This window comes from Mustela nigripes, chromosome 12 (genome assembly GCF_022355385.1).
Source record: "Mustela nigripes isolate SB6536 chromosome 12, MUSNIG.SB6536, whole genome shotgun sequence".
Taxonomy (NCBI): domain Eukaryota; kingdom Metazoa; phylum Chordata; class Mammalia; order Carnivora; family Mustelidae; genus Mustela; species Mustela nigripes.
Window position 1 is genome coordinate 144,009,671 of NC_081568.1, and position 70,803 is coordinate 144,080,473.

General features: G+C 44.6%; 2 protein-coding genes and 2 long non-coding RNA genes across 5 annotated transcripts; 3 read left to right on the forward strand and 1 right to left on the reverse strand.

The window, feature by feature from the left end:
* Positions 1-7,098: 7,098 nt before the first annotated feature.
* On the forward strand, positions 7,099-19,103 carry TMED7 (transmembrane p24 trafficking protein 7). The gene is made up of 3 exons (XM_059416104.1): positions 7,099-7,632; positions 12,672-12,917; positions 17,673-19,103. The coding sequence occupies exons 1-3, from the start codon at positions 7,441-7,443 to the stop codon at positions 17,907-17,909; spliced, it is 675 nt and encodes a 224-aa protein (XP_059272087.1). The 5' UTR covers positions 7,099-7,440; the 3' UTR covers positions 17,910-19,103.
* LOC132027388 (uncharacterized) lies at positions 18,903-34,255 on the reverse strand. Its single transcript, XR_009407142.1, has 2 exons — positions 32,817-34,255; positions 18,903-26,519 (listed from the first exon to the last, which is right to left on the reverse strand). It is a non-coding gene; the product is annotated as an uncharacterized LOC132027388 (long non-coding RNA).
* Positions 31,924-52,510, forward strand: TICAM2 (TIR domain containing adaptor molecule 2). Of its 2 annotated transcripts, XM_059416101.1 has the most exons (3): positions 36,933-37,118; positions 40,500-40,612; positions 48,620-52,510. In XM_059416101.1, exon 3 carries the CDS (start codon positions 48,676-48,678, stop codon positions 49,429-49,431), a length of 756 nt encoding a protein of 251 aa, XP_059272084.1. In that variant the 5' UTR covers positions 36,933-37,118; positions 40,500-40,612; positions 48,620-48,675; the 3' UTR covers positions 49,432-52,510. The 2 variants fall into 2 exon arrangements, with proteins under 2 accessions (XP_059272085.1, XP_059272084.1); XM_059416102.1 differs by lacking the exons at positions 36,933-37,118; positions 40,500-40,612 and adding an exon at positions 31,924-32,054.
* Positions 52,511-54,589: 2,079 nt separating this feature from the next.
* LOC132028052 (uncharacterized) lies at positions 54,590-57,554 on the forward strand. The gene is made up of 3 exons (XR_009407340.1): positions 54,590-54,753; positions 55,832-55,930; positions 57,452-57,554. It is a non-coding gene; the product is annotated as an uncharacterized LOC132028052 (long non-coding RNA).
* The last annotated feature ends 13,249 nt before the right edge of the window (positions 57,555-70,803 follow it).

Consider the following 70,803-nt stretch of genomic DNA (forward strand, 5'->3'; position numbering starts at 1 on the left):
CTGTCTGCCTCTCTGCCTACTTGTGACCTCTGTCATATGAATAAAATCTTCAAAAAAAAAATTTAAAAAATACTAAATCAAAATAATACCAAGGAAAATAGGGAAATCCTGGATGATTCCTAGATTTTTAGATAAATAGATGTGACAACAATAGAAGGAGACCATTGCTTAGAGCCAGACTAGCCTTCTCTTTTCTGTTTAATGAATTTTATTTTTTATTAAAGATTTTATTTATTTATTTGACAGACAGAGATCACAAGTAGGCAGAGAGGTAGGCAGAGAGGCAGGCAGAGAGAGATGAAGAAGCAGGCTTCCCGCTGAGCAGAGAGCCCGATGCGGGGCTTGATCCCAGGACCCTGGGATCATGAACTGAGCTGAAGGCAGAGGCTTTAACCCACTGAGCCACCCAGGCGCCCCTGTTTAATGTATTTTATATAGTAGTGTAATCCAGAATAGATTGTAGGTTAAAGGCTCATAGACGGTGACCTTATTGAAGGTAGTGTCTGCCTCTTTCGGCAAGACCACGACCAATGTTATTTTCCAAGTGCCAATGTTAAGCTAAATGTTAAGCTAAAAGACATTGTTTTATTGTTAGTTCTTGCCACCCAATTATACAATGTGATATAAAGGACATTGAATGTTGTTAGCCTCGCTAGTTAAGCACAATGCAAATGAACTAAGATTCTCTTCAATTACTCCCTGCCCTAACCACCCATTTGCAACTGTTCCTTTCCATTTGTCAATGTAATTTTATTTCCAACCATGATATTCCTACATATTGAAAAGACGTTCATATCCAATTAAGGGTAAGCCAGTAAACACAGTTGTTTGAAAATGTCATGCTCTATAATCCTAGCATTTTCCAGTAGTTAAAATAAGATTGCTAGGGGCACTTGGGTGGCTCAATAGGTTAAGCCCCTACCTTCGGCTCAGTTCATGATCCCAGGGTCCTGGGATTGAGTCCTGCATCGGGCTCCCTGCTCAGCGGGGAGCCTGCTTCTTCTCCTTCTGCTGCTCCCCGGGCTTGTGCTCTCTTGCTTGCTCTGTCAAATAGATAAATAAAATCTTCAAAAATGAATAAATAAGATTGTCATGTATAACAATACAAGAGGGAAGAACTGGGACCTGAATGCTGGGTGCTCTGTATCCAAACACTTATCATTCTTATTCTCCATCCCTCCACTCACCCCTTTCACCAAGATTTATTTAACACCTATTATGTGCCAAATAATGCAGCAGAGAAAAGGCAGTTTTCTGTCTTTTAATGTGCTTATTTTAAAAAGAAGAAACTATAATAAAAATAAAGATGCTTGACTTTTTGGTGTTTCAACCCAGTATTTCCTTCCTCCGTGGGTCAGAAGCCACACTGGAAACGTTGTCAGTTACCACCTTATAACCAGGCACCCAGCACAGTGCCTAGAAACCCAGCGTTCTCATTCACAGAATGCCCCCTTACAGTTTTCTCCATGATAATTGCTCTCCGCTCTACTGCCAGGCAGTTCCAGCTTCTTGAACATCACCAGGATGTCGTTGAATTCCTGAGTATTACTATGAAAACCTGAGTAGGGCTTCATTTAGGGAAACATTTCCTTAACCTCAGGAAAAGTCAATGAATCAAATCTCTCTGTCTCTCTCTCTTCCCCGACCCCCTCTCCATATTTGTCCCCCAGCATCTTTTATACGCTACTCGGTCACCCCGGCCAGTAGCTTTTCTCCTCTTCCTGTAGTCAGTCACTCATACCATCTTCCATCCTACACCCTTCCCAACAGGTGCCCCTCAGCCATCAGCCGACATGCTTTGGTTTCTGGTCCCCACCATCTTTTCTCGGGGACACCGTACCGGTCTTTCAGCTGGTGATACTTCACCTTTCTCATCCAGTCTTCATAGGGCAGTCAGATGCTCTTTTTACAATACGACCCGAATCCCAATAAGGGTCCTAATCCTAATCCTTATTCTCTCATGCTTCAAACTTTTCAGGGTTTCTTTGCTGCCCTGGGAAAACATCCAAATATAATCACATGGCTTTCCAGAAGCTTTGTGATCCATTCACACTAACCACTTTTACCCTAATGTGCTAGGACTGCAAATCCCCCAGGAGAAAGGAACGCGGCGGGTTTTGTGCCTGGGCAGAAATATTACAAAGGCTGCAGCACCCCCTGGCGCCGGCTTCGTGTTGCTGTGGCTAAAGACTAAAAGATGAAGGGGAGTAGGGACTCGCAGAGCCCTGCGTGTGCACAGTGACACCTGTGTGCTTCCAGGTAGAAGGCATCTTCCTCCATTCCTTCCCACATATGGGGTAGAAGGCAAAACTGATGTTCTCAAGGAAGGGGGTGTGTGGATGACTGTCTTCAACTTCAATTTTTCGAAACACAAAAACATTTTCCCTGTGTATTTAAAATATCACGCCCTAAGAGTGGGCTCCAAACATAAAATCTTAACTCTACAATGTGGAGAAACGTCTCCGAAGAGGGGAAAACCTGGCCCTGGCTTCTGTGCTTTCTGATCGCTGACAGTAAGGTGGAGCGGATTTCTGGCCTCCAGGCGGTCTGTCATTGCATCTCCCCTGGGGAGAGACGTCTGAAGATTAGGGGCTTCTGAGTGTCTGCCCTTTTCTTGAGAAACACGGGAGACTCGTGTGATTGGCCAACATCAGGGTTTCCTTGCAGGTGAGTTCTTACCAGCAAGTAGACAGGCACTGGCAGCAACATTCTGAAGAGGTCACACCAATTTATTCTATAGATTTAGTGCCGCCTTGGAAAAATTATATGCTGTGTACAATCCTGGCAGATTTGGGAACTCGCAAGAGTCTGGCTGTGCGTCCTTGGGGACAAATCTGTGGCTATCTCTTCAGATAGATTAAGGAACAATAAAGAATAACAGATTAATATCCCCCTCCAAGTCTTTACTAGGGAGCTTTCTGTGGGGAGCTGGGCAAAAGCGCAGGGATCCCTCAGTTTCTGAATTCTCACCATCTGAGAACTGCAGACAATTTTACTCCAAGTTCACTCTAAATCAAAGCTCACTCTAATGAATCTGCAGGTACCTGCCAACCAAAATATGTATTCTAGGGACGCCTGGGTGGCTCAGTCAGTTACACATCTGCCTTCAGCTCACGTCATGATCCCAGGGTCCTGGGATGGAGCCCCACATCAGGCTCCCTGCTCAGTGGGGAGCCTGCTTCTCCCTGTCCCACTCCCCCTTCTTGTGTTCCCTCTTTCTGTATATCGAATAAATAAATCCTTGTTTATGTGGTTTGTTCATTATGGGTATCAGCTCTGGATTATTAATGGCTATGGAATGAATGTTTCTGTGCCCCACCCCACCACCCCATCAAAAAAATGCTTATGTTGAAGTCCTAACCTCCAAAAGTGATGACATTAGGAAGTCGAGCCTTTGGGAAGTGATTGGGTCTTGAGGGTAAAGGCCACATGAATGAGATCAGTGCTCCCTTGCCCATTCCTTCGTGTGAAGACACAGCGAGAAAGAAGCACAGGCTATATACAGGAAAAGGGTCTATGCCAGAAGGCAACAGGGTGTAACCTTGATTTTGAACTTCCTACCCTCCAGAACTATGAGAAATAAATTTCTGTTGTTTATAAGTTTGTTGTATTTTATTAAAGCAACCCAAAAGACTAGGACATTAAATAAAAATGTCTTCTGAGAAATTGATCCTGCTGGTTAGTTGCTGGCTAACAACATTTCAGGGGTAGAGATCATCTCAAAGTCAAAAGTCACAGATATCGCTAACGTGAGAGTCCTGTAAATACACATGTAAATATAAATATATATACACTATAATTATATAGGGAAAATGTGAAAGAACATAAAGTTCTGGTTCACCTCAATGCTCACTGTTGGTCAGCAAAAAGAGGAAGGGGAAGGAAAGTAAATACTCAGTGCCAAATGTTTAAAAGATACTTTAGGTCACACACAGGAAATGATCGTTGGTGTCAGTGACCGTGATCGTGACACGAGCAGAAGCATCACATCAAAACTGCATTTCCAGGCACGATTTTGTTCCTGGGGACTGCCTAGCAGGAAGATAAGGAAACGCTAGCCATTTTGAGGAGCTGTTTTATTGGCTGTTTGGGGTTTCGTCCTAGTGTTTCAGGCAGCGCTTCTCAGTCACTGACTCAGCCTTAATTGCCAAGTTGAGAAGAATAACTATTCCTTGAGTTTCGACCCAGATAAACCTCCAGCAGGCACCTACTGCCCACTTCTCTGTTCACTAGCCCATTCTCGCTCAAGCCTCACCAGTTGCCAGACCTCCACCAAGACCATAGTCCCTCTTCCCTCCCACCCACAGACCTCCCTGGGGTGGTTAGAAAGTAGCTATTTTTTAATTTCCTCACTTTATCCAATTTTCTTTTCCTACGTGTTATTACATATATTCAACAGAGTATGTCCTTTCTTGACCTTGCAGTGCGCCGTTCATTGCCTTGTAAAAGGAAAGCACAATCCATATCCGATACCTTATAGTCTCCTTGAGTGCTGCATACAAACATACTGTTCATGAGCTCAGGAACTGTCAAATAACTGAAAAATAAGTATTTTATTATGTTTTTAATATTTTATTTATTTATTTGACACAGAGAGAGATCACAAGTAGGCAGAGAAACAGGCAGGAGAGAGGGAGGAAGCAGGCTCCCTGTTGAGCAGAGAGCCCAATGCAGGGGCTCCATACTAGGATCCTGAAATCATGACCTGAGCCGAAGGCAGAGGCTTTAACCCACTGAGCCACCCAGGCGCCCCAACAATAAGTTTTTTAAATGCTTCAGTCATGCACTTAATAAATCGTCACAGGAGTTGAAAAGCGATGTTACTGATATGTAGGAAACGTGGTCGCATTTTTCATATGGACAAGGCATGAATGAGTATTTTTCCCATTTAAAATACTAGCACAGGAACGCATGGGTGGCTCAGTCTGTTAAGCGTCTGCCTTTGGCTTGGGTTATGATCCCAGGATCCTTGGATTGAGTCCAATGTTGGGCTCCTTGCTCTGCCAGGAGCCTGCTTCTCCCTCTGCCTGCTGCTCCCCATCCTTGTGCTCTCTCTCTCTGACAAATAAATAAAATCTTTTTTTAAAAAAAGATAACTTTTTAAAAATGGTAGTCTTTTAAAGGACAATTGTACAGAGTTTCTACTGCATTCCAAGCAAATCTCTCATTTGGTTACTTCTGGAGACTCTGAGGGAGAAATTTCCAGGCCTTTCTCCTACCTGCTGGTAGCTGTGGGCAATTCTTGGCATCCCTTGGCTTGTAGACCTATCACTCCAATCTCTGGTTTTGACTTCACATGGCCTTCTCCCTGTGTGTGTGTGTGTGTGTGTGTGTGTGTGTGTGTGTATCTCTAATGTCCCTCTCTTTTCTTTTATAAGGACACCAGTCACTGGATTTAGGGACATTCCAAGATCCAGGGTGATCTCAACTTGAGATCCTTACTTACTTCTGCAAAAACACCCTATTTCCAAGTAAGGTCTCATTCACTGGGATGTGGAGTTAGGATGCAGATATATGTTTTTAGGGGACACAATTCAACCTGCTATCCATGTCAACACAAATAACACATTTTAAATGAAAAATAGCCATATATTCTGAGTAAAAATTTAGTGGTGAGTGATATTGCTGCTTATTTTTGTAAATCTTTTTAATATCAGGATTCATGAGCTAAGTGCTCATCTGCTTTTTTATTTTCAATCCATTATTTTGTTGTTTCGGTTGAGATACATGATGAATAAAAAGCCTCCACTCAGAGAATCTCAGACCCTACTGGGAGGGTTTCAGAGGCTCCCAGGGGTCTTTGGGGCACACTATGATAAGCACTCTCTCAGGTGTACACTTTAAAATATATGCCAAGTGGAGTTTCTAGGCATATGTATGTATCTCCTGCTTTCCTAGGTAATGCCACACGCTTCATCGTTTGTATCACTTTACACATGACTAGCAGTGTTTGAGGGATCTTCTTGCTCAACATTGCTGCTCACCAACCTCTGATATTGTTACACTAGAAGCAGGTGAGTGGGAGGGGCGCCTGGGTGGCTTAGTCCAGTAAGGCATCTGCTTAGTCCCATCGGGCTCTCTGCTCCCTGGAAAGCCTGCTTCTCTCTCCCTCTGCTGCTCCCCCAGCTTGTTCTCTGTGTGTGTGTGTCCAATGAATAAACAAAATGTCAAAAGAAAAGAAAAGAAAATAGAACCCATGTTTCCTACTTTGAAATTCATTCTTTCTTCCTCTCAAGGCGCAACCAATGCTCACCAAGGTGCATTCTCCTCCAGATCTTATCTCCTTGGGGGTCCTCTCCCCACTGCGGAGGCTTTGGGCACCACAGGCCAGTGGAGGTCCTGCATCTCCCTCCTTACCAACACCCCCCACCCGCACCCAGCCTCTTCCTCTGCCTCCCTCCCTTCCCTGCCTGGCTCCTACCCACCTCACCCTATTTACTTCTCATAAAGCCCTCTACCACCTTCTGCTGATCATCTTCGAGTGCGTGAGCCTCACCATGGTCATTTCTTTAAAAATGGCATAATCCCTAAGATGTGTTCATATGCACAAGAAAATGTATAATTTAAGAAATCAACACGTTTGTTACCATTACCTACAGTTTTTTTTAAGCTCTCCAGCACAAACCAGGCTGTGACCATAGGCAAGTTACTCAACTTTTTGGATCCTCAATTTACTCATCACGAAAATAGGTGACATCATACCTGACTGCGCAGAAGGACTTGTGTAATACTCTTGGCACGGTACCTGATAAGGAGCGCTCAAATGACGTTTATTTTTATTTAACAAAAGCTTATTGAGTGCTTAGAGTACCAAAAAGTAAGGTACTCTCTGCAAGTACTGAAGCCCTGTAATAATGCTGTGGGTAAGGCAGTACTGTCTTCATCGTACAGATGTGAACGCTGAAGCAGAGCGGTCGACGCGATACCTGCGGGCGGCACGCCCCACCTAGACACCGGCGGGACACACCCTTCTCTCTGGCCCCGCCCCGCCACGTTCAGGACGATGGCCCCGCCCCTCGCCTCCGGAGCCGGCGGCCCCGAAGCCGACGTCTCGCGAGCTTCCACGTACACACTCCAACGCCTCTCCGCCTCTGCGCGGGGAGAGCACATCCGGGTTGCTGGAGCAGGTGCCTCAGGCCCCGCCCCCTCTTTCCAGGCGCTCGCCCTACTTCCGGCCATTTCAGGCCTTTTCCGCCGGTGCCGTACCGGCCTTATCTCCGCTCTGTAGGTCGTTCCCGGCGCCAGGCCCCGGTCCCTGCGCAGCGCTCGCCGGCACCCAGCGGCTCGCTCCTCCTCCCGAATCTCTCCGAGGCTCGGAGCGACTCTGCCGTGCGTCTTCGCGGGCCGCCCGGGCCGAGGCCTGCCGCGCGCGGCGAGTCGGCGCCCACCTGACCCCGCGTCTCCCCGCAGCTCCGTTGAGGCCGCCGCCGTCGCCTCGGGATGCCGGGGCCGGGGTCCGCGCAGCGCTGGGCGGCCGCCGCGGGCCGTTGGGGCTGCAGGCTGCTCGCGCTGCTGCTGCTGGTGCCGGGGCCCGGCGGCGCCTCCGAGATCACCTTCGAGCTGCCGGACAATGCCAAGCAGTGCTTCTACGAGGACATCACGCAGGGCACCAAGTGCACCCTCGAGTTCCAGGTACTCGGTGCTCTGGAAGTCCAGGGGCCTCAGCTCGCGGTTCCGGGGTCGGGGCTGCAGCCTGCTTGCTGCCTCCCTCCTGCCGTGGTTTTTCCCTGCTTTGGCCGAGTCAGGACTCACCCCTAGGTAGCCGGTGCGGGGCATTGGCCTTTCCTGTTCTCAACCTGGGGCGAGAGCCACTTTAGACCAGATACGAAGATGCGTGGATTCCAGAAATGCTTCTTGTAGCTGTGACTTGCCCTTCCATGCTCCGGTGGCCTGCCTTTCAACGCCCATCGAACTTCCCTCCTTGAAAGACTCTCCTTTCTTAAGAAAAAGTTCTTCCTGTTCTGTGGCGCTCAGTGTCCCGTCCCCTGCTCTCCCTGACCCGCACCTCCACTTTAATCAGATTTGAAGGCCTGCCAGTATCTTTTCCCACTGATGTTGCTAGGACTCTAGGTGAATTCTGCCCCCTGTCATGGGAAGAGCTCCGTGGGAGGCCTGGTGAGCACCTGCCAAAGGTGTAGAACGAAGAGGTGTGATCAGTGAGAGGCCCCTTTTTGTCTTGGGGATTTTATAGAAAACGGACTTTAATTCACAGAATGTAGTTTATTAAGTTTGTTACAATAGTCTTTATTTCTATTTTCCTTGGTAGGCTGACTTAACATATGAGTAGCTGTTGAGTGGTAGGTGCTGGTGATTACAGAAGTGGTTCAAAAAGCTTGGGTCACTGCCATCATGCTTGATTCCCTACCCATCCTACTCCCCCCCCCCCCCCCCCCCCCTTTTTTTTTTATTTCCCATTTCACAAAAACCTGGCAAAAAAAAAAAAAAAAGACTCTGCTTTAAAAAAAAAAAAGACTCTGCTTTAAGAGCAGAAAATAGGAGATTAAATGATCTATCTTTGGGAGCGAGGAGGGCTTCCTTTAGGAAGTGATTTTAAACTCAAGTCTAAAGGATTAGTTGTACATACTCTGGTATGTACCAAGAGTGACTGGGTCTTTGAGGACCACTGAGAGATCCAGTATGGTTAGGAATAAGGAGCCAGAGGAAGGGAGGTCAGGGGCCAGACCATGTGCCTTGCTGGCCTCGTTAAAGATTTTAGTTTTTCTTAAGAGTATGGGAGAGCTCTCAGGGTTTTAAGCAGTGCACTGCTGTGATCCAGGTGTTTGGGGTAGTTATATGGATATTTATTTACTTGTGCAGGTTAGAGATATTAGAGTGTTGCAGAATGGTTGTGGAAGACTGATGCGGAGAGTACTAGAGTGGGCCAGCCTTCTAGGATGGGAGCTGTGGGGAAGGAGGAAAGTGAAGGGATTGGAGAGAAGTTAGTAGGTGAAATCAAGAACTTGATTTGGCTTTTGTGAGTGAAGGGAGGGAGGCTAAGGATCACCCTTTGGTTTGTTTAACTTCATGGATCAGAGCCAGGGGACGGAAAAGAAGATAGCAGGGGTGGCATTACGGAAGTGTGAGTGTGTTTCAGGTGTCAGCATCAGACACTGTGCTTGGTGCTGAGAATACTACCACTACTATTCCAGGCTAAAAAAAAATTAGATCTTTTATGTAGCAGAATATAGATACAGTTCTTTTTTACTTATAAAGCGGAGGCTTTAGAAGCTTTAAACAGGGTCACAAAACTTAGCCAGGAGCAGAATTAGTATGCAGTTCTAGGTTAAATTCTCAACTCCTTTAATAATATACACCACTTCCCAAAGATCAGCAAGACTGACCTTGACCTCCGGGAGCTTCCATGGACACATTACCGTCATGCACTGTTAAAAGCAAGAGCGAAAGTACACGCTTGGTACAGTGCTAGCCAAAGGAGGAGGAATCCTCAAGGGAAAGGTAGCTGAGGGGTTGATGTTTGAGCTGTGTCTAGGAGATACAGAACTTACTCTATCAGATGGCAGAGGGGGAAGGGCATCCTAGGCAGGTAGATTGTGAGACTCAATTCCTGAAATCAGCTTGAGCCCCCACGAAATACGGTGAATAATAGTGTTGCTTTGTAATTGTGGATCCAGTAGCACTAGTGGTCTATCCTACCAGTTTGTCAACACTGTTTATGGGTAACAGATCGATGATGAAACAGTCTTGCTGAAACTGCCCCCCTAAAAGGCTGCGTTGTCAAGACTAGTTACTAGGTAGGAATATCTCAATGTGACCAGCAAAATAGGAAAAAAAACCCCGGGCAGGCCTCCATTTGGGGTTTACTGGCTCACTGGTACTTTGCACACTTGGGTGCTTCCTCATCTGAGAGTCTGTGTCCGGCTTCAGCCCTCACAGAGGGAGGACGAAGGAACCCACACCTAACTTCCCAAACTCTTTCTGTGAGACAGCTTTTGACTCTGGTAGTTTCTATTTTTCTCCTGTAATAAGCTGTAGATTGGTAAGCATTGCCATTGCGGGTCCTGATTCTTTAACAGACAGGACCTGTTTAACCTGTGGCTGTTCATGCAGGTGTAGAACAGATTGGTTCAGAGACCTTCTGGCCCTCTGCTATTTCTGGAACACAGAATGAGGAAGGGTATAAAAGAGGTGCCAAGGCTATCTTGAAGGAGGTGCAGAGGAGTGGTTTGGCATTGTTTGCACTTTCTGGAGGTCACAGGAATTGAGAAAAGGTTTTAAGTGAATGAGGGATGGGGAGGTGGGGAGGTTGCCCCCCCACCCCCGACGTGGGAAGTGGGGAGGCTACTGGCATCTGGGGGTTGGAAACCAGAGAGGCTGCTCAACAGGCTGCGGTGCCCAGGGCCACCCAGTCCCCTCCCATGAAGAATTATCCAGCCCTAAGGCAGCTGAAGCTGAGATTGAACCCCTGGGTTGGAGGGAGGAGAGATCGGGTTGTGGGAAGACCTTTTAGGAAGTTGTGCCTTTAGTCCTGTCTAGGGTAGGCCTTGGATTAGGAATGGAAGAGATGGGATGAATTTGAGAGAGGCAGCAACGGCAAGAGATTTCTGTGAGAACTGGACAAGTAGGGACACTTAGTTCGGAATAATTCCCAGTTTCTAATTTCTGTGACCAGACAGATTGTGAAGGGGTACTTTTTAAATCTGAATTAAGATTATTTGTTTTAAAGCTTGGTGGAGGAGAAGTGGCATGATGATCAATTCTGGCCCTGTTCCATTTGTGTACACATTTGATGATCAAATACAGCGGCCACATGTGAACACTTGGACTTATAAAAAACTGCTTCTGCCTTTAGCTCAGGTCATGATCTCAGGTCATCTCGCTCTGCTCAGCAGAGAGCCTGCTTCCCTTCCTCTGTCTGCCTGCCTCTCTGCCTACTTGTGATCTCTGTCTGTCAAATAAATAAATAAAATCTTAAAAAAAAAGTCATGATTTTCACTTGGAGGAAAGGTTGACATTTGGAGGAGTGGTAAATGTCTAATTGTTAAGACGCTTTTTATGTCAAAACATTATATCCTTATGTTAATATATGCCTATTTTTGCAGTTCCCTCAGTACACAATTATACTTCATTTAATTATCAAAATGATCTTGTAGTTAGTTCAGTTATCCATCTTGTCTTCTGTGTGACAAAAGGTCACATTAGCAGCTAGGCCTTCTTTGAAGTGCAGAGTTGGATCGCTGTCCTACAAATCTATAAAGTCAATATTAAGCTAACCAAGAGGGGTCAAGCCTGAAAGTACAGGCTTGTACCCACCCCTGTTCCCATCTCGGGTGCTTGGGAGCCCTCAAACGCTTGCCTCTCATATCTTTCCCACCTTTGCAACTTACACCCTTTCTTTCCTATGTCCCTCTCTCTATTCCCGCTTATTTCTCCCTCCTATAAGGAGGCCTTTCTCCTCCCTAATCCTTTTCTGACTATGCCCTTCCCATTACCTCGGGAAAAATTTCCCTCCCCTTCTGTGCAACCCCGATGGCCTATAAACTGTAACTGATTAAGCATAAGCCCTTGAAAACAGCTCCAGAATCCTCTTCAGAACATTTCATTTACCTCCCCCACCCCAGCTTTCTTTCCAGATGTGCTTGCTCTAAAATACAGGCTTTCCAGATAAGCAGAAAATTTGTTTGCTTTTGTTTGGTTCTGTTTTGTTTTTGCTTTAATCACAAGTGTACAGACAATATAGTTTAGTCCTTAATGTTTCTTTGGAGAACAAATTCGTAAAATAATGATAAACTCTTAAATACCCCAGAAGTCTATTCAGTTCATAATGTAGTTCAAAACAAAATATGTATCACATTCCATATAACTGACTTATAGAAGCACTTACGAAGCAAACCTGTCTGTAATTCGTCAGTAAAATGAGTTGAAGTTCTGTCATAGAAATATGCTCGGGGTGTCATGCCAGGGGCCGGTCTGCTTTCCTACTTTACTGAATTATCCTTGTGTGTGCTTGGATGGTGCTGAGAGGAAACCACGGGAGATTTGGGGAGGGAGAATATTTTTTTTTTTAAAGATTTTATTTATTTATTTGACAGAGATCACAAGAAGGCAGAGAGGCAGGCAGAGAGAGAGAGAGAGAGAGAGAGGGAAGCAGGCTTCCTGCAGAGCAGAGAGCCCGATGCGGGGCTCAATCCCAGGACCCTGAGATCATGACCCGAGCCAAAGGCAGCAGCCCAAACCACTGAGCCACCCAGGCGCCCCTGGGGAGGGAGAATATTACGTGACAGTGAGCTTGAGGGACAAGAGTCTGACTTTAGAATTCAGGTTCTGCCTCGGCCTTTTGCTAGATGAGCACTCTTGGGTAGGTTGCTTATCTTAACTCCATTTCTCAGCTTATCAGATGGAGAGCAAGATCCCTCTCTTGTAGGGTCATTGGGAGAATAGAGTGATTCCCTCCCTTTACTAGAACGTTGCCTGGCTGGTTAGTTAGTCCCTCTCTTGTCATAAGGAAATTTGTTTGGTTTCTATAAAGCTTCAGTTGAACTGACATCTGCCTCCCAAACTCCATCCCCTGCTGGATTGAAAAAAAAAGTAAAATTGCCTGTGGTAGGGAAAATCCTTTGCCAATAGCCTTATTGTCATTTTAACAGGAAATCGGGTTACTTTCTCAAACTCATTAGTTACAATGATATCTTCCTTCCCCCTTCTCTCTACAGGTGATTACTGGGGGTCACTATGATGTAGACTGTCGACTAGAAGATCCTGATGGTAACGTGTTATACAAAGAGATGAAGAAACAGTATGATAGCTTTACCTTCACAGCCTCCAAAAATGGGACATACAAATTTTGTTTCAGCAATGAATTTTCTACTTTCACACACAAAACCGTCTATTTTGATTTTCAAGTTGGAGAAGACCCACCTTTGTTTCCTAGTGAGAACCGAGTCAGTGCTCTTACCCAGGTAAATAAAATGTCAGCAATATAGCGGTGTGTTTAAAGAGGGGGAAGTATAAATTAATATGCCTTAACTTACTGACGAACACAGAAGTTTGAGGCTTTTACATAGTCTTTAAGGTCTATCTTAGTTCTTACAGTAGATTAAGCCCTTCACAGAGAACTTTGGACATTTTCGGTGAAAACCACTGTTAAAGGATGTTACGAACTTTTAAGGTGTAAAGAAAATAAACTTTAAAATAGGAGGATCACTTCAGTGGGAAAAGAAGTTTAGGAAGACTGGACAGTGCTCACACATTGTGAAGGCGTGGAGGGATGTGATTTCATTAACTGGAAATAAAATGATTCCTTAATTGATGCATAAATACGCCACAGGCAGTGTTATACCAGTGTTTAGTGTCAATTCACGCTGCTCTTTGAATAGCGTTTGCTGTAACTTAAAGTAAAATATTAAGTAAAGTAAAATATTAGTGGTAAATTTAAATAAAGTAAAATATTAGTGGTAAACCATCTAACAGAAAATAGGTAAAGGGCGCCTGGGTGGCTCAGTTGTTTAAGCAGTCAACTCTCGATTTTGGCTCAGTGTCTCAAGGTCTTGGGATTGAGTCCTGAGTAGGGCTTTGCACTTGGCTCAGGGGTCTGCTTGAGGATATTCTGTTTACCTCTGCCCCTTCCATCTCTAAAATAAATCAGTCGATCTTAAAAAAAAAATAGTTAAGGAAGATAAAGGTAGATTGGATTTTATTTTGAAGAAGACCTTAAGGAGAGAAAGATAAGGAAAGAAATAGAAAGTCAATGAACAGATGCTGCTCAGGTGATGAGAAGGGCTCTTTAATTTCCAGTTTAAATGTAGTCTGAGCTTAGTTTGTATCTAAAAGATATTCAGTTGGGTATCCGGAGGAATTGTTTACTTTCTACTTGTTAGGACTTTAAACTGGTATTTCATTCTACTTGTTAGGACCTTAAACTGGTATTTCATTCATCCCAGGTTCTAGTTAGTCTGTTGGCCAAAGTCATAGAGGCAGTTTTGAATAATGTGTAAGAACCTTAATTCCTAAACCTACTGTAAGCATTAACGGGATGTATTTACATGCTCGTGCTTTTAGAATTTTAGCATCCCGTAAGAATGGCACTTTGTTTTGTTTTTTAAAGATTATTTATTTATTTGATAGAGAGAGAGAGAGCACAAGCTGGGGGAGAGGCAGGCAGAGAGAGAAGCAGGCTCCCCGCTAAGTAGGGAGCCTGATGCGGGGCTCAATCCCAGGACCCTGGGATCATGACCCAAGCCAAAGGCAGGTGCTTAATGACTGAGCCACCCAGGCATCCCAGCACTTTGCTTTGTAAAAAGATTTATCTTTGGGGCCCTTGTTTATAACTGAACCTTCATGAATTTTAATTTGTATAGGAAGGTAGCTTGCCCTCAAAGCCTGAATAGATAAATATAAGAAATACGTGGTAATAAAGCAGTTGGTTTTTTTTTAAATAGTATAATGAGGAATTACTTTTTTTTTTTTTTAAAGATTTTATTTATTTATTTGACACAGAGAGAGAGAAATCACAAGCAGGCAGAGAGGCAGGCAGAGGGAGATGGGGAAGCAGGCTTCATATCGAGCGGAGAGCCCGATGCGGATCTCGATCCCAGGACCCTGGGATCATGACCTGAGCTGAAGGCAGAGGCTTAACCCACTGAGCCACCCAGGTGCCCCAACAATTGTTTTTTTTTTTTTTTTTTAAAGATTTTATTTATTTATTTGACAGAGAGAGATCACAAGTAGACAGAGAGGCAGGCAGAGAGAGAGAGAGAGAGAGGGAAGCAGGCTCCTTGCCGAGCAGAGAGCCCGATGCAGGACTCGATCCCAGGACCCTGAGATCATGACCTGAGCCGAAGGCAGCGGCCTAACCCACTGAGCCACCCAGGCGCCCCAACAATTGGTATTTTTTATCCATTTATTCATCTCACATTTTTTATTTTTTCTTAGTCTTAACTTTTCTCCTTTCAAAGAGCTAATAAGTCCCTCATACAGTAGTGATACTTACAAAGCAGCTGTTCATAACTTAAAGTGAAAAAAAATAAGCAGCTGGTAAATGCAGAAAAATTATAGAGTTGTTGTAAATTCTTGTTTTTCACCTGTTAGGAAGGCGATGGGTTTGGAGTAGACCGTGATTACGGGTCCCTGCTAAACCACGAGGTGAAAGGCTTGAGGGGAGGTTTACAGTGACTGGATCACACTGATAGCACCTCAACCTAATGACCAGTCCCGGATGGAGAGATAACTAGGCATTGTGTGTCTTCTATGTGTCTTTGCATTGAGGACGTACATAGCGTTGTCTGGAAGGTGTTCCCATCCAGAACATTGTGTCTGAATCCCTTCAAGTCTGTTGCTCCAATACCGGTTTACAGGAAAAACAGGATGGAGGAACACCATGAGGATACATGGTCAGCATAATCCAGGATGTTGGAATTGCTGCAGGACGGTGGGTGGACCCATTTCTTCCAAAAGACAGGAAGAGAAAGAAGCAGGAAGAGAACCTAAAGATTCAAGTAGACTTAAAAGACACACCAATCAAGTGACTGTGTCCAAGTTGTTTGGATTCCGATTTGGAAACAACTCTTTTGAGATACTTGGGGAAATTTGAACATTAATTTTCAATTGAAACATTTTAAAAACTATTTTTTATTATTTTATGGGCGATAATGCCCCTGGGTTTACGGTTTTCAGGGTTGCCTTTCAGAAATGAGTATAAAGTGTTAGAGTATCACTGAAATGATAACACACAGGGGATTTGCCTTGAGTTAATTAGAGCGGGGAGGAAAATAGGTGAGGAATACTTGTTGGTGAAACAAGATTAGCCGTGGGTTCTTTACTGACATGAGGTTTCATTGGACTGTGCTCTTCTGAATGTGAACTTGAAGGTGAATGTTTCTGCTTAGCATTTCCCTTTTTTCCCTACATTTTCTGTCTCAAAAACTATATGAATCCATACAGTTGGTCCCTTAATTTGTGTCAGGCTTCAGGGAATCTTTAAACATTCTGAATTTGTGTGAGATCCTTACTTCTATGCATACTTCCAGGGTTAGCCCACATACCACTCTGACAATGTTTGGAAAGTAGAGATTGTTGGAAGCACATCTGTAGCCCCCTACCACAAATTGGAAGGCATTCGTTTTAGCACATTTTTGCTAGTCTTTGATTCCTCGATGCCTAAACAAGAATAGCAAAGATGTCGGGTATTCTAATAGACACCTGCAATTTGTGGACCACATAATTTCTCACACTTATTAGAACTGTTTTAATGGAATATTTTTATAAATGATTTCTTTCATACTTTGGTAGAACTTAATTAAATGTTTGAATTCTTTTCCAGTGTCTATATTCTTTCATTAAAATTAAGGCAGGAAAAAAACATTCCCAGAATCTCTGGAGAGATTCTGTGGATTTATTAGTAAAAAGAGGGAAGAAGCTGTAAAAGTTATAAACACGTTAGGAGACATGAGTCCAAATAACTTTGTAACGTAGAGGTATTATAGTGACTGAGTTAGCTTAACGATTTTGGGGTCCAAAAGGAGAGAGAGGAGCAGAAAGGAATGTTGGAAGGTTGCTAGGATGAACTTCATTTAGTGGAGAATATTCCAGAATACAGGAAAGTAGTAATCTTCACCACCTTCCTCCCCATGCTTCCCACACTCAGTGTTCCTCTGACCTCTGTCATAAAAATATTTTTCCTTTGTATGGCTATGCATAATACACGTTCCTTCTGTAGTGATGAGGGAAAAAACCCTCAGATTATTTTAAAAATTCTTAATATATGGTTTGTGATATAGAACAAGTATAATTTAATAATTTAACAATTAATAATATATAATAATATAATAATTTAATGATTGTATAATTATATACTTGTATATATTATATAATATTAAATAATATATACTAATATAGATAGATAATATATGTTATATAAAATAATATATGATAAACATATAAAAATAATAAAGTGTGTATTTCATCACTAAAATTAAGTTTTCAGCAGTAGAAGAATACTAAACTCTGCCATATAAAAGAAAGTTTAGACATTCAACCCTTCTCGAAGCAGATCATGTGACGAACGTGTAGAAAGGTGAGGTGCTGTCAGGAGACGGCTTACAGACTATGACATGGTGAAGCTGGAACTTCTTCCCATCGAGAATGGTCCTATAGGTTCCGTGGACTGGCAGGAGGAAGGAGACATATTTAGCAAATGGATAAATTAAAAAAAGAAAGACTTTGATGCTCTGACCGATCACTCTCAGACTCAACTTCTTTTAAAATCGTTAACTCTGACTGATTCAATCTATTTTTGTGTCATACTTGGTTTATTTTTGTAGACATTTGGATTTTGATTTGTCCTCTTACTCATCAAATTTACTGACCTGCCATTCACATCCTCCTAAGTCTTCCTCATGGAGGAACCTGAACTTGAAATTCTGTCACCACCAACCATAACTGCTAAGTGTTCCTGCTGCTCTTAGCCCAACGTTCCATCTAGCACCTGAGCGCTGCTACAGCTGTGACTTTCCCAGGTGGCGCAAGCCACCTCCTCCCTGAATCTCCGCCTCAGGAGTTCCCCTCGAGGGGCATGGCCAGGAGGGCAGCATGGCCAGCACCACTGGCCTGCACGAGTGAGCGAGCCAGAGCCACTTCAGTAGCAGCTAATCAGATGAGGAATGGAGATGAGATTGAAAGATGAGTTACACATACTAACTGGAAATCTTTCTCTTTAGATGGAATCTGCCTGTGTCTCCATTCACGAAGCTCTAAAGTCTGTCATCGACTATCAGACTCACTTCCGTTTGAGAGAAGCTCAAGGCCGAAGCCGAGCAGAAGACCTAAATACCAGAGTGGCCTACTGGTCCGTAGGGGAAGCCCTCATTCTCCTGGTGGTCAGCATAGGGCAGGTGTTTCTCCTGAAAAGCTTTTTCTCCGATAAAAGAACCACCACAACTCGAGTCGGATCCTAACTACGGTTTGAGAGTTGACACACCATTGCCACCATAATATTGCTGTCCTCTAATTAATTGTAGGTACCGAAGAACTTAATATTGGCAACATTTTTAAACCTTCCTCATACACTTGTTGGGGGGGGAATGTACCGTGCATATCCCCAAACTGTGGAAAGGACACCTTTTTTTATTTGTAAAGGTAGAAAAACTTTGGAACTTATTTTGGGCTCCCCTCGTTAAATAGTCAGCACCAGTGATCTTTTCTTGGTTGTTTCTATCTACTGTTCGCACACTAAACTTTGGCATTTTGATTCCTTTTAGCCATTTAAAAGTACTTTTCTTATAGGTAGTGGATATTTTAAAAACCTTCAATTTAACGTCTTGTGTGTTGTGGAGGAAGAAAATTACCCTTTAATTGTTTATAGTAAAGTTTTGTTTTTCAGAAAACCAAACGTGATTTACTGTAGCCCAGGCCCTATTCTGCACTGTTTAATTTGGGGGTGAGGGGGCCACCATGGAAATGTTAGTTAATATTGATATAATTTTAAATTGATGCATCATGGTATAATTTATTTCTTGCTAGTTTGGGAAATGTCAGATTTTTGGTTTTTGTGTTTATTCTATGACTTACAAGCAGATATGTTCTTTTTTTCATGAAGACATTCTTACCACAGGGAAAATAGTATGTTTCAATAGTGTAACAGTTTATACAGGCCTTAAAAATTAGACTGTTAAACAGGTAGAGTAATTACAGAAAAACAAAAGATTCTATAATGGGAGGCAAATGAAATGAGAAAAGTTTTAGCAAGTTATCGGCACATATTATATTTCCAGTGCTTTTACAGAGACAAAAGGTGGTCTGTTTCATTTTAACATTTTGATTGGCTGGTTTGGGCCCTAATGTGGTTTCAATGTCTGAGTCATTCCTGGCTTAAATTAACAGTTGTAATATTTGTAATGTAAAAGTGCCATATATTTTATCCTGATGGGTGTGATGCACTGAGAAGTCAGTTTCTTTGTTTTTTTTTTTTCTTTCTTTCTTGTTTTGGTTTGGTTTGGTTTTTTGGTTTTTGTCTTGCACATGTAATTTGTACAATCTCTGGTTAGCCACCCCAAGATGATTTAAAACTTTAGAATGCTGTGTGTTTCTTATTTGATAATCTTCATCAGTTGTACTGCATTTAATGAATATTAAACAGTGCATATTCTGTACACTATAGGGTTTAGACTGTGTTTGTATTTTATAATTTGTGTAGACTGAGCTGATCGAAATAAGATTTGTTCAGGTATTCCAGAAGAGAATACGAGACAAATGCGAAACTATAGATGTTTAAAGCTTTTCTGCTGTTTAAAAAAAAAAAAATGCAGCTGCTTTTTGCCCTGCCTCCCTCCCCCACCCAAGACTGTGGAGTGCTGAACAAGGCTGTCCTATTGTAGAGACTCTGGTAAGTGACACAAAGCTAGTATACTGATTGAATAGCAGTTCGAGTCACTTATCACTGCGGACTAGAAGTTAATTCCTAATGCTAAGCTGTCTTTAACCGTCTTCGAAAAGCATATATGCTTCTGCATGTAAGAGCAAAATGAATTCACAGTTGTCATGCTTACTAACTTCAGATGCCCACTATGTAGCAAGGGATGAACCCGTTTTCAACCCTTGAATTCTAAAAATTTTTAAGACCAAATAGCAACTCTTTAAACTGTGTATCAGCAACAGAAGTCTAAGATTTTGCAGATTTACCTGTTTGGGGTCTTGCAGTAGGTTTGTCCTGCAGCTTTGTAAGTATCCCTCTAGATAGATTTGCACATTTTCAGCACTAGCTTTAATGTGGCTGATAAGCATGGGCGTATGTCCAATGTCCTTCTCTCTCATTGCCTGTCTGCTCTGTCGCCTTCAGACACTTAACACCATAACGAAGCAGAGCTGGGTACCATCAGTGCCCGGAGTTAGCAAAAGTAATGCAGTCATTTGGTCTGTGCCTATCAAAAACCTCATCATACTGGACTACTACCATAAATAACTTCTGATGACACTCTTGATACCTGTTAAAATTTCTGGAAACGCCCCTGTCACCTGCTGTAGAAGATAGTACAGGCTTAGTCTCATCTGTATATAACTGGTTCAAGTTTGATGGCTGTCGGTACCGAACCGGGTGTGTATAGATAAATTAGAAAATACATCTCTATCCAGACATAAATGTCAAGACCTTTTTTCTTTCTTCCTCCTACTATATAATTTGTAGCTCATCTTTTTTCTTTAATCCTTTCATAACTTGTTGGAACAGTTTGAGTTTCCCAAATATTTATGTTTAGACAGATGGCTCAGAATATATATTTAACATCACTAGCTGTATATATTTTTAAAGTAAAATAAATAATGGAAAAGGACTTGATACACAAGTTTATTACTAAAATTCCAGCTGTGTTAAGATATTACTTTGCTAATAATCTAAACATTCTTTTTTCTATTAAACAAGTGGTTTGTGGTTCACAGCTTTCAACCTGATACGATAATCGACTTTGAAAATACAGTGTACTGAAAAGCAGTTTTATCTTTGAAAGATTTCATTTAAATCTCTGTACATCCATTTTTGCTTCAGTTTGTAAATGTGTAACATTTGTAGTTAAATAAGACAAAGCAGACCCTATGACTATTGTTTTAAAAAATTAAACAAGTTAATATATAAATAATTCAAAGGGGGTTTTCATTTACTTTTTTGAAAAGAAAAATTTCTCTAAACAGATGTTGGTTCTCTGGGATTGCACCAATCAATTCTTGTAGAATAAAAAAAAAAAAAAAAAAAAAAAACTTTCAACAAACTGACTTCACTTGTTTCTGTCAGGATTTGTATTTTTAAAGCTCCTTACAAACTTGCAGCTTGGGCTATAGTTTGTAGTGAGAGTGATTTTTTATTTATTTTATTTTTTTTTAATTAGGCTCCATACCCAGTGTGGAGGCCAGCTCAGGGCTCGATCGCACAACCTTGGGATCATAACCTGAGCTGAAATCAAGAGACACATGCTCAACTGACTGAGCCACCTAGGCACCCAAGAGAGTGATTTTTATTTGGTATTTCATTTAAACATCTCAGGGGCTGGCCAAGAAAGAAAGATAAAGAAGAGTACCACCTCTAAACCACCTCCTTTTTAGCCTTTGTGTATTTCTTACTGAAAGTTTGGGTGAAAAGGAATTAAGCCCTCAGTTCCCTAAAAAGCTCTTCATTTGTTTTAAGTAAATTAACTGCAGTTGTTCAAGACCAAGTTTCCTCAAGTTTTTTTCTTCCCCTTCATAATGCAGTCATAGGAGATGTTCTGGTTCCTGGGCAAAATTCAACAAAAGTAGCGGAGAAGGAACAGTAAAACTAGGTTAATATTTATTGAACGCATACCCTGTGTCAGGTGCTATGCTAAGTATTTTACTTGTAGCGACACATTTCATCTTGGCAATAAGGATATTCTTCCCATTTCACAGATGAGGAGATGGAGGCAACAATAGGTTAAGGAGCCTTCCTGTATCTCAGTCCTGAGCATCAGTGGTGTGACCCATGGCAGTCCGGCTCCAGAGCCCTCTCCAGCCACTCTGGCACTGCCTTCCACACCCCAGCTAGGGGTAGATTTCAAAAGGTTTCTCTGGCTTAATTTCAGTATAGCTCAACAGCGGGTCAGGGCTTTTTGGCTTTGGAGTTACAGCCAAGTTCAAATCATGGTTGTGTGACTTCACACAAAGGATTTTATGAACTCCATGTATTTCTGTTTCTTCATCTATTGCTAAGATAATTTCTACTATAATGGGAGGTGTTTGTGAACTCCATGTATTTCTGTTTCTTCATCTATTGCTAAGATAATTTCTACTATAATGGGAGGTGTTTGTGAAACACTTAGCATCAGTGCCTATCACATAGAAGTACTTAATAAATAGCTCTATTTTTCTCATTGGTCCAGTTCTAGTCTCTTGATCTTTAGTTTCTAAAGTTCTCACTATAGCCTCTGTTCTGTGGCTCTTAAATGATATGTAACACAAGTGTGAAAGTGTTTATCTACCATGTACTTCATAGTCTGCTAGAAGTTTCAAAAGTGAGTCAGACAGTCAGATGACCAGGAGCTTAACTTAGTTGAAGGAGACAGGATAGCTCTAAGGGCAACCAATTTGCATAAGTAGTGAACCGACTTAGAGACGTTCTAGGATGCTCAAAGTGAAAGAGAACGTAAAGGATCTAAAGACTTAACTGCCCAAGGAATTTAACTCTTGTCTTCCCACAGGGGAAGCCCATGGTTGTCTAACTAGGCCGGTGATTACATGGATTAATCTCTAATTCAGGGATATGGACTGTTAGCCAGTCTCCATTGCTACGTATTGAAAACACATGTTAACTTTGTTAGTAATAAACGTGATGTTTGATCTAACTTCTCTGTCATGGTTGCTTCCAAATTTGGGGAGGAAATACAAGGATGTTATCCCTAAAGCACCAAATGCGCTGTTTTTCAGTCCATATCTCTCCATTTTATCCATAATATATCAGAAGTGATCATATTACTTGCTGGAATCAGGATTTACCAGAAATACCACTGGTCTGGTACAATCTCTTAGTGCGGGTAACTACTAGTGATTACTACTTAAATAAAGAAAAGGCAGCACAAGAATTTGAGAATCAATAGTTCAAAGAGTAAAATCCACTCAATCCACCATCCACTTGGGTGTATTTCGGTTACTTTATCGATACGTGCATATATATATATATTTTAAAGAGTTGGTATTATATTGCCCGAATAAGATTTTCAACTTAAAATTGTAAAATCTGACATAATACAGAAGTCATTAAATATGTATAATTTAAAGAGAAATAATTTAAAGCATACATTCATATAACCAGTGCTAAGGTTAAATGCAGCATTGCCAGCACTGTAGTCAGCTTCTGTGTGTCCTGAACTGACTACATCCTTGACCTTCCCCACTAGGCATAACTAATGTTCTGATGGTAATGAAAATTGTTTTCTTATTTTTCTTTTTATTCTTACTACACAAAATTCTTATTTTGTGTAGTAGTTCTTTTCAAGCCACTTTTCTTTTTTTAAGATTTTATTTATTTGACAAAGAGATAGAGAGAGTACAAGTAGGCAGAGAGGCAGACAGAAGGAGAGGGAGAAGCAGACTCCTCGCCGAGCAGAGAGCCCGATGCAGGGCTTGACCCCAGGACCCCGAGATTATGACCTGAGCTGAAGGCAGACACCTAACGACTGAGCTGCCTGGGTGCCCGGTGTAGGATCTCTTGAGAATAATACATCCAAGAGTAGAACTGTTTGCATATGGAGTATGTGTATCTTCATCTCTACTAGATCATATCTCACTTTTCCAAAGCGATTGTAATAATCAGTGCTTTGACCAGCAGCAGGGGAGGTTCTACGTTTGGTATTGTCAGACTTGAAGACTTTCAAACATCTCCTGGATGTGTGTGTGTAAAGGCAACATTTAAGAATTTGAGAAATAATAGGGCAAAGACTACAATCCATCCGTAATCCCACTAACCATTTTAATGTATATTCGTTGCTTTTTTAGATACATGTATATGTTTTTAAAGAAACTGATATTCTACATGGCGTTGCATAATTTGCATTTCCACGGGGTTCATTTGTTTTCTTCTCACAGCTTTGCTTACCATTTGGATTTCCTCTTCTGTCAAGTCCCAGTTGAAATCATTTGCCCATTTTTTAAAAAGGGATTGTTTTGACTTTTTTTTGGTTCACAGGATCTCCTTTTAAATTCAGGAGGCTAAACCTTTGGTTATAACTGTTTCAAATATTTTCTAACAGTCTGTTTATCTTTCTGCACCTAATGGAATGTATCAGCTTTTGTTTTTTTATTGTTGTTGGTTTTGTGTCTTGTTGAAGACATACTTCTTCATCCTGGAGTCACGAATATCTTCTTTTGTACCATTTTCTAAGCTAAGTATAATTTTGTTTTTTACTTGAGTCAAGTTTTGCATACAGGCTAAGATATATAACCTTATTCTCATCTTTTTCTTAATTCCTTGCTCATCTTTCTCTGTTTTGATTTGCCGTACCAATTCTGTCATCAATAAAAGCCTGTATTTACCGGAATCTATTTCTGGGCTCTTTGTTCTGTTCCATTGGTCAGTCTGTCCGCACATCAGTAACATATTGCCTTAATTACTAAAGACTTTAAAATTCTTGATGTCTGGTACAACAAGTCTTTATACCTTTTTTCTTCGAGATTTTGGCTGTCATCTTCCTTGGCATTTTTGTACAAAGTTTGGAATTAGCCCAGGTTTCAACTAAACAAACTAATCTGTCACTTTTCTGTATTACTTGTCATCAATATTAACTCAGATTTTCGACTTCCTAGTCTAATATATATTTTAAAATAGAATTCCAGGGGCGCCTGGGTGGCTAAGTGTGTTAAAGCCTCTGCCTTAGGCTCAGGTCATGATCCTAGGGTTCTGGGATAGAGCCCTGCATTGTGCTCTCTGCTCAGCAGGGACCCTGTTTCCTCCTCTCTCTGTCGGCTTGTGATCTCTGTCTGTCAAATAAATAAATAAAATCTTAAAAACAAAACAAAACTAGGATTCCTTTTAAAATGAGACTTTAGCTGTATGTTCATTTTCTGTGCTCTGTGACCAGTGACCCCAAACTTGCCTGTCCCCAGTAGCATACTTCTGTTATTCTCCTAGTGTCTCTGCACACAGCTTAGCTGGGTTCTGTGTTCAGGGGTTCACAAGAATGCCACAGGGAGTCACCTAGCCTGCATTCTCAACTGGAGCTTGGGGTCCTCTTCCACATGCATCAGATGGTTGCTAACAAAATTCAGTTCCCTGCAGCCCTCCGCCACTAGAGGTTGCCTCTCCATACAAGTGGATCAGTACTTGACAGCATGCCGCTTCCTGGCCGGCTAGAGAGACACTGCTTTGAGTCTCTTTCAGAAAAGGCCAGCCAGGATTCACCTGATGAGGTCACAACCACCCAGAAGGTGCTCCCTTTTGACTCAGAGCCAACAAAATAGGGACATTAACGGCATCTCTAAAATCTTTTTACCTTCGCCCAATCTGTTGATAAGAAGAAAGTTGGTAGGTTCTGCCCTCAACAGGGGTATGACTATGGGGATGGGGAGGGAGTGCAGAGGCTGTCTTGAATTCTGCCTATCATAGACTCCATTCTGCACGTCTGGTTATCTGTTTTTTTAATCACTCATTAATTTCAAAGAATTTTCTGATTTCATTTTTATTTGTATCTATTTGGAACTAGAGGTCTCAATTTCAGGACATAGCAAGCTAAGTGATAAATGCATTGTTTAATAACAATAACATTAACATTGTTTAATAATGATATACATTCTCTGCATGATCAGAATTCTTTGACATTTGTTGACCATTGCCTTATGACTCCATTTACCTCCCTCTCAGTTTATACGTTGTCATATATTTTGTATTTCTTTAAATGTAAGTCATGACTGTTGTTTTGTATAGTCAGTATTCATTTAGGTTTACCCATATATTTGCCATCTTTTTTGCTCTCTGTTTCTTGCTGGGTCTTTGAGCTACCATCTGGAACAATTTAGTGTAGTTCGGCTCGTGGCAGATTCATTTGAATTTTTTTTTAATGTCTTTATTTTTCCTACCCCCCACCCCGCCTTTCTTTTAAGATTTTATCTATTTGAGAGAGAGAGAGAGTGAGAGAGAAAGCACGAGGGTGAGGGGCAGAGAGAGAAGCAGACTCCCCACTGAGCAGGGACCCCCCCAATATGGGGCTCTATCCCAGGACTCTGGGATCATGACCTGAGCTGAAGGCAGGCACTGAACTGACTGAGCCACTCAGGGGCCCCTTTTTCCTTCGCTCTTAAAGGGAATTTTTTTTCTGGGCCTGGAATTCTCTTGGGGGTGAAGATCTTGAAGCTATCTTCCCATTGCCTCTGGCTTCAGTATCATAGCTATGAAGAAGTTAACTATTAGTCTCTTGCTCCATTGAAATTAACGGGATCTTTTTCCTCTGGCTGCTTTCAAGGTTTTTTCTTTGTGTTTACTTTTCTACAGTTTTAGAAACTGTGAAGATTTCATTGTATTTTTCCACTTGGATTTTGTTTTGCATCTTGCTATGTGGATTGATACATCAGTTCTGGGACGTTCTCAACTACAATCTTCTAAATATCGCTTCTGCCCACTATTTTCTCTCCTTGACTTTTGGGGCTCCAAGTAAACACATGTTAGATGTTCTTTGGTGTGTTTCCTATATCCTCGTTTTTCTAGATGTTCTACATTTATTTTCTCTGTATCCTACATGGTTTCTTTTGCTGTGACTATAAATCATGAACTCACTTTTCAGCTACATTTAATTGGCCATTGGTCTCATTAAGTTTTGTAAATTGTTTTTATATTTTTTAATTCTGTGTCTGGGTTTTGGTTTTGGTTAGGTTCTTTTTCTTATCTGCTCTGTGACATTTTATGGTCTCCAGTTCCTTGCTGCATTTTAAAGCGAGGATTTTATTTCCATACATTCTCCTTTGTGTCTGATAATTCCAACATCTAAAACCCGCTGTGGTTCTGTTTCTGCTGTCTCTAGTTCATGCCACGGGTCTTCAGTGCTGTCTTGGCATTGTCTTTAACTGTTTGCTTGGAAACCCTGGCGGGGGAAAGAAAAAAGGAAAAGAAATAATTTGAGACCTGGGTGATTTCATCTTCCTTGAGAGGTTTTTGTTTCTCTCTGCCAAGTGCCTAAGGTCATTAGCTGTCTGGAACCTCAGGCTTTAGAGTCTCTGTCCCCCTCCAGGTGATCCACTACACTGCACTCTGTACCCCGACTCCAGGTTACAACCCTTGGGCTCCAGTCTTTGGGTGGAGACCAAACCCAACCATTCCCTTTCCACTCTAATTGTTGATGAAAATACACCTCTGCCTCTCCACTAATTCCTTTAGACAGGGGCAAAAGAGCTCTGGCACTGTTTCCTGAGCTCTAATCCTCTTCCTTAATTTGACCTGGTAAATCCTATCTTTTATGTCTTCAAGCAGATGCTTAACTTTTTCCTCATGTTTCATCTTCAGTAAGAACACTGGTCCAAATGACCTCTTTTCTCATTACCACCTCCAGAAATCCAAGATTACACCTGCTCTTAAACAAGACATGTAACCTCTGTTCGTTGATTCTCTACTGCACCCTTGGGTGACTCAAGGAAGGAGTTCCAGGTAACCCCCACCCCAGATGCTATGTACCCATTGATCAGTGAGTGACTCATTTCATTCATTCAACAACTATCTCTTCAGTGCCAAGTATGTTCTGTGCTTTACCCCTAGAAATAGGGATTTGGGGATAGACAAGAACTTACTGTTTTGTTCCAGGAGACGGACAGGTCAGTTTTCACGTGAAAGATTAGTTTATCATGGGGTCAACCCCTTGAAATGATTTACAAGATTTTACGTACATCTTTAATCTTCTAGAGAGTTTGTGGTTTTCATCACATTTTTGAAGGAGTCTATGACTCAAGTATTTTAAAGAATCACTGCTTTATGCGCTATTAGAGTAATTTTAGCTTTTTTTGTATTACTAAAAAGGTTTAGGGGCGCCTGGGTGGCTCAGTGGGTCAAAGCCTCTGCCTTCGGCTCAGATCATGGTCCCAGGGTCCTGAGATTGAGTCCCACATCAGGCTCTCTGCTCAGCAGGGAGGCTGCTTCCTCCTCTCTCTCTGCCTACTTGTGATCTCTGTCAAATAAATAAATCTTTAAAAAATAAATAAAAAATAAAAAGGTTTAGAGTCTAAGCCCAATTTTTTATTTATTCCGCATTGCAAGAATTGGAGGGTTGGGTGTTGATTAGCTTAAGGATAAAACTCCCTACCATTCAGTAGATGCTTGAGGAAATATCTACTGTGGGATAGGCATTGGGGGTTCTGGCATAAATATGATAGTTTCTCTGGACATAGACACTAAACAGAAAATTAGAATATCTTACCTAAAAGTAGTAGTTCTCAAACATGGAGATGATGAATCAACTAGTCTACTTGTAAAATACTGACCTTTCTCAGATTCCTTCCCCTGACCCTGAGACTTTGATTCATTAGTTCTGGAATAAGTCTTGGAATCCGCCCCCTCCCGCCCCCTGCAAGGATTCTGATGAAGTGTTATACCACATTCTGAGAAGCATGGTAAACTCTTTTGTAATACTGCATGACTGCTCCTCTGTATTCTACATTCAGGCGATCTAATTTATTTTTTCCTCTGAACAGTGCTTTTTCCCCCATGGTACCAGCCAAGAAACCGAAACACAGAACAGTTGAGTCGACTTGCCCACAGTCACACGGTTAGCGCTAGAACCAGGTTTCAAGGGCAGAAAGCTGCAGGGGCAGGCTGGTGTCTCCCCTGTGTGTATGTAGGTAGGCTCCTAGCCATGCAGAGATATGGGAAGAGCTTATCCTGACCCTCATTGGCTCTCGTTTCCAGGGTCTCCCTGTTAAATTTTTGGTTAGTCCGCTGGTCTACTTCTCCCCTCAGGCGAGACCACAACTTCAGGTTGGCGCAGCTGGGGGCTTTCCCCATTCATTTCCTCCTAAGTTTGCAATTTTTATTGCCAGCGCCATTAAGAATGGACTTTTTGCCAACCATTGCAAATCAAGTTAGCTCTCTCCAGCAGTGGAGCTCCTGGCCCAGTGTGGCCCCAACCCAGGTGGGGAGTCTGGGGGGTTTGGGAGATCTGAAAAGCTTCTGGAAAGAATGCAACAGACTCCCACTACTCGTGCCCACAATTTGCAGAGTTTTGAAAAATGAATAAATGATTTTCAGTTTGTTGTTTGCCTTTGGTCAATTTCCAGAATCCTCAAATGATTGCTTGGCAATTTTTTCCAGTTTACTTTTTTTTTTTTGGCGTGGCGGGCAGTGGGGGCAGTGAGATTTGACATCTTTACTCTAGATAATCGCTAGAATCCCAGCTGTCCATTTTGTCAGGTCTGGGATTTTATTTTAGCCCACATACCATCTAATAAATTATCTAATAAATTAGTAATTAGGTGCTGTTTAATCGGTGCTTTCAGAAAACACAAGACTCCTGGCACAGAAACAAAGGACTTGGTTACCCATGGCACAGCAACAAGTACAACCATCAGCATATTTGCAGTGGTTCTTCTTGGTCACACATCCCATGAGGGTGACACGAAGAGGCTTAGGTGGGTGCTACACACGCAGTGGGTTTGGGTCATGTCTGAAGAACATGGAACTTGAGGAACCCACCACTTTTAAAGCAAGCAGTAAGCAAGCCTGTTCTTTGTCTTGGAGGGAGATATCCCCTCATGTCTCAAGGCTGCTCACTATAAACACCAGCCTGGGAAATGGCTCAGTTAAGGAGCAGTCAGGGTCTTCCGTTCTTGATGAACCCAGCAAGACACCCAGGAACATGAGAGGCAGAGGCACATAACTGTCTCTCCCAGCTCATTTTACCTAGTTTATTGGAATGAAGTTGTTAATAATATCTTTCATCTTTTAAAATTTCTTACAGTTTGTAGTGTAGCAGTGCTTCCTTTTTACTTCTAGTATGATTTGTGTCTTTTTGTCCCTTTTTTTCCCTGAGTAGTTTTACTAGTACTTACTAATTCTATTAGTCTTTTCCAAGAACCATCTTTTACTTTTGTTGATCCTCAGTTACTTTTTTCTATTTCTTTGCCTTCTGGCCTTATTTTCATTATTTACATTTTTTCTCCTCCCTTTGAATTTAATTTCCTGTCCCCCCCCCACCCCCAATTTCTTGTTATGGATGAAAGTTGATTCTCCGGCTTTGTTTTTCTTTTTCTTTTCTTTTCATTTTTTTTTAAAATTGGCTTTGGTTTCTAATACATAATTTTAAGATTAGAAATTCTCCTTTAGGGGCACCTGGGTGGCTCAGTGGGTTGGGGCTTTTGCCTTCTGCTTGGGTCATGAGGGGTCCTGGGATTGAGCCCTGTGTGGGGCTCTTTGCTCAGCAGGGAGCCTGCTTCCCCTTCTCTCTCAGCCTGCCTCTCTATTTGTATGTGCACTCTCTCTCTGTCAAATAAATAAACAAAATCTTTTTTAAAAACCCCCTCTAGTTATATTTTTAGTTATAACCCACAAGGTCTAATATATGGTATTTTTAGTAATATTTAGACCAAAATCTGTATTTCAGTTTTTTAATTTGTTTTGATTTTTCTTTGTTGAGATGTGCTCTGTGGCCAAAAATATGGTCTAGTTTTGTTACCGTCTGATTTTGTTACTGTTCCCTGTGTACTTGAATATGTATCCTAAAATTGTATTGGGTGCCATAATATATGAATGTCAATCAGGTCAAGTTCCTTAATCATATTCAAGTCATTTCCATCTTTACCTAGTTATGTGTGGGTATGCTGGGCATACATTAGATATCCAGGAAAATGGTGCAGTAAGCTAAAGAGGTCAGAGGTTCAAGATCTTGAAAACACAGCATTTAATGCCAAACATTTCAGGGGTGTGAAGCCACAAGAAAAACATTTTACATGTGGGGAGGAGGCATCTCTTCCCTGATTTAATTAGCACTCTTCTCCACTTTGCTCATATCAGTCATTCATTCACCATGACCAATGACTGGATCTTGAGTTGCCTTACTTGTTGTTATTTTGGACTAGACTTCAAAATCTCCATGAGGACTGGAACCTCGTGTGTCTTCTTGATGCTATATCCCTCCTGCCGGTTACAGAGATGATACCGGATATTTGTGGCATAAATGACTAGTGCATTTTCTCGAAATGTAAACTTGATAATTTGAGGAGAAAACCAATTAAAATCATGGCCAATTTAACACATTTTCTTAGTATGTCACATGAATATTTACAAAGAACAATGCAAATTTGGATCGATTTAAAATATAAAATGGAACACTTCAAGTAAATTTGCCCTTGACACTGGTGACTCAGGGTTGATTTATGCATGCCAGGTGGTGGTGAATGGGAAAATAAATGTTTCTCAAACTTGTCATTAGTGGTATTTCAGTAAAAAAACTGAAAAGCACTGATATGAAGGATTGTCAGGTGAAGTACAAGCAGAGGAAATTTTGGCAGGGAGTGAGGATTGGTGAACTAGGTTGATAGGGTACGAGTAGGATTGGGGTCTTGAGATAGATAGGGTAGAATTAGATACTTGGCTTTATAAAGCTTTTTATGATTTTTGATTGCATTTTTGTTCTCCGTTCATATTCAGCGGAATTCCATTCTGTTTCGTTTGGTCGGAAGAAACCCTAGAGAGGAAACCAGCTTTTTCGCAGGGGTTGATGCGCCACGCATCCCTCCCCAGGGATGCGGCCAACGACAGCACTAGTCAGTGAAGGGGCCCCAGAGGGAAGGAGAAGCCAGGGGGCAGCCTTGAGGACCAGGAGAGCGGCAGGACCTCGGGAAGTGTTTAGCGTTTGGGTATGCCTGGGGATTCCTTCCTTCAGAGTTTAGGGACTCCAGTCCGGGATGCGCGAAGGCAGCGGCTGCAACCCTCATCCCAACACCCAGATCTGTATGGAGCAGACACACTGGCATCGACCGCACACACCGCCTCCGAGCCAGGACGCCCGGGGACATTAAAAAGCAACAGCAACAGCGCCTGGAGCGTGCCTGTTGGCCTCGGGGACAGTGCCCCCCACGCGACCGCCGTTGCTCCACCACTTCCCGCCCTCTCGTACCTCCACGCAGAGACCCAGGAGGGTTCTTGGGCCAGGTTGCCGCTGGGCCCCGCTCTGCGGGCTCGCGTCCTGGCGCCAACCCGTAAGGACGCGCCAGGTGGACACGGGCACCCCGCCCAACCGGCGGCGCGCGGGGGCGGTGGGCGGGGACACCCGAGGGGCAGGGCCTGCGCGCTGGACCTCCCTCCAGGCGGTGCGCGGAAGGGGCAGGCGTGGGCACGCGAGGGGCGGGGACTGCGCGCCCGACCTGGGCACCCCTCCCTTCAGGCGGTGCGCGGAAGGGGCGGGCGTGGGCACGCGAGGGGCGGGGCCTGCGTGCCGGACCCGGGCACCGCGCCCTCCCCGCGGCGCGCGGCGCGCGGGCGCGGTGGGCGTGGGCCCGCGAGGGGCGGGGCCTGTGCGCGGGGCCGCGCGCCCTCGGTCCCGGCGGCGCGCGGGAAGTAGCCGCAGGCGGCGTCTCCCGGTGGGGTGAGGAAGAATAGGGAGTCGCGGGGCGCGGTGGTGGCCGCCGCTGTGCAGGCGAGTAGCGGGCGCCGGGGCGGGAGCGGCGGCGGGGCAGCGGGGCTTGGGGCCGGCGGGCGCTTTCCTCCCTCTGCGGTGAGAGTCTGCGCAGCCCTCTGCTTTGCTTCCCAGTTTCCTTCTGACCAGAACACCTGTTTCTGGGGGAAAAAACCTCAGAACAGAAGCAGGCGGCCGAGACGTCCTGCGCGAGCCTCAGCCGGACCCGCGGAACCCATGCTGACGCTTGCGGTTTGGGTTTTTGTGTTGGCCGGCGTCTTGGCCAGAAGCGGGTTTGGGTAAGAGCACGTCGGACCGGCCGCTGTGAGCCGGCTGTCCGCCGTGAACGGAAGAGGGGAAAGGACTCTGTCAGGGCAGGAGAGGAGGCCCGTGAGCGCTCGGAAGAGCGCGTTGGCCGGACACGGAGCCGAGTAACTGCCTTTTCTGTCTCCCTGACCCCGGCCCGCCTCGCTCGCGCGTACGCTGTGCCGAACCTGAAGTCACGCTTGGGCGGCGGAGTCGCGGGCACCTGGTCTGTGGTCATTTGCTCCTCGCGCTGCTTTTATCTCTTTAACAAGGACCTGCTCCTGAACCTCTTCGTCCTTTAACACCCCCTCGCCCAGACGTGCCCTGCGAGGTCCCAGCCGTCCCTTTATTCAAGAACGAAACAAAAAGCAGCACCCTGTTTGAATGGAAGCCTTGCTCCGCAGCGTCAGGCTCCACTCGCGTTTCCTCCTGCGCCCTCTCCTCGCGGGCTGCCTCCACCCCTGTGCAGCTGTTCACCTTACTACACCACGCGGGTGGTTGCTCCCTCGTCTTCCATGGTTTTTTTCTTCAGTTGGCTTCCAGGCCGCCACATTCTCCCGCATTTCCTTCCTTCTCCCCGGCCCCTCCTCCTGCATCTCTAGGTTTCTGTTTCTTTTCCCAGCCGCTGAAGTTTCGCGGGCGAGCCGCAGCGCCCCGTGCTTGGACGTAGTCTCTTTCTAGCCATACTTTGTCCCAAAGCAGTTTCCATCCCAGATCCTCTCTCATGACTGTAAATAACATCCATAAGCTGGTGCCTCCCAGTGTTAAGCTTTCCTTCTGTCCCGAGTTCCAGATGCATATTTCTAGCTGTTTCCTCAACAGCTTTGCTTAGAAGTCTGATGGGCATTCGAGTTTAGGATGTCCAGACAGAATCTGGGGGGTACCACACGCACCCAGTCCGCCCTTCTGTTTCTCCCTCATTGACCTTCCTTACCACACTCGAGGTTCCTGCGGTCCTCTTAGCTCAGACCCAACATCCAAGCAGCCAGCCAATTCTGCTAGCTCTGCCTTGAAGAAATATCTCCAATCTGACCACATCTCAGCCCGTCTCCAACAAAAACCACAGTAACCTCTTACCTAGATGACTATTAAGTCTCTGATTTGGTCTTCCTGCTTCTGCTCTCCTTCCTCTATGGTCTCTGTCCAAACAGCAGTGATTATTTTTTTTAAGATTTTATTTATTTATTTGACAGACAGAGAGAGAGAGATCGAGATCACAAGCCGGCAGAGAGAGGGGAAAGCAGGCTCCCTGCTGAGCAGAGAGCCCAATGTGGGGCTCCATCCCAGGATCCTGAGATGATGACCTGAGCCAAAGGCAGAGGCCTAACCCACTGAGCCACCCAGGAGCCCCAGACAGCAGTGATTTTTTAAAAAATATCATCAGAACTTTCACTTCCCTTCAAAACTTTCTGGTAGCTTCTGATCAAAATCATGAAAACTGGACTCTTGCGTTGACTTCAAAGCCCTGTGTGGTCAAACTTCCAAAAACTTTTCTGATCTTGGCTCTCCCCTTGGTCCTTGCTTACTCCGCTAGTGACCTTGACCTCACTGCTATTCTTTTTGCCTGCAGTGGGCCTGGGCTGCACCCTCACAGGCTGCCGACCTTCACTCACCTCACTTCCCTGTTGAAATGCTATCTGGGATTACTGCCTTTTTGGCTATTTTAACAGCCCTTTGCTCCTGACCTTTGGTGCCGGTTGTTGTTAGATACTGATTGTTATTCTCTAGTGTTCCACAAAGCCTGGGCCCCTTTAAGCCCTTGTTGGCGTCTAGAGTTCTCTAATATTAAAAATGCACAACCATGTTTGTTTTGAGCCTCATTTTGATAAGACATACAGTTTGTTGTTATAGTCAGCATTTTTGTAAAATGTGCTTCCTGATTTGGAGAAGATTTCCCTTTAAATATAGAAAATGAAAGAAAAATGTTCACTTTGCCGAAAGGAATGTGCAGTGTTTTTTTTTTTTTCAATTCCTTCATCTCATTAGGAAATGATAGTTGCTCATTTGGAGGTTTTTTTTGAATGGCACCAGGAATGAGTAGTTTTTTTGTTTGTTTAAGATTTTATTTATTTCTTTGACAGAGATCATAAGTAGGCGGAGAGGCAGGGGGAGGGGGAAGCAGGCTCCCTGCTGAGCAGAGAGCCTAATGCGGGACTTGATCCCAGGACCCCAGGATCATGACCTGAGCCAAAGGCAGACGCTTAGCAGACTGAACCACCCAGGTGTCCCAGGAATAGGTAGTTTCAATGGGAAGAAGAAAACGAAGGCACTTGTTCGGGGAATATTATACACGTTTGAGTTGTGTGGTGACCAAGTCAGTATCAGAATATCAAGAATTTGTAGTGAAATTCGGGTCTCTTTTTAAGGTATGTGGGGATAGAAGTGAAAAACAATATTTTTATTATTAGGAAAGGCTTTTGGGGGATAAAAGACTGTTTAATGTTTAATGCTTCTTTATCACTTTCCTCCCGAGGAGCTAGTTCTGTGGTGACATCAGTAGCATGTGTACCTACTTTCCCTTCATTTATTTATTTATTTAAAAAAATTTTTTTTTAAAGATTTTATTTATTTGACAGAGACACAGCGAGAGGGAACACAAGCAGTGGGGAGCAGCAGAGGGAGAGTGGGAAACAGATTCCCCACTGAGCAGGGAGCCCGACGTGGGTGGGACTTGATCAGATCCCAGGACCCTGGGATCATGACCTCGGCCCAAGGCAGGCTTTTGACCGACTGAGCCACCCAGTTGTCCCCTTTCCCTTTTAAACGAGAAGACACAAAAGCTCTCATTTCAGATTTGGGATTTCAGGTGCTTGAATAAATATGTAAAATGGAGGATTAAATAAACATTTCCAATGAGGGCATTCTGAGTATGGAACAAACTGAAGATAAGAATAGGTCAGTTAAGGCGAAGCCAGGAGTGACGTTAAAATCAGAACATCTGTCACAAGCTGCTGTGTTGAGTACTCCTTAACCTGGAGCTTCCCAGCAGTGGAGAAAGGAGGCCACACAGCTGAAAAGCAGGTACCCTTGAAGATCCGTGTGTGTATTTTTGTTTTTATACCTTGCAGAAACAAAAGTTTTTGCATTTGTTTCCATTGTTTTATAAGTGATGACACATTGACTTGCTCTAAGGACCTGTTTTCAGAACGAGGGAGGTACATATTCTGCCTTCTGGTGCTTTACCATAAAGTAGAAATTGGAGGGGCCCTGTTTTGATTTAGAATTAGCAATCCTGGACTCTGGGGAAGTTTGTATACACATTCAAAAAACGGAGAGCAGGGATGCCTGGGTGGCTCAGTGGGTTAAGCCTCTGCCTTTGGCTCAGGTCATGATCTCAGGGTCCTGGGATCATACCCCGCATTAGGCTTTCTGCTCATAAAATCTTTTAAAAACAAAACAGGAGAGCAGACAGTTAATCATGGAGATGGGCTAAAGCCACCTGGAATGTGCAGATATGGCCCATAAGCAATATATCTGGACATCATGTTCATATGTCTTCTATTTAAAAGTACAAAACCCTCAAAAAACATTTTTTTGAAGATTTTATTTATTTATTTGACACACAGAGATCACAGGTAGGCAGAGAGGCAGGCAGAGAGAGAGGGGGAAGCAGGTTCCCTGCTGAGCAGAGAGCCTGATGTGGATGCTCGATCGCAGGACCCTGAGATGATGACTTGAGCTTAAGGCAGAGGCTTAACCCACTGAGCCACCCAGGTGCCCCATTTTTTTTAACTTACTAAAAAACTCCCCCCCCGCACTCTTTGCACTATCATTGTAGAAAAAGAAGATATGTATAGAGATGCATATAGATATATGTATATTCACACATCTACCACACACATATAACCAATGATATCTTTTTGATGTACTTTTTTCCCATCTGTTTTCTCTACAGCATGTTTCACAAAGCTGATATCATACTATAGGTGAGATCAGACTGTATAGGCTACTTTTGTTCAGTTATAGAAACATTTTCTCAGGTCCTTAAAATTATTTCCAGCAAACTTTTTTTTAGAGATTTTATTTATTTATTTATTTAGAGAGAGTGCGTACAAGCAGGGGGAGGGGCTGTGGGAGAGGGAGCCCTGACTTTTTTCTAATTATGCTTGTCTTTCACCAGTATTTGGACATTTTGACTGTTTTCCTCCAGTAGAACTTCAACTAGCCTCTGATACTGCATCCACATTCTCTAATAATAAGAAAATACAGTCCTCTGCCTCAGACGTCAGAATTGCAATGACACGCTCCCAGAGATCCTATGAGATGACAAAGCTGAGCTAACCTGAGGAATTGAAAAAAGAGACCATGTGTAGGGAACTGGGGGAACATGGGGAGAGAGACATGAGAGGACGCTGGAGGAAGAAGCCTGATTAAGCAGTGTCTCGCCGTTTGCCGTCTTAAGAAATTCTGTGGGAGATAACTAGGCTTTCAGGTGCTGGTCACTTTGTAGTGCATATAGATGTTGAATTATAATCCTGTACATCTGATACTTGCATAATTTTATAAAATTGTTTTTAAGTCTAAGAGCAGTAGGAAGCTCTTGCAGAACTGTAAAGGGGAGTAATGTCATTGACAGGTGTTTTTCATGAAGATCATTGTGGCAGCCAGGCGGGGAAAGGAGCAGGCTGGCTGGGAGAGCGTGTACCAGACCAAGAGGGAAGCAGGATCGTGGACATGTGTTGATCCAGAGCCAAAGCGGGGTGCAGAAGGACCGTGGGAAGACTTGAGATGTATTTTGGAGGTGGAATAGATGGATGGGACATTGGGAACAGCTCAAAGGTGAATGCATGGGAGAGCATCCAAATTCCATAGGAATGGAAGCGAATGTACTTATTTATATTCACATCATTTTTTTTTTTTAAAATGCAACATTATGGCTCATTTAAAACAAGGTACGTTTGAATGGGCTAGCTAGTTCCTCATCCTCTTGAGTTAGTAATTTATGTGATAGTGAAGATGATGGTGGTAAAGCGGTGTGTGTTTAGCTCTCCCTCGAAACCTAGAATCTTATATCTTATATCTGGAATGCTGTCTTCTTTCGGGGGGTGTTCTTGAATGCTGGCTGTGCCCTAGACCTTGGAGTTACAGCGGAGAATAGGACAGATCTGGGCGTCATTGTGGTAGGGTTTACATTCTAGGGGGAAAAAAATGAGAAACTAAGCAGATATACGTACACGTCATTAACTGTAGTTGTGATCAGCACATGACACCACAGTACTAGGGGGCGAGGCTCCTGTAACACCTTTCTCATACAAGCCTGGTACCTAAAATGAAAAATGCGGGCACTGGTTCCCTTTGACCATGAATAAATATCAATGGGGAATACACGACAGTTAACCTTTTTATTGATGTCGGCTTTTGCCATCCTTACGGATTCTGGGCAACCCCCAAAAGAAGAAAATGAATACGTGACGGCCAATCGTCAATAATGTTATTTCAGTATAAGATGGAGTGCCTTCTGATTCTATTTATTGTATTCCTGAAGTTATTGAATACCCGAGTGGGACTTGAAAAGATTTCCAGTGTAAAGAAGTCAAAGAAAAGTCCACGTGTTCCTCCTCTGGCTGGCATAGGTCTTTTCTTTGACATCCTGGCAGCCTCATGGAGCTCAGCCGTCCCATGCTGTATGTAGTTCCGGGAATTGCTGTAGTTCAGCATACTTTCTGGAAAGAGCCAAAGAGTAAATACCGTGGGCTCTTATGGGCCATATGGTTTCCCCTGGAATTACTTGGCTCTGCCTTTCTGTGTGAAATTAACCATAGACAGCACATGAGTGAATGTGCATTGTTTTCTTTTAATAAAACTTTATTTACAAAAACAGCCATAGGACACATGGGTGGCTCAGTCGGTTAAGCCTCTGCCTTTACTTCAGGTCATGATGCCAGGAACCTGGGATCCAGTCCCACATCGGGCTCTCTGCTCAGCAGAGAGTCTGGTTCTCCCTCTGCCTGCTGCTCCCTCTGCTTGTGTGCTCGCTCGCTTGCTCTCTGACAAATAAATAAAATCTTAAAAAAAAAAAAAAAGCCATAGACAAAACATCAGTGAATGTGCATGGCTTTCTCCCAATAAAACTTTATTTTCAAAAACAGCTGGCAGGCCGCATTTGGCTGCTGACCTCTGCCGTCATGCCTTGTCGTGAATTTGGATGCTCTGTCCGTCATGGCTGGGTTGCATAGAACAGAATCTACTGCAGGTAGTTGAAGCAGAAAGGTATGCATTTGAGGATATTATGGGACTTAGAATATCATGGGGGGAGTTGAAGAACTAGACTCCAGGTTGGGTTTCTAGGAAGACCTCAGAGCAGCACTTAGCAGACTCGGTCTAGCAGAGCTGGGCTTCTGCCATGGATGCTCCTGCCAGATCAGCAAGCTGCTGGCTTGGGAACCTTAACCAGCAGCGCCGCTGCCTTGGGCTCTGCCTCTCTCTGCCCATGGTTAACTCAGACATGTAAGTGCCTCTGATTGGCAGAACTGATGCTATACCTGGGATCTTCCTTTTGGGGGAAGCCTGGGAAATTCAGCTTTTAGCGCTGGTGGTACAGGAGGTACCAGAGATCTGCAGCCAGGAAGTCAGCGTCATTTTCAGATGAGCCATTTTGCAGGCTCTGCTGCAGAACACCCCATTGGCGGCTTCACCTCCAGACTCTCCCCCATCTTCACATACTCGTGCTTCTAAAAAGCACAGCAGCAACAGGATGCTGTCTCCCAGTATAACTCAGCTACCCCTCCTAGAAACAAGGGGCACTCGCTTTCTCCCTGGAAGTCCCATAGGTCATAACATCATCACAGGTGTTATCCCAGGACCCAGCACACTCAGGAGTGAGGTGGCCTGAGGGAGAGTAGGAGAGACCGAGCTGCCCAGTGACCAGAGCACACCCATATTTGTCATCCTCTCTCTATGAGCAAATCCCCTCCATTTCTGAGCATTCCCAGTTACTCTTCTTCTAACAACGTCTCCTGACCCTGCATTGCCTTGTAGCTGCTGGCTCTTCTTGCCGTCTTAGCAAGGTTTTTTCCCCTTCCCCATGCCCCCACGCACTGTAGACTCCAGAGCACACTGCGGCTCCTTCCGTGAGTTTGCTGTTCCCCTGTTATTGCTTCTGGGGGCCTCGAGGTGCTAAGTACTGTGGGTGCTGACCCCTGTCAGAAGCCCTCTCTTCCTTTGGCTCCCAGTCCCACCCTAGGTCTGACTTCCCTGCCACGCTGTTGCCACCCCTGCCCCTCCCACCTGGCTCCTCCTGGTCCAGACGCCCCTTTGGCATCAGCTCTGTCTTCAGCTCTCTGCTCTTCTCCTTCTGCATATTCCCAGGTGCTCAGGATTTCACCTCTGGAGCCCCGGACCTACAAGTGTGAACACCCACTCCAGGTCACGGGGCAAGCTCCCTGTGTCCCAGACTAGAGGAATGGGTCACGCACCCCCACCCTGCTCCCATCAGTGGATGGCAGCACCACTCACAGGCTACACAGGGCACTGGCTTGGGAGGCATATCGGCTTCTTGCACTATGAGCCCCCAGTGCCTCCCTGTGAACCTTTGTGTGTCCCCTGTCCCTTCCTTAGTGCAGGGCTCTGCGTCATCCCCTGGGTTCCTGCCACAGCCTCTCAGCAGAAGGCTCTCCCAGAGCAGAGCCTCATACAGCGCAGCCTGGTCTCCTGCCCTGCGCGATGTGAGGCCATCCTGGACAACTCAGACCATGTCTCGCTTGCTCACCACCTGCCAGTATGATCACATTCAAAGTCTTTGGGCGCCTGGATGGCTCAGTCGGTTAAGTGTCTGCCTTCCGCTCAGGTCATGATCCCAGTGTCCTAGGATTGAGCCCCACATCAGGCTCTGCACTAGCTGGGAGCCTGCTTCTCCATCTCCCCTTGCCCCTCTGCTCTGCTCATGCTCTCTCAAATAAAATCTTAAGAAAAAAAAAAAAACCCACAAGAGTCCTCAACAGAATATGTCAGGCCCCTCACTCACTAACCCTATTTATCATCATCCTTACATCTCACTGGTACCTTCCCCCTTCCCACCCCCACATACCTGAGCCTCAGAAGCACCCAGCAGGGACCAATCCCAACTTCGCTCTGTGGTGCCCCAGTGGTTTTGCAGTTGCTGCCCCTCCCGCCCCGAAGCGTCCACCTCCCTCGGCCTTACACAAGTTTCCTCTGCTGCAGGGATCCCTCCTGAGTGCTTCTGCAGTGCCCCCTCTCCTGGATGGAGCACCAGCGCGGTGACTGTCGCCTTAGCCTGGCTTCACATCCCTGAAACCCAGAGGTCTTGGTGCAGAGTAAGTTTCCCATCACACTTCCTGCTAACGACTTCCTAATTGAACAAGGAACCACTGATGTTACATGTTTTTGCCACGAGGTGGTGCTGTTCAAATGGGAAAGAAGGCGGCTCTCGTGGCTGGAGGGTTCAAGCTCTGGCTGCCTTCGTCCAAAATGCCTTGTTTCAGAGGCAGTGAGTTCCGCAGTAAGCTTTCTCTGGGGTAGATATGCGGAGAGACAGAATTGTATGAGTGCATGCATTTTATCGTCAGATGATTATGGTTCCTTCTTTCACTCACTGCTGTTGGGAGCCTCTCTTCCCACGTGGTCACAGTGTTTCAAAAATACACATGTGAACTCCTCACTCTGGGGCAGCGCACTCTTGAGGAGGGTTCTCAGTTCTGAGTAAGCTTTCTACTGAATGTGTATCACTTCTGCGCCGTGGTGAATTCGAAACATTGTCAGTGAAACCATCATAAATTGGGGACCAGCTGTATTGCTCTGAAGGTTGTCACCACCCACAGTCCGGGGGGTAATTGGCTTGACTCCCAGGACACCCCTTTACCTGGTAAGCCCATCTAAAAAATACCTTCACGGCAGCATCCGGACTCCCCGTTTGAACTACAGCTGGGGCCCAGAACAGAAAATTAACCCTCACCAAAGGCCAGGTGAGATAAGTCAGCTGAGCAGGAAGGGAAGTTCCCAGTGCTGTTTGCGTTGAGCCCGGGATGGGGTCGAGAGATCTGATGGCAATAAGCAACCTTGAGGAACCCATCCGCGATTTCTGAGGGAGAGAGGCTGTCCTGGGAGGGGCGTCCCTGGCTGTTGCCTGGAGCGCTCCTCCTGCTGGAACCTCTGCTGCGGTTCCTACCGGCCCAGCCCTGGGGCTCAGAAAGGATGATAGCCTTGGGGACACCGCCATTTCCTCCTGACCGGCTCCGTCCTGTACTGCTCATGTTTCAAAATGCCGGGGCGCCTGGTGGCTCAGGGGGTGAAGCCGCTGCCTTCGGCTCAGGTCATGATCCCAGGGTCCTGGGATCGAGCCCCGCATCAGGCTCTCTGCTCAACGGGGAGCCTGCTTCCTTTCCTCTCACTCTGCCTGCCTCTCTGTGTACTTGTGATTTCTATCTGGCAAATAAATAAATAAATAAAATCTTTAAAAAAAAGAAAGCAATTGTGCGGCTAAAGGGCTATATAGCTTCATCATGCTAATTAAAAAAACAAAAAAAAAAACAAAACGAGGTAGAGGTTTGGGGCAGTCCTTAGGAAGTGGTTTGGGTTCCTATTTTACTGAGACTGTTGAAGCAGTCAGAAGGGAACAAACGCGGGTGTCCCTGCCGTACCCATCCGTACCTGTACCTGTATCTGTTTCTTCCGCCCTCTCTCATTTTCACTGGGGAAAATGGTCACTTTTCTCCCCAACAAAGGCAACCCCTCTGTTGGCCCACCAGATCCCCCGCTTGCCTATATAAGCCGTCCCTCCAGTAGTTCTTGTCTTTCCAGCGTTGCTGAACTGCCCCTCTCCACTAGCTCTTTCTCTAGGCAAACAACCACCTTTAAAAAAAAAAAATTTATTTAGGGGTGCGTAGGTGGCTCAGTCATTACGCCTTCAGCTCAGGTCATGATTCCGGGGTCCTAGGATTGAACATCAGGCTCCCTGTTCAGCAGGAAGCCTGCTTCTCCCTCTCCCACTCCCCCTGCTTATGGTCCCTTCTCTCTGTCAAATAAACATAATCTTTAAAAAAAAAAAAAAAAGGGATGCCATGTAGACAAGGAGGAAACACTATGCAGAAGAGGGGTGATCAAGCTCCCTTCTGACAGGTCTGAAGGAATGCTCTCAGTCCCTGTAGATCGATTTGCATTTTCTGGATCTGGATATAAATGGAATCAAAATCTCTCTTTTTTTTTTTTTTTTCCCAGTCTGGCCTTCTTCATACACCATAATGAGTTTGGGACTTACCCACGTCAGGGTGTTTATCGTTTATCTCTCCTTCGTGTTGCCAAGCAAGGCCTTCCACGGTCTGGACATCACAGAGTTTGTTTCTCCCTCCCCCTCTTGGTGGACGTTTCTCATGTCTTCCTCATTTCTGTAAGCTGGAAATTGTGTCTAAAGACTTGGTCAGAGCTGGGCTAAACATTTTTGGCAAGACTGTGTCATGCGTTTTGCTGACTGCTTGGCGAATGGCATCAGAAAATGCACACACTGTCTGGTTGTGATCAGTGAGCCTGAGCATTTGATGGAGGGCGGCGAATCTGTTCTATCTTGGAATTTTGTGTTATGTTCATCGGATTTTCTATTTCAGATGCATTGGTTTTTTTTTTATTTGACAAAGATCACAAGTAGGCAGAGAGACAGGCAGAGAGAGAGAGGGGGGGAAGCAGGCTCCCTGCTGAGCAGAGAGCCCAATGCGGGGCTCGATCCCACGTCCCTGAGATCATGACCTGAGCTGAAGGCAAAGGATTAAACGACTGAGCCACATAGGTGCCCCAATGCTTTGGTTTTTACTCTTTTTTTTTTCCTCCTAATCTCCATAGCTATGTTTGTTTGTTTTTTCAAATGACTTTTACTGTCATTTTACATTCTCTGATTTTTTCCAAGCCTTTCCACCATATTCTGCTGTTACGGCTTTATCATGTTTATTCCGTTCGTTGCCTTCTCTGTTTTTTCCTAAGGGTGCTGGACCCTCGATTCTTCTACAGTCTCTCTCTCCATGTGATTCTGTTATCCCCGCTTTGATATTTCTGTTTCTTTGGTTACAGTCTCTTTAGGGTGTCCAAGGACTGTATCCCTTAGAGTGATTGTCTGTGATAAGACAGGCACACCAAAGGGAAACTGTGCGTCTTCCTTCATCGAAAATGTCCTGCAGGGATGCCTGGCCGACTTGGTCGGAGGAGCGTGCAACCCTTGATCATGGGGTCATGAGGGTCATGAGTTCAAACCCCATGCTGGGTGTGGAGATTACTTAAAAATAAAATCTCACAAAAAAGGAAGGAAAGGAAGGAAGGAGGGAGGGGAAGAAAAGAAAGACTGTCTTGCTCGGAGAAGAATGTCAGCTGAACTGAAAAGCACTTACCTGGTTGATTTATATCCTGGCACAGTCTCCTGCTTTTTGTCCCGGGCTGGCGCCAGACCATCCAGAGATTGGCCGTTGTCCCCAGACAGCACTTGGAGCCATCCCGTCCTAGAGCCTACACACTGTTGGTGTAAATTTTTCCTTATCTTCCTTGTTATGTCTCTAATAACCATAACGGCTGCCAACATGTATGAGAACGGTTCTCGGCCATTTTGATCTTCATAAAAGCCTTCAAGGCAGCGGAATTGTCACCGCTTTATATGTGGTGAAACTAAGGCCCAAAAATACCACGTAACTTGGACTAAGTCACACAGTAGTTTTAGAGCAGGGTGCTGGGATTTACATTCAGGCAGTCAGATTCCAGAGCACATAGTCCTTTTTTTTTTTTTCCCCCATGAGCCCAGGAAGAGAGAGAGAATCTTTTTATTTTATTTATTTGACAGAGAGAAAAGGCGAGAGAGGGAACACAAGAAGGGGAGTGGAAGAGGGGAGAGCAGTTTCCCCACTGAGCAGGGAGCCAGATGCAGGACTCGATCCCAGGAACCTGGGACCATGACCTGAGCTGAAGGTAGATGCCTCACCAACTGAGCCATCCAGGCACCCAGAAACAGAGAATCTCCGCTGAGTGCAGAGCCCAAGGTGGGGCTCTATCCCACCACCTTGAGATCATGACTTGAGCTGAAACCAAGAGCTGGCTGCTTAACCGATTGAGCCCCCCTGGCGCCCTCCATAGTCTTCATGAAAATAGGTTATTTTTGGCGTTTGCAAGCTATTCTTAATATTCGTTTTCATTTCCTGTAGTCTGTATGGCTACTTGCCAAGAATGCACATCTGTCAGTCTTCTTTTCACCTTACTCCTATTTAATGTGGGGGAGTCCTATTGGGACCCCCTTGGGCTAGAAACGAGGGGGGTACCTTCTGGATTCTGCTTCCTGCCTTACCTGAGACCTGCTGATCTTCCCTTGAGAACTTCAGCTCAAGAGCTCCACTCTCCTGGGTTGAGTTTTTCCACGGGATAGTTGCCCTGAGAGGATGTCATTGGCTCAGTGGGACTGTTGTCTTGTAGCAGTGATCAGTAGTTTCGGTCTTAGATCTTTTCTGGGAGGAGGGGTAGAGGTAAGGATGTCATTCTATCAAGTTAAAAGCACACACACACAAAAGTTTCAGTCTTTCAGAGAGTAATTTGGCCTAATCTCTCATTATTGCAAATGCATTTGTCCTTTGATGTGGAAATCCCATCTGGGGAAATTATTCTGCAGATGAAGCTGCACATCGATGGGATGACTTTTATACAAAGCTGCTCTCTGCAGAGTTGTTCGTCCTAGTAGCAGACTGGGAACAGCTCACATAACCAAGAACAGGGGACAATTATGGTACAACCACAAGCTGCAAGATTCTGTTGTAAAGAAGTCATTGCTGCCATGGAAAGCTCTGAGGTTCTAGTCTCTTTTTTTTAAGGTTTTATTTACTTGACTGAGAGAGATCACAAGTAGGCAGAGAGGCAGGTGGGGGTGAGGCAGGCTCCCCACTGAGCAGAGAGCTGGATGCAGGGGCTCGATCCCAGGACCTTGAGATCATGACCTGAGCCAAAGGCAGAGGCTTAACCCACTGAGCCACCCAGGTCCTCCTGAGGTCCTAGTCTTAAAGGGAAAAGCAGTGTATCTCTGTCTCCTGTTTTGCAGTGGGTGTGTTTTTTATACATACATATATATGTGATATTTTTTATGAAAAGAAAAATATATATATTATAAAGAAACAGTGGAAGGATGTTGAAGGAACTAATCGAAGTGGTCACCGGTAGGAGGCCGTGGGGGTAACAGGTGGCATGGGGAAAGGAGATTTTTCCCTGTGAACATTTTCAAAGTCATTAGGTATTTTAGCCTCTACCTCTTTTTTTTTTTTTTTTTTAAGATTTTATTTATTTGACAGAGAGAAATCACAAGTAGATGGAGAGGCATGCAGAGAGAAAGAGAGAGAAGCAGGCTCCCTGCTGAGCAGAGAGCCCAATGTGGGGCTCGATCCCAGGGTCCTGGGATCGTGACCTGAGCCGAAGGCAGAGGCTTAACCCACTGAGCCACCCAGGCGCCCCAGCCTCTACCTCTTCTTAAAAAGTAAATGAAAATATGTATATACACAGATGTCTTCATTCCCGTGACCAGTGATTTTGTGTGCTGCTCCTCGGCGACTGCCTTCAGGCTCCTTCCATTTCTCAGAAATGTTTTCACTTGCATTTGCAAGTGATGGGGAGGGGACCTTCCAGAGGCTTCCCAGGCTCCTTCCATCAGCCCTCCATGCCTGCCTTGCACTGTGGGAAAGCCCTCTGGTAGACAGAGTCAGTGGCTTGGTGGGAGCACAATCCTGTTCTCTCCGATCCTTCCAGCATTGAGCACCAAAGTCCAGGATGGGGACCATTTGCCCATCTAGGAACCACCATGGTGCCAGCAGAGGCTGCCCTCCACCTCACAGCTTTCCACATGTCTTTCCCTTGGCCGGCTCCTTGCTCTCCCCCTCCACATGGAAGGTGGTAGTGAAGTTCTCCAGATGTTGTCACGCACTCTATTCTCTCTGGGCTGGGTAGGAGGGCTCAGGAGGGGGCTGGAACAGCACTGTCAAAGATTTCTGGAGGCTTTTGCTTTGTTTCTGACCAGTGTTTAAAAAAAATGAGACCTAGGGTCACCTGGGTGGCTCAGTGAGTTAAAGCCTCTGCCTTCGGCTCAGGTCATGATCCCAGGGTCCTGGGATCGAGCCCCAAATCGGGCTCTCTGCTCCCCAGGGAGCCTGCTTCCCCCTCTCTCTCTGCCTGCCTCTCTGCCTACTTATGATCTCTGTCTGTCAAATAAATAAATAAAATCTTTAAGGAAAAAAAGAAAAAAAAATGAGACCTAAAGTTGCAGTTCTTTCCTTTTGTTATTTTTTTCATGTCAAGAGATTTCGTTGAGCCTGGCTTGACACATCATTTTACCCCAGTAGTTTGGGACAACTCCAAGCGTACTTACCTGCGGTGGCTAACGAGGAAGGTCATGGTGTTAAGTTGGTTTAACAAACTAATCTCAGTGCATAAGTGAAGATCATTTAAATTCACACCGTAAATGCTTCTGAACGCTTTAACAATTCTTTTGAAATTGTGATGTAGTTAACATAGTGTTGTGTTAGTTAGTATAATATAGCAATTCAACGATTCTTTACATTGCTCAACAATTATTTCCTTTTTTAATACAGGAGAAGCTTCTTTCTGCAGCTTTGCAGAGTGACACCTTTTTTTTTTGTAACACAACAGAGTCAGCAGTGAATCCTAACCAGTGAAGAGAGTCCAAATTCACCCAGTTTTGTTATTCGGGATGTATGTATTAGCATTTTAGAATTATGTCTTCAGGTATCTCTCAGAAGCTGTCATAACAGCTTCTGTAACAGCTTTGGCTGTGAAGTAGAACCTCAAGTATAGACATAACACATTCATCGGGGTAGCCAGGAGGAGCCTCACTGTTCAGAGCAGCAGCAAACCCTTTCTCTCCCTAGGTACGTTAGAAGGAAATGTTCTGTGTTTTTCCTCTTCTTTTCTTCCTGTAACAGTTCTTCACCATTTTTGCTGAGCGGTTTTCTTTAACCTTGAATTATATTGGTACTTGTAAGCTTGTGTTATTGATGCCATTATGATCCCAAGCCTAATTCAATTCTTGACTTGAACTCTAGTCTTTGTTCAGGAACAATAAATTTAAAGCCCCTGCCCCCCCCCCCTTTTTTTGGAAATAGGAAACCTGTATTTATCTGTTCTGAATTTTCTATCTTTGGATAAAAGAATCCTTTTTGAAACTGCCTGTTTGGGGGTTCTGTTAACAACGTTGTCAACATTATCTGAAGATTTGTTTAAACTAGGTTCACGTGAAGCAGTATTCTCTCGCAGCTGATTTAATTCTTCCACTCTGACTTCCAAATTTTTTAAATTAATAGAAGGAGGGGCGTCTGGATGGCTCAGTCAGTTAAGCATCTGAATCTTGATTCCAGTTCAGGTCATAATCAGGGGTTTGTGAGATCGAGCCCTGGTCATTGTGGAGCCTGCCTGGGAGACTCTCCCTCTCCCTCACGTGCGTGCGCTCTCTCTCTCTCTCTTTCTCTGTTACAAAAATAAATAAATAAACAAAATAAAATAATGGAATGAGGATAGACTATAATGATTCTTTGTTGATTTCACTGGAGGAGATCCCTAGCCTTTGTTTCCAGAATCACTCCCAAACCCAGAAGTGAATTTTTCCCAAGGTGAATACTCAGTCTTCTGAACCATTCCCAGGATTAGCTAGAAAAAGGTATTCCTCACTTTTCAGAACCCTTAGTATAATTGCTTCACCAGCCCTGACACCAGTGCCTGACCCCAGCCAGGGAGAAGAGCTCCAAGGCCGTGAACCCCGCATGTCGTTTCGGTTGACATTTCAGATCTTCTCTTTGTGCTGACTTAGTCACAATGCCAGCTGGTCATCTTATTTGTGTCCTGTTTTGTAATTGTGTTTGATATGAAAATGAGTTGTCTATTTACTACTTGAGTGTTCTGTTGCTCTCAACTTTTCTGTTTCTAGTTTACACAATAACTCGATAATGAAGAAGTTGTATTTAAACTCCATATGGATAGACTGGCATGGGACTGACTTGTCTCCCTCAAATACCAAAGCAGTTGACTTTGTTCTGAAGGTTTCTAATTCCATGTCAGACTTCCAAAAGTCTCCTGTTAGCATTACAATGACTCCCTGTTCCACTCCCCCTTGACCATCCGCGGTCATCCTCATGAAACTCACGGAGGGTGATCTTTCCCCAAGATCCGATCGGCATTTTTTTCTTAGGACCTCTATATTACAGTCTCTTGGAGGCTTTCAGGTTGAGTGAAAAAAAAAATTTTTTTTCCGTTTGTAACGTTTGGATGACATTTATAACATTCGTCTGCTGTGTTATTTCTTCTCCTTGTAGAATGAAAAGAAATGTTGAGAAAGAAGTGAAGCTGTCCTCCTTTCCCTCGGATATTGATGATGGGTGTCGGGAAGTCTAAAACAGACGCCTGCCCTCTCTCTCCCTCCTTGGGGAAAAGCCCCGGGGTGGAAAAGAGTCAGGGACTCCAGGAGTCAGCTTCCAAGAAACCGGACAACCTCCCCATGCACGATCTGGCTGAGCCAAGCCCCACGACCCCGGTCCCGGTGCCCACTGGGGAGCACAAGGGGGCTGAGGGCCAGGGAGACATGTTGGAGGGGGAAGAGGAGAAGGAGGAGGTGGAGGAGGAGGAGGAGGAGGAAGAGGAGGGGGAGGAGTTCCTCAAGTTTGTGATCCTGCATGCGGAGGACGACACAGATGAAGCCCTCAGGGTCCAGAATCTGCTGCAGAATGACTTCGGCATCAAGCCTGGAATCATCTTTGCTGAGATGCCCTCCGGCCGGCAGCATCTGCAGAACTTGGACGACGCTGTGAATGGGTCCGCATGGACCATCTTGCTGCTGACCGAGAACTTCCTAAGAGACACCTGGTGCAAGTTCCAGTTCTACACGTCGCTCATGAACTCAGTGAACAGGCAGCACAAGTACAACTCGGTCATCCCCATGCGGCCCCTCCACAACCCCCTGCCCCGCGAGAGGACCCCCTTCGCTCTGCGGACCATCAACGCTCTGGAGGAGGACAGCCGCGGCTTCCCCACCCAAGTCGAGAGAATCTTTCAGGAGTCCGTGTATCAGATCCAGCAGTCTCTGTGGAAGGACACCCGAAGTAGCATCCGCAGACAGGTCCTCTCCTGAGACGGAGCCCCCAGGACATGGCTGGCTCTCCTCTGGGAAAGCCGGCCCCTCATCTCCACATGAGAAATCACAATTCTGGCAAGAAGTTGGCAGAATTTTACAGAAACACAGGAGCTCAAGCACAAGACGTTTCTGCAGGACATTGTATAGACTTTGGAGGTGCTCTTTGATGCCTTGGATAAACTTGAGACTGTCCAAACTTTGAGAACATTCCTCTCACGGTTTTCCTGGTCCACGCATATCACAAAGGATAGCCTTAGTTCATAGCCCTGGTATCTGTCCTTGAACACAGACTTCTCTGGGAGACGTTGTACAGATACAATGATGCTTTCATTTTGTTGGCAAAGGACGTGCAGGAGAGAAGGTCCCTGGGAGACCTGACCACCCTTCCTCAGACAGAAATGTCACAGCCAGGTTGACTGGTATCATCGCCCAGAAATACAGAGAGCCCGATGAGAACATTCAGAACGTTCAGTATTGATACTTGCGAAACAAAAAGCCAATGCGAGAACGGTGGGGCATTTTACAAGAATCCAGCCAACTGTGTTCTTTCTGTGGACTTTGGGGATTTGGAGACAGTGCCTAGCCCTGACTAGCCACCCATTTGCTGGCGTTGTTGTTAGGGACGCCGGGGAGCCATGTTGTGAGGTCCCCGGAGCCTCAAGCTCTTGTGATGTCATCCGTAACTAGGGCTTTATGTGTGGGGCTTCTGAATAGTTCTGTGTCCCTGACTGTGAGTTCTCCTTTGTCTCTCTTAGGACAGCCTTGAGAAATTCCTCTCACTCCCAGTGCCCTACCAGGAAGTGTTCCTCAGCTCAGTGATCAGAGTAGCTTGACCGTGTGCATGTATGCTGTAGGTTATTGCTAGACTCAGGGTGGAAACAGGAGACGCATTCTGTGGCCTCCTCTTCTGTGTCCCACACTTCAGCACACCACACAGGCCCACAAAGCCCTGTCCCTTCCCCTCTTGCCCTCCTGTGCCACCTGTGGCTGAAGGAGAGCCATCAGGTATGGATGGGAAATGGGATGGGGCGGGTGTCACACCAGGTAGCTAGGAAAGCGCCCATGGGGACCTAGCCTAATGGGGACCAGGAGACCTGGTTCCAGTCTAGTCTCTGCCTCCAAGGCTGAATTTGACCTTCGCCTCCTTTATCTGTGAAATGAAAGGCTTGAATTGATGGAGCTCTAAAGGGCCTTTGTCCTCTCTCAGAATGTGAACAAGTAGGAACCAGAAAAGGGAACAAGCAAATAATAATGTTGTAGTGTGATGTGTAATAAGTTTCAGGAGGCGTGAGATCAGCTCCCAATGAAAGGAAACGCTAATGTGTTTACAGCATAATTGATTTCTGATGCTATCTGTTACACTTTAATAGTCCCAAGAGAATTCCAATACTTCCCTCGTCAGATTCTTTTAAAATACATTTTTTTGTAGGGACTGTTGAGCAAAGATGGTCTGCCTGATTTTTCTTTCTCCTTATCCTCACTTCTGCGTGTCTCCTCCTGGCACTGGGGTCTGCTCACATCTTTCTCCATCCACCTCTTCATAGCCATCACCAAATGTTCCATGAGGAACTTTTCCCATAATCCTGCAAGTTAAGTTAAACCTCCTCCTTCACTAGTACTCCTTGAAGAAGAGATCGTTTTCGTCGTGCCAGGGACATTTTCTTAAAGTCCCTTTCTGTCATAGTTGCTTACTACTTACTTTTCTTTCTCCGTTTTAATGGTGTTCTTTTCCCCCCCCTGTGGTCTGTCTCCAATTTCATACAGTAAAACAGCATCAACCCACCCTTTCTGCTTATTACCAAAGCGGGAGCTGTGGGTGCTGGGTGGTTTTTTTAATATATGTGCTGCTGAAATGGGCCCTCGATGGTGTTTTTTAAATAAATGTTTTTACTCATTTCCCTTGACTACCCTTGATTATTTCCAACCCCAGGGAAGATCGTGGGAAAGTATTTTGAAAAAATGGCATTCATCTGTACTTGTCCCTAGAGTACCAGGCACAGCGCCTCCTTCAATCTGGAGTGAAATATATTTTTTGTGATGAAGAAAAATGTGAAGCCCTGAATAACGATGCATGTTGAAATTACCCGCCTTAGAAAGAATTACCAAATAACTAAACCGAGGATGACAAGAAGGCAAGGTGTGGCCTTAGTTGTGTGTTTGTGTGTGTGTACACATCCGTGTAGATGAGATTCATACACACACATGCACACACAAGGAAATTCTCTAACATTCTGCCACACATTGAAGGGTGTCCATGGGGAGGACCCTCTGGGCCTCACTGCCCACCCTGGAACCTCACAGAAGAACCTGAGTTGTGTCTAATGGGTCAGTTGGGATTCTTCCAGCTGTGGGAAACAGAAAACCCAATGCCACATGACCTACACCATTAAGGCAAGGGTCTCTAACTTAACAAGAGGTCCCCTAAGGTATGGTGTCTCCGAGGTGTTCTTAAAAACCCAGGTTCTTGGGTTCCTGGGTGGCTAGATTGGTTAAGCATCCAACTCTTGATTTCGGCTCAGGTCACGATATCAGGGTCCTGGGATTGAGGCCTGTAGCAGGCTCCCTGCTCAGCCCAGGAGCCTGCTTCTCCCTCTGCCTGCTGCTCCCTGCTTGTGCATACCGTCTCTCTCTCTCTGTCAGATAAATAAATAAAATCTTCAGAAAAATTAACCCCAAGTTTATAAACAACCGAATAATATTCTACCTTAGAAAGAAACAAAATTCTAATACATGCTCCAACGTTAGAAGAACTTGAAAACATGTGAAGTGGGAAAAACAAAAACAGGCACAAACACGAAACACAAATACTATTGATATGATTCTGCCCTATGAGGTGCTCTTAGAGCAGGCAAATTCATAGCGACAGGAAGAACAGAGGTGGCCGGGGGTTGGAGGGAAGAATAGAGAATCATGCCTAATGGGTACAAAGCTTTTATTAGGGGTGATGAAAAGGTTCTGGAAATGGGTTGTACGACATTTGGAATGTACTTACTGCCACTGATCTGTATGCTTAAAATGCTGAATTTTATGTGTATTTTACCACAGTAATAAATAAAAATAACCCAGTTTCTTCTTATCCTTTGGTCCTGCCATTCTCAATGACCCGGCTGAGCCTCCTCAGAGTTGAACCCTGGCTGTTCTGGCGTTAGGCCCCATTGATAAAGCTGGGGGAGCCTCAGTCTCATGAGAGGAAGGGACTGGTTCACCCAAGCAAGGACCCATGTGTCCTCACTGCATTATTGAAAATTACATGGGGTGATGATAAAAAGCCATCTGACTTCTAGCTGGTTTTATTATTTTTTAAAAAAATTTATTTATTGGTTTTACAGAAGGAGAGAGTGAGAGGGTAGGGGGGAGGGACAGAGGCAGAGGGAGAGAGAGAATCCCAGGTGGACTCAATGCCCAGCGTGGAGCAACCCAAAGATCACAACCTGAGCTGAAACCAAGAGTCAGATGCTTAATGGACTACGCCATTCTGGCGCCCTGGTTTTTTAATTAATTTAATTAATTAATTTTTAAAAAGTTTTTTTATTTTTTAACATTTGTTTCTCTACCTGCATCCGGTGGACCCCTCACCCACCCCTTGAAATACACTGCTGTGGACTCAGACCCCCACCCTTGCCCTCGATAGACTGTGATCTTAAGCGAGACCCCTCACCTTCCTGGGTCTCCGTGTCCTCATCCAAAAACAGAGCTAAGAATTCCTGGCTGGTGGGATTATTTCGAGGATTGAATGAAATAAAGCGCATGGGGTGCCGGGGAGGGACCTTCCGAAGGCTCAGCCATGCTACTACAGTAAGATGGGGGGGGAGGGCAAATAGGATTGCCCGCAACCCTACTTCTGGAACCCTGGGAACTCGTAGGGAGCAGATTGTAAAGAAAGAAAGCCAGCCTTGTCTCCACAACATGCACTACGGATCCCATCCCAAACCCTGAGGAGCCCCAGAAGGCAGGAGTGTGTGAGTTATTGCTGGTGGTCGTGCCTGTGGACAGGCTGGTGCCCGGCAGGAGGCCACCCCGAGTGGTGGGGCCCCATGACCGTAGCAGGTGGGAGGAGTAGGGCCATCTGCTCCAAGAGCAGCAAAGCGGGTCTGGGAATGCCAGCCCGGAAGCCAGTTCAGGGCAAGGACCCAGGGCACGCCTCCTACCCTGTGTTCTGTTGCTCCTAACACTCAGGAGAGGTGGATACATTTCCTATACGCTTTTCTTTTTATTATTATGTTAGTCACCATACAGTCCGTCATCAATGTTTAACGCAGTGTTCCATGAGTCATTGTTTGCACATAATACCCAGTGCTCCATGCAATCCGTGCCCTCCCTAATGCCCATCGCTGGGCTAACCCTTTCCCCTACAACCCTCCCCTCTAAAACCCTCAGTCTGTTTCCCAGAGTCCACAGTCTCTCACCGCTCATCTCCCCTTCTGATTCCCCCCTCCTTCATTTTTTCCTTCCTTCCTTTTGTCTTCCATGCTGTTCCTTATGTTCCACAGATAGGTGAAACCATATGATAATTGTGTTTCTCTGCCTGGCTTCACTGAACATAATCCCCTCCAGTTCCATCCATGTTGATGCAAACAATGGGATTTGACCCAGCCATCAGAAAGGATGAATACCCACCATTTCCTATACATTTGATTTGAGGTGGGTCACCCACTCACCTCCGCTCCCTTCTGGGACTCAGGAACTCCAGTTTTGCCTCCTTTGGGAGTACTGGCTGGGTGAAGCTTAGACTCTTCTCCCTCTGGGTGGGCGGACAGGGTGGTAAGCAAATGACACAGTCCTCTGCTTTGCTCCTTCCTGCCCTGCCCAGGGATTTCTACCCTGTGCTCAAGGCTGCTGGCTGGCCTCAGTGCCTTGCCATTCGGGTCAGAGCTGTTCCCCACTTGAGTCCTTCGTTTGTATAGAGCCTTGTGGTGTCGGGGGGGCACCTTCCGACCTCTCCCAAGGGCCCCCGGCCTCTGTGTATTGGCAAGGGATCCATCCAACTAGTTAACAGGACTTAGGACCACTTCCAAGAGGACTAAAGCTGGCTGCTGATGGTGGGCACCGTAAAGCCTGAAAATGCTGAGTCACTTAATCCGCCAATAGTAAAGACTAAATTCACATGCGATTGGTGATTTCGCCACACCACCTCCCTCCGCACAGGACACTGCAGTGATTTTCACAGACTCATCACAGACAAGTCTGAGCTGGGACCCGGAGCTGCAGAGGACATACAGTGGCTCAGCATAAACGGCCAATATGGGGACATTGCCTCGGTGCAGGTCCAGAAACCCCAAGTCACAATTCACAGTGGAGTCCAGCTCCTTCTGACTTCAGGTAAAGTCTGTGGGCCCACTACGGGGATGGGGCTGGCCCAGGTAGGGTGTGGGAGAAGCAGTGGCCACAGGGGCCCCCCCGGCAGCGGGTGCATGTATCCCTGCGTCTCCTCTTGCATGTAGCCTGGCCTGCCACCTGCTGCCGGGCTGTCCCAGAACGTCCCAGTTACGTGACTGTCCTGCTGTACTTTCGGGAAGGTCCAAAGGGCAAGCAGGAAATTTCAGAAAGCTGCCACACCCTTGACAGTGAAACCAGAGCGTCTGAAAATGGACTTCGTTAAGCCAGGGACAGACAGGAATGAACTAGCAGCAGAGAATGGATGTTGTCCTTGAACCCGAGGTTTCTTGAGAGTTGCCTCCTGAGTGGAGAGATGCTTTCGATTTTTGAACTTTCCAACTGCCTAAGAACAGTATTCTTTTTTAAAAAGAAAAAAATCTATTTATTTAACAGACAGAGATTACAAGTAGGCAGAGAGACAGGCAGAGAGAGAAGAGGAAGCAGGCTCTCCACGGAGCAGAGAGTCCAATGTGGGGCTCAATCCCAGGACCCTGGGACCAGGACCTGAGCCAAAGGCAGAGGCTTTAACCCACTGAGCCACCCAGGTGTCCCAAGAACAATATTCTTAAATGTGTAGTCTAAGTCCTAATTGACGATCCACATTAATACATGAAGTTTGAGTTGGAGTAAAGGGTACTTGAAGTTGCCATTAATGAGTAACTCAGAGCCCTGAAAATTACTTGATCCAAAGCCCAACAAGTGAAGCTGTGGGGAGAAATAGGAGAGATGCTCCCTTTGCCAGTGAACTGGCTTTCACAACTGTTTACTCCAACATCCATACTCTGTTCACACCTCCTTCCCTTTCTGGCATGAGCAAGAATTGGGGGGGGGGGGCGGGGGGTGGTGAATAACGCCTTCATTTGGAGTCTCACTCCTCTCCTTGTCTTCAAATAGAGTTAGCTCTGAGTCACTTTACTCGAGGTGAATAAATAGGAATGCTTTTTTTAGCAAGTAACAGGAACCTGCATTTAAAGAGGTGGTTTCTTCTTCTTTTTTTTTTCCTTTTGCATAATCTAATTAGGAATGTTCCTGCCAGCTACCTCCTCAAACAGCAGGTTTAAAACAAGGAAATCTCCACCAACTAGCTCCTCCCAGGGGATTTTGTGGCCACGTTGGATGGGTAAGCAGCTTTACAGATTTCTTCATTCTATTATAAATAAAAACATGAATGCGAAATTATCTTGTGATGTTGGTTGCACAATTGTGCAAATATACGAAGGCTGCTGAATTGTACACTTTACATGGGTAGATTTTATGGTGTATAAGATACAGCTCAGTAAAGAATGAAGAGCAAACAAACCCACCCACGCACCCACCCCCTCCCCACAAACTGCAACAATAAAATGCTGTAGCCATTTGGAACACAGCTTGGCAGTAGTGAGTGAGGTTGAAAATGGGGTGATCTCGTGAACCAGGCGATTTTTCTCCTGGAGCTGTAGGGTTGTACTCTAGAGAAAGTCTCCCACAAGTATTGAAAGAAACACGTATAAGATGTCTGTTGCAATGTTCTTTTACTAATGAAAGATTGGAAGCAATCAAAGTCTCCCAACGGTGGAAGCATTCAGAGATCTATCATGGTGGGTACCTACAACTGATGACTTTAGAGCATTTAAAATAGCAAAGCTGTATATACCAACTTGGGTTAAGTCCCAAAAACACAGTGCTGCAGAGGGTGCAGCAAACTATAAAATAATATAGACCATCTGATAACCGTGTATATAAAGTCTTAAAACACACAAGGTGGCACTCTTTCTTAACAGATACATACACAGGTGCCAGTATGTTATTTTCTGTGTTTTTCTGTGTGTTGGAAATAGCTAATAATCGTTTTGTTTTTCAGTTAGCAAACACTTGCAGTTGTGTTCAATGCTATAGGAACTTCCTTAAGCAACAATGATTTGAGGAATGAAAAACAGAGAGAGAAAGACTTGACAGTTTAGAAAAAGATCTGCTAATAATAGGTTTCATTTTTTTATCACCTACGGTCTCAGGGAATGAACTGACATTACGTGCAATATTCTGTAGTTTCTACATGCCTGATCTGATCGTGTGCAATGTGAGTCCCAAGAAGTTGAGGCTGGAGTAAGTCCTAAGCCCCAGGCTGGAAGACGGAGTCCTTAGACTGTCCCATGGTCTGACTCCAAAGCCTGGTTGTTGGTGGTTAGGCTCTGGAATGCTGTTTCTTAGTAGCTCTGCCTGCTTTTTCACCGTAGGAGAGTCTTAAAAGAGAGGTCAGTGCTGCAAAGAAAAAAGGAAAAAACCATAGCAATTTTAAGTTAAACCCTGGTGTGGTGAGGTTGCCCTATTTTTAGTCATCTTTGCCTACAGTGAATAACTCATGCCTGGGAATCAGGAAATACGTGTCCTGACTCCACGGAGCCGTCTCTCCTAATGTTTTTCAGTCTTCTGTCTTCGTGAGGCTGAACTTTTGTCCTCAGTTCTGCTTAGGACCCCTGTTTCGTTTCGCTTTGCCTCATTTGTTTTCTTTGCGCGCGCTAGAGGTCACCGATGGTAAATGGAACACTGATTTAGAGGAAAGACGAAGAATGAGAGGAACAGGATAAGTGGGCCTCATGCTTATTTCAGGAAAATCCGTGTTGCAGGATACGTCTAACTGTGGGTTGTTTCTGTGTCCCTTTAGGAAGACAGGGCGGTGCTGCGGTGTCACAAAACATCAACTCAGGGAGCAAACACAGACGTTCACATACACTCCGATCTGTGAGTTTCAAGAGGGTCTCGTTGTAATGCCAGTTATTTTTCATGAGTAAATGGTACTACAGATAAAATCCCTACGACCTAGAATGCCGTGTATTTTGATGACAGGTCAGCCCGTGAGGCCACATCATCTAAGTTCATGTTTTAGAGCTGCTGTGGAAAGTAAATGAGTCAACCCAGGTAAAACGCTGGACACAGGGTGAGGCATTCCAAGAAGTCACTTTCCTCCCGATCCGGCCCATGACTTCTGGCTGACTGCTAAGTGATGAGCTAAGCAGTTAGCTCCAGATCTTGGTTGTTGCCCTATTTTTTCCCCCCTTCCAGACCATATGGGTTCACTTTTCTCCAAAAACTTTGCCAAAAAAACAAGGAACAATCCATCTGCCACTTAAACAAGAACAGATTTATTGCTTTTAACTTAAAAAAAAAGATGTCAAGTGCAAAAAAAAGATGCATTCCTCTCATTGGGGGCCTAATGCAGGCTGCCATGTCCGGTGGCTGATGCTGTCCCAATATCCATTCATTGGATTGAAGCCAAGGGAGAGAACCTAGGGGTTGTGCCCTAAAGTGGGAGGTGACAAAAAGGATCAGTAGTCGCTGGCCCCAGGGACTCTAATATCTACTTTTTTCACTGGATTTTATATTTGCTGAAGGCCTGGAAGGCTCCCAGCCCTTCATCCATGGGTCAGGCAAACTTTGTTATAGTAGGGTCTGCAGTGCTAGTGACCAGTAACCCTGCACCTGCCCCAGCTGCCAGGGACATTCAAGCATTGGTCATAAGATGGACAATGGATAAGTCAGACTGCCTGACAGTTGGGGACTTAGGAGAACATCATTTTCCTTTTGCCAAGATCATTCTTCAGGCTGCCTTGTTAGGACCCAAGCTATTTTCTGTGGTCACGGAGACCTACTTTACTTAAAAAGTTTAGTTTCGTTCCATTTAATTTTCTAAACAGATAATATGTTCAGATGTTTCAAAATTCAAAGAATAGAGTGAAGCAATCTCATTTGCATTCTTTTTTTTTAAGATTTTATTTATTTATTTGACAGAGATCACAAGTAGGCAGAGAGGTAGGCAGAGAGAGGGGCGGGGGAAACAGGCTTCCTGCTGAGCAGAGAACCTGATGTGGGGCTCCATTCCAGGACCCTGAGATCATGACCTGAGCCGAAGGCAGAGGCCTAACTCACTGAGCCAACCAGGCACCCCTCATTTCTATTCTTGAAGCCAACTAATATTAACCAGCTCCAGCCCCGTGTGAGTTCTCCTAAAGGTATGCTATGCATATACCACTATCACGTGTACATAGCTGCATATATTACACATGTCCCTCTCCATCACTGTCAATCAGTCCATCTCAGAAGCTATTCCTTTATCGATACAGGAAGAGCTTCCGCGTTTCATTCTTTTTTCGACTATCTAATATTTCGTTGTTTCAATGGATCGGAGTTTATTTAAGCCAGTTCCTATTATGAGCTTTTAGATTGTTTCCAGTCTCTTGCTCTTCTCATGCTCCTATGACAACCTTATACATGTGAAATTTTGCACATGTATGAATGGGTATATCAGAGAGATAAAAACCTAGTAGTAGGCTTGCTGAGTTAATGAGCATGTGCGTGTGAAATTTTAATAGATGCTGACAAAGTTCTCTTCACGAAAGCTGCATCAACTTACATTCCCACCAACGTTTTATGAGAGGGTCGGTTTCCCCAGGTCCTTCTGAGAGGGTCGGGAAACTTTGTGATCTTTTGTCCATCTAATCGGTTTAAAAAAAAATAGATCTCAAAAGTACTATCTTATCCTGAAGTGTTAATTGTGTTTGTTTGTTTGTTTTTAAAGATTTTTATTTATTTATTTGACAGACAGAGCTCACAAGTAGGCAGAGAGGCAGGCAGAGAGAGAGGAGGAAGCAGGCTCCCTGCTGAGCAGAAAGCCCAGTTCAGGGCTCGATCCCAGAACCCCGGAGATGATGACCTGAGCCGAAGGCAGAGGCTTTAACTCACTGAGCCACCCAGGTGCCCCTTAATTGTGGTTTTTAAGAAAGAAAACATGGGTAAGAGTCTGAGTGTTCCATTTTTTGTGAACTGTGTACACTCTTTGCCCACATTTCTCTTGGATTATTGGTCTTTCATATGGTTTTGTATAAGCCCTTCATGTGTTGGATAAGTTAGCCCTTGTCTGTGATTGAAGTTGAAAATATTTTTTTCAGCGTAGTTTTGACTTTGCTTTGGGTAGTTTTTTCCCCATGTAAACATTTTTTATTTGTAAGTGATAGAATTCATCAATTTTTTCCTTTATTTATTCCTTTTTTTTTTTTTCCCTGAGTATTCTTTCCCTCGGGTTTGTTTGTTTGTTTTCATTTTTAGGAAGCTCTCCCCCATATGAAGATATTAAAATTAAAATTATCTTTCTTTGGCTTCTGGCTGGCTCAGCCAGAAAAGCATGTGATTCTTGATTTCGGGGTTGTAAGTTCGAGCCCCATGTTGGGTGCAGAGATGACCTAAAGATAAAATCTTTAAGAAATAAATAAATAAAATAACATTATCATCTGGTTTCATCTAGCCCTTTTATGGGTTTATCATCCACATGGAAGTCTTTGACCCTTGTGCAATTTATTTTGGTATTAGGCGTGAAATGTTGGTGTAATAACTTTTATTCCAGTTGCTCTAAACATCCTCTGTCTCTCCCCAATAGGTTTATTTTGATTTTTCATTTATATTTTTAAGTTTTTTATTTATTTTTTTTTTTAAAGATTTTATTTATTTGACAGAGAGAGATCACAAGTAGAGAGAGAGAGGAAGGAGCAGGCTCCCTGCCCAGTAGAGAGCCCGATGCAAGACTCAATCCATCCCAGGACCCTGAGATCATGACCCGAGCTAAAGGCAGAGGCTTAACCCACTGAGCCACCCAGGCAGCCCCAAGATTTTTATTTTTAAGTCACCTCTACACCCAACTTGGGGCTTGAACCTACAGCCCTGAGGTCCAGAGTCACGCAGTCCACCAACTGAGCCAGCCAGGTGCCCCCACCCTCTCCGATAGTTTTAAACACCATCCCTTCACCTCGTAAGTGTTCATGGATGTATTTGGGGCTTCTTCCCAGACTCCATAGTGTTTTCCATTAATCTGTCCATTTATTCACGCCTACTCATCTCACTGTTTCAATCATGGTCAGTTTATAATATGTTTCAGCATCTGAGAAATGCTCTTCATTTTCAGAATTTTCTTCTCCTCTACTTGCATGTTTACTCTTAAAACATTAGTTTTAATAGATTAATGTTAAAATATGCTTATAATCCTGCAAAAGTCCTTCTGTTACTTTTATGAGGACCACATTACATTTATGGCTTAGTTTAAGGATATTTGATATCTTGAAGATGGGTGTCGTCCCCTTAAAGAACATTTTATGCCAAAGAGCAACGAGGGGGGCACCTGGGTGGCTTAGTTGTGGAGCTGCTGCCTTCGGCTCAGGTCATGATCTCAGGGTCCTGGGATCGAGTCCCACATCGGGCTCTCTGCTCAGCAGGAAGTCTGCTTTTCCCTTGCCCTCTGCCCCTGCTTGTGTTCCCTCCCTCGCTGTCTCTCTCTCTATCAAATAGATGAGTAATAATTTAAAAAGCCCTTAAAAACAGCAACAAAAAGGTAGCAACGTGGATGTGCCATCCTGGGAAATTTTAACAAAAACGCCAACCAAGGTTTTGTGTACATTGTATATGTCAGAATTTAAAACAGGTCTTGGACTGGTGCACCAAAAATTTTACTTTAGGACTTGGGAAAAACTTTTTAAATCTGCGTTTTGTGATTATGTCTCTAAAATTAATAGTAATAACTTTAAATTTAAAAATATGAATTAAGAGGTGCCTGGGTGGCTTAGTCGGTTAAGTGTCCAACTTGATTTTTGGTTCAGGTAATGATCTCAGGGTCATGAGATCAAACTGTGTGTTGAGATCAAAGCCTGTATTGAGCTCAGAGCCTGCTTAAGATTTTCTCCCTTCCTCCTTCCCCTAGCTCACTCGTTCTCTCTCTAAAAAAGAAAATTAATAAAAAGCAATAAATATATGTATTAAAAAACTCAAAAATGCCCATTCTAGTAATTATGTTCCAAAGCAAGCAAATCATTAGAGATCTATAGAAAACATTGTGTATACTGAGTATAAAAAGATTTATTATAGTATTTTTGTAATAACAAAAATTACAAATTATGTAAATGCACAGCAGTAGAGATTTGGTTAAATTATGGTAATTCTTGTCTTGAAGTACCATTCCACAATTCAAAATTTTTTCTTCTCATAAATATTTATTAACATAAAAATCCCAGTTATAAGCTTAAGTGGAAAAGCAAAAAACCAAAGTATATTTAGTATGGCCCTAATTTGCTTTAAAAAGTTGACTGTGGGGGGAAAAAAAGTTGACTGAGTATGTATTATATACACTTTGAAAAAAGACAAGAGTTTAGTAAACCAAAATGTTAGCATGAGCCGCCTACAAGGTTGGAGGATGGGCAATTTTAATTTTTTCTTGGTGTTTTGTTGTATTTTCCAACTTTTTTCTAGGAAGCAATAGACTTTTATACATGATGTAATTGTACATGGAAATCTTACAATCTGCATGCATCACAAGGTTGCAGTAGATAATGGTCATAGGAGGTATATTGGTGATTGAAATATTTTCTGAAGTCGGAGCAGACTACAAATGCTAATGTCCCTCCATATTATTTATGATAGACCTGCCCTGCCTGAAGGAAATCTTATTGAAATCATGGTGCCATTAATTAATGGCTGATATGTATAAATCATAGCTTTAAATAGGGTGGCTAGCAGGAAAAAGTTTTTTCCCAGGAAACACTATAATAAAAGTAAATGTGCATAATTAAAATGAAGAACAGCCCTTCAACAATTTTATTTGCCAGTAGCTTGACCATGTGTTTGTTACAAACCACAACAACAAAGAAAGAGAAATCAGTTATTTTTTTTTAAGGATTTTATTTATCTATTTGACAGAGAAAGCACAAGTAGGGGGAGCAGCAGAGAGAGAGGGACAAGGAGACTCCCTGCTGAGCAGGGAGTCCGATGCAGGACTTGATCCCAGAGCTCTGGGATCATGATCTGAGCCGAAAGCAGATGCTTAACCCACTGAGCCACGCAGGCGCCGCGAGAAATCAATTATAGTTAGAGTTTTATTGTCCAAAGAAATAATTTTAACCGTCCGCAAGTCAACAAGAGGAAAAAGAAGCTAAAACTGTGCTTTTGAGGGGGATTGTGAGCAGGGGAGGATGGCAGGATGGCTGCCTGATTTCCACTACCTCTGAAATCTCTCACACGCAGAGGAGCATCCGCCTTCCACAGTGCGTCTCCCTGCTCTCACGGTGAGTGCTGTACACTGTGGGCTCCGCGTCCTGTGCTGAGGAATCACGGCTACTGTCCTCAGATAACAGGGAAACACGAGAACTGGAATGCAACATTCAGAAATGAACATTTCTCTTAAGTTTGGTTTTATTTGAAATAGTTCTACAATGCATTTTCCTCTTAGTCTCAAAGTATTTTACTGCTGAGTTTCTAAATGTTCTTCCTAATTTTTCTAAGAATTTCAAACTTATGATATATATGTTTTTTTTTGGACACTTGAATGACTTCTTTGAGCTGAAATTTTGTAGACACACCACTATAAATTTTAATCAATGAACATACATCAAGGTTTGAATTGAAAGAAGACTTATATACTAGCAGCCTTTCCGTTTGTGGATTTGGGAGGATACAAATTTTCTCTGAACAAAAAAAGGGGCGCCTGGGTGGCTCAGTCGGTTAAGTGTCTGCCTTTGGCTCACGTCATGATCCCAGGGTCCTGGGATCGAGCCTCATGTCAGCTCCCTGCTCCAGGTAAGCCTGCTTCTCCTTCTTCTCCCTGCTCCTGCTTTGTCTTGCTCTCTCTCTCTCAAATAAATGAATAAAATCTTCAAAAAAATTTTTTTCTCTCAACATGCAGTTCCATTCAGTGCTGAGCCTCTCATTTAGATGTCCCTGTATATTTGTGATCACATATTTTTCTGGGAAGTGCTGATTTTTCTCAGGTTGAGAAATAGGACTCCTCCTTCCTAATTGTCATAGAGGGCTATTCCTACCCTCACCGCCATTCAGAATCTTTTACTGAGAACATACCACAAGCCAAGCATTGTGCAAGAGGCTGAAAATAGAAAGATAAGGAAGATGTGGTCTCTGTTCTCAAGGAGTATTCCTGAGTGAAAGACACAAGTCAAAGAGAAGTATGGCCACAGTAACAGAGGAAATGCCATGTACCAGGTACTGGGGAGGACAGAAGAGGAACTCTTGGACACAACCACCTGGAAGTCTCAGCTAGCGAGTGGCATCCTTAGCGTGCTGTGGTAATAGTGTTGATAACTGATGACAAAGACGGTGATGATAACAGGGCCAGGCACTGGGCTCGGTACTTCGAACATCATCTACTTACTCTTCACCACAGCCAATAGAGTAGGTTAGGACAATAATTGTAATTTATTGATAATCAAATAAGTAATAACTTATTTTAATTAATTAATTTTAATTAATTTATTAATTAATCAAATAATGAATCATTGAAGCCACCGATGAAAAGAAGCAAAGCCGAGCTACGAACCTGGGTCCATCCGACATGGCGTCCCAGCCCGTAAAGAGGGAGGGCTTTGGGATGCTACAGAGCTCGATTCCAATTCTAGCAACCATCTACCCAGGTAGCTGTGGGTCCATTACTTCACCTCTTTGAGCTTAAACGTGACTCCCCTACAAAATGGAGATAATCATAACACCTGGGAGCAATGCTGCCCCTTTCTGACAGCTGCTGCCTCTCCCTCCCTTGCTGATGGAGCCTCCCTCCGATTACTGAGGCTGAAAACTCTACATACTCCTGTTCTTGGTTGCCCCCTTGCCGCTGGTGTCTGGACACATGACCAAGTCCTGAGCAGTGCCACTGAGTAAGAGCAACAGCTCTTCTCTGATACAAATTAAAGCTAGAGGGCCACCTGGGTGGCTCAGTTGGTCAAGCGTCTGACTCTTGATTTCAGCTCAGGTCATGATCTCAGAGTCATGGGATCGAGCCCCACAACGGGATCCATGTTGGTTTTGGAGCCTGCTTGGGATTCCCTCTCTCCCTCTCCTTCTGCCCCTCCCCTTTCATGTGGCGTGAAGCCCAGTCCTATTCTAGCCAGCTTGTGGGCAAAAAGGGATGCCATCGACACACTGAGGAAAGCTTCAGAAAGCACAGGAAGCAAAGCCCTCCTTGTTGACATCCTTGAGCCAATAATGTCACAGAGAACGGAGGACACCGTGAATAGTACATTTCCTACATTTTTTAAACCACTTTTACTTGGGCATTCTGTTACTCCTAGATACAGCCTATTTATTGAGTTTTAGATGAGCTAAATTGTACAAAGCACTTAGTATAATATTTGCATGTAGTAAACGCTCAGCAGTAGCCTTTTTTGGTCAAAATTATCTTCTCATGACTTTTATTTTGTAACATTTGTTTATTAGTATAATATGGAATTCTCTTTCTTTTCTTTTCTTTTTTTTTTTTTTTTTTTTTTTTAAGATTTATTTGTTTGTCGGGGAGGGAGAGAGTTCAAGCAGGCAGAATGGAAGGCAGGAGGAGAAGATGTCTCCCCGCTGAGCAGGGAGCCCGATGTGGGACTCGATCCCAGGATGCTGAGATCATGACCTGAGCTGAAGGCGGACACTTAACTGACTGAGCCCCCAGCGCCCCTATTCTTTATTTTTTCGTAACTAAATTGACCAAATCTAAGCACGTTTATAATGTATAAGGCAAATAGTCAATCCTTCTGACTTCTTAAGGGATTAAACAGTGCAAAGTAACAACTAGGTGAATTAGATGAGGCCCCAAATCTATCATTCATTGTTTCCAGACTCATTCTATGGTTGGCGTTAAAGGATTACGGACCTCCTGACTGATCGTCAGGAATGCACCTGTAGCTCCACTCTCTGCCATGTTAGAATATAGTGAGAGGTCAGCAGTCTACAACGCAGAAGAGGGCTGTCCCCCAAGTTCCACTGTGCTGATACCCCAGCTCACACTTCTAGCCCCCAGAATTGTAAGAAATATGTATCTGTTGTTTATGAGGGAAACAAATGCTCCTGTAGTTAGACAGGTTGGACTTATTGCCTGCTGCAGACAGGGAGAACATACATTTTAGGGAGTGATGGAACATTTCTTTCCGTAAAAGCGTATTTGAAAGAACCTGTTAGGGGCACCTGGGTGACTCAGTCAGTCAAACATCTGTTTTTGGCTGAGGTCATTCACGATCTCAGGGACCTGGGGTCAAGCCCCACATGGGGCTCCCTGCTCAGTAGAGTCTGCTTTTCCCTCTGCGGCCCCCAACCCCCATCCCCACCCACTGCCTGCCGCTCATGCTCTTTCTCGCTGGCTCTCTCTCTCTCAAATAAATAAATAAAAATCTTCAAAAAGCACAGAAAAGAAAAGAATCTGTTATAGGATTGGGATTTGGAGTGGGCAGTTTGCAGGGGGACTCTAAAAGAAGGCAGGGCTTTGCTCCGGGTCAGATGCTCTAAGAAAGCAGGGCCTGTTCCGTAATTGGGAATCAATAAATCTTATCTGTAGAGAGGGGAGGTTAAAACAAGGATAAAGTTGCTCTTGGCTAATAAGCGGCAGTCAGTCCATCTTAGCCAATGTTCGGTATTTTCTAGATGGCACAGTGGCTTTATTTTTATTTCTACTTAGATAAAATTACGGAGGGAAAACAAAATTACGGAGGGGCCTTATTTTGTTTCCACTCTATCACAGTCCTAGAGTGACACTGGCTGAGGTAGATGTTCTGTGAGGTGATTTATGTCTCGTAGGGGAGTAGCCCAGACCCATTATGAGTGTAAGGCAAGCTTCTGACTGTCAGGGGCTGTCATTTCTGTTCCTTCTCAGTGCCAAGTGCAACTATAAGATTTATTTTATTTTTATTTTTTATTTGACAGAGAGAGATCACAGGTAGGTAGAGAGGCTGGCAGAGAGAGAGAGAGGGAAGCAGGCTCCCTGCTGAGCAGAGAGCCCGATACGGGACTCGATCCCAGGACTCTGAGATCATGACCTGAGCCGAAGGCAGCGGCTTAACCCACTGAGCCACCCAGGCGCCCCCCAAGTGCAACTATAGAAGACATGCCATTCTCTGTGTAATGCTGTGTTTCGAAATTCAGAATGAAAGGCAGTAAGGGGATGGTGCTTTAATATAAAGAGAGGGAGGGGCACCTGGGTGGCTCAGTGGGTTAAAGCCTCTGCCTTCGGCTCAGGTCATGGTCTCAGGGTCCTGGGATCGAGCCCCGCATTGGGCTCTCTGCTCAGCAGGGAGCCTGCTTCCTCCTCTCTCTCTAACTGTCTCTCTGCCTACTTGTGATCTCTTTCTGTCAAATAAATAAATAAAATCTTAAAAAAAAAATACAAGGAGAGGGAAATGCATTGGTTTCTATTAATGGTTCATGCTAGAGAAATTCTGGAATTGCCTTTGGCTGGTTTAAGGAGGTTAGCCTGGGGATACCCCACCAAGAGCATGAAACTCTTTCCTCAGAAGGGTATAGGCTGGCCATCTCCTTCTTCCTGGTACCAAAGATAAAAAAGGAATTCCCACATGTATGCTATTCATCTATGCTTAGCTTTTGGCAGTCAAATCTCCTTTGTCATTCCTGGTTTAAAAAAAAAAAAATCCAGGGTTACCTTTTGGAAAATGCTTTGACTGTCTTTGGTTTCTCTTGGTATTTATTCTTGTTTATATATTTGACAAGAGAAAACAAAAAACCATGGTACTAACTTGTTAATTAACATATGGGGACTGGTATTCTATATCAAAGATGAGCCTCAGTCACTGTGAATTCAGTTCTCAGTCCTAGAAATATTTTATTTTTTGAAGATTTTATTTATTTATTTGTCAGAGAGAGAGAGAGAGCACACAAGCAGGGGGAGCAGCAGAGAGGGGGGGTGCAAACTCAGCAGGGAGCCTGATGCGAACTGATCCCAGGATCCAGGATCTCAGGATCATGACCTGAGCTGAAGGCAGATGATGCTTAACCGACTGAGCCACCCAGGTACCCGGTTCTAGAAATATTCTAGAGCCACATGTCTACTTGCAAATGAACGGTAAACTATGAAGACATAGCAGTAATCATTACAATAAAAGCAGCAGTTAGATCCTGGTTTGCAAGTTGGGAAATGCATCGCATAGGAACTATTCAAGGAGACCCTTAATAAAAGCATGTTGGTAAATGTCATTTCTGAAAAAAACATTTTTTTAAAGATAGTAATAAAGGGTATAGAGGATTGCTGAATAAATGTGTGCGAAATGGGCATCAAACTGTCTCTCACATGCATACAGCAACACTAATCTGTGTGATTTTAACTTAGGTGGGATTTTCTTTCTTTTTTTTTTTAAAGATTTTATTATTTATTTATTTATTTATTTGACAGAGAGAGAGACAGTGAGAGAGGGAACACAAGCAGGAGGAGTGGGAGAGGGAGAAGCAGGCTTCTTGCCCAGCAGGGAGCCCGATGTTGGGGCCGATCCCAGGACCCCAGGATCATCCGAGCCAAAGGCAGACGCCTAACTACTGAGCCACCCAGCCGCCCCAGCAGGATTTTATTTCTTATTTCATTTTTGTTGCAAAGACCATTTTCTTCATTCAGAGAAACTAAACAGCACATTATAAAATCTTTTTGTTTTTCATGCGGGAGATCTCCAGGGTGAGGATTACCTTCGAGCTTTCTCATGGCTTTGCTTTTTTGTTTTGTGCCTGGCCATGGCAAGTTGCTAATTGTTCCTTCCCCCACCCCCCGCCCTTGCCTTTTGGGTCATAATTCCACTTAGACCTGTTCCTGCAGTAATCGTTTATGTTCCCCTATAAACCTGTCTGGAATTCATATGCATGAATTCACCTCAGTGACCGTCTGCTTTAGGATATGCTCAAGATGAAAAGAAAAATGAACAGCATCTGACTGCTGCCTTGCCCTTTCGTGGGAAAACAGGAAGCAAGGCCCCCATTGGCTTGGCTCTGTGGACCTCAAGTTGCTTGTCAGGGGACAGTAAGGGTGAACACACCGTTGTGTGGTTCTCACACTTTACTGCACCCCGGAGTGCCCCAGTGGGTGTGTTAAAATGCCAGTTGCTGAGCCCGGCACCCAAGGGTTTCTGATTCCTTAGGTCGCAGCAAGCTCCCAAGGCCTGCTGGCACTACGGATCCAGGGGCCACGCTTCAAAAACCTTTCTCGATAACTTTCTATCTTTTGAAACCCCAACCTCCGTGGGCTGTATGTTCCTCCTTTCAGGTCTAGCCTTTCACCATGATGAGATGACTTCCGGGGGCACCAAGTGTGAGGTCTCCTCCTGTGGCTAGTCCCCGGGTCAGCTTCCTGGACCTCCCGGCTAGAACCTGAGTCTTGAGGCTCAGTCTTCCTAGGCTGGTTCCTGACCAGTTTCGCAGGCTCTTTGCTCATGTCCCTGGGCCTTTCTTTCTCCAATATCTTACCTGGGGCTCTGGATCCTTGAAACGTCTTCTCTTGCCCTTCCCTCCAACCTGCCTCCTGCACCCACATGATTTGTGGTGCCTGCCCACCCCCGCTTCTGTTGGCATCAACCATTGGTGGCCCGCCATGTTCTGCTGTCACCCAAGTCCTTCAGAAAGCTTCTCACCTATAGAATGCTGACTTCGTTCAGTTCCATGGCTGGGATGATTATAACAAATCAGAATTTCCCTGAGGGATTTCAGGCACATGGGACTTTGTGCTTTGGTTGAGTTTGGAAGTGGGGATAAGTCATGATTAGCTGTTGAGTCATCATAACTTCAGGACAATGAGCAATGGATTTGTGTAATAAATGGCTTGAGTTCTACAAAGGCAAGCTTAGATAGAGCAGAATCAATGTGGATTTAAGAATTGTGTTAGTTTTGTGGCGTCTGGGTGACTCAAGCATCTGCCTCTGGCTCAAGTCATGATACCGGAGTCCTGGGATTGAATCCTGCATCGGGCTCCCTACTCAGTGGGAAGGCTCCTTCTCCCTCTCCGTCTACCCCTCCCCCGCTGCTCATTTTCTCGCTCTCTCTCTCTCTCTCAAATAAATAAAATCTTTAAAAAAAAAATGGTGTTAGTTTTTTCTTGCTGCATACTGAATTGTCACAATGACTGTTGTAAAGTAACACCCACCTGTCAGCTTCCAGGTCTGTGGGTCTGAGGTCCAGAGCAGAGCAGGGTCCCCCCTGCTCAACCCCAGAGGGCTGAACTCGGAGTTTTCGCTGGCTGTGGCTCCCTCCCCTAGAGGAGGAATCTGCTTCCAAGCTCACTCAGAGTGTCAGCAGAAGTCAGTTCCCTTTGGCCAGAGGACTGTGGTCCTCATTTTCTTGCTAGCAGCTGGGTGCCACTGTCCACTCCCAGAGACCGCGGGCCTTCCCTCTCACAGGCATTCTGGGAACACGGCAGCAAAGGGATCCTTCAAGGCCAGTGAGACGCTCCCTCGAGTCACACCCTTTCTTGGTCTGGCTCTTTCTGACTTCAACCCTCTCTGATTTCCACTAGCCAGAGGAAACTCTCTGCTTGGAAAGGGCTCATGTAATGAGATGAAGCCTGGTCACATCATCTCCCAGTGGATATTTAATGTCCCTTAATCATGGGAGCAACATCTTGTAGTGCTTACATGTCTCATACACACTCAGAGGTGAGATGATTGTGCAAGGTTGAGGGACACTGGCCAGGGATTGGGGTGGAGGGATTCTGTCTACCCTCCGAGCCCCAATCATTCACGTCTGTCCTACGTGCAAAATACACGCACCTCCTCCAAAGATTCCCAGGGGTTTTATTCCTTTACAGTGTTAGTTCAGAGTCCCAAATCTCATCCAAAAATGGGCAGCTCAGAAGTCCACCATCGGAGTCAGATGCTGATGAACCTCCTGGATATAAGCAATTCTGAGTGTAATTCCTTTTATCTATGGATCTGTGAAATTAAAGAGACAAGTTTTCTGCCCCCCACATGCCCCAGAGATGGCAGTTATGAGCATTTCTGTTCAACAAGGGGTAAATGAAGGCATGAAGGAACTATCTGTCTAAAGCAGTTTTGTGAGGTTTGTTTGTTTTTTTTTTTTAAGATTTCAGGGCGCCTGGGTGACTCAGTGGGTTAAGCCGCTGCCATCAGCTCAGGTCACGATCTCAGGGTCCTGGGATCGAGTCCTGCATCGGGCTCTCTGCTCGGCAGGGAGCCTGCTTCCTCCTCTTTCTCTATGTCTGCTTCTCTGCCT

What these genes read in the sequence shown, in the direction of transcription:
- TMED7 (XM_059416104.1), top strand. Translation starts at nt 7,441, where the DNA reads ATGCCGGGGCCGGGGTCCGCGCAGCGCTGGGCGGCCGCCGCGGGCCGT. An exon ending in AGTGCACCCTCGAGTTCCAG is followed by an intron (nt 7,633 to 12,671) that starts GTACTCGGTGCT and finishes TTCTCTCTACAG; the next exon opens with GTGATTACTGGGGGTCACTA. An exon ending in GAGTCAGTGCTCTTACCCAG is followed by an intron (nt 12,918 to 17,672) that starts GTAAATAAAATG and finishes CTTTCTCTTTAG; the next exon opens with ATGGAATCTGCCTGTGTCTC.
- TICAM2 (XM_059416102.1), top strand. Translation starts at nt 48,676, where the DNA reads ATGATGGGTGTCGGGAAGTCTAAAACAGACGCCTGCCCTCTCTCTCCC.